Below are 72,089 nucleotides of genomic sequence, written 5' to 3' on the forward strand. Positions count from 1 at the left end.
TGTGTTGTCGCAAATCTCGCACGATCCCGTGCTGCTGTGACGTAAACGCTCGAGCCTAATAGCGAGAATAAGGAACGTCACTGGCAAGCGCAGGCCCCCGCGAGTGGATAGTGAGGGGTCTAGGATAGTGCGCCTACAGCTAACAAGACTCTTAACATTGCATACTGCTTCAACATATTCAATAGTATTTAGTTTTCATTCATTTTAAATGAATATTCTGTCCGAACAAGCTTAACAGAGAATCCACACCGTGCCATCACACATCAAGCAGATGAATATGTAACTTTTTCTCCGCAGTGACAAAAACAGCTAACTGTGGCCCCAGTAGTTAGGTAGCCTACCATATGTAGCATATGGAACAATGAAATTCACAGTTCACCTGCTGTGGCCTGAACGTAGTCTCACACTTTCCTCCTGGTGCGCATGGACTTGAATTGCGTGCCCGCTTGTGCAGTCCCTGTTTTTTCACCTCTTTTATCAACATCATCGTCGTTTTGGGGCTTTTTTAAGAAACTTCGGACACTCAGTTGCCTTGACATTTTTCAGAATAAGGCCAACGACGTCATGCATCAAGAGAGACAATAGCTAATTAATAAGCTCACTCGCCACCCTGTGGTCTGGGGTGTGAATTGCAACCGGTCAAAATGACGGATGGATTTCAGTTTTTTCCGTCACCGTTTTTAAAAAATCGGTCAACGACGGAAAATATTCGGTTAACGCGACCCCTGCGTGACTGCCATATCGAGGCGAATGATATCGTGAGTTGTGTTGTCCCATCCCTAGTAAATTGGCTGCAAATATGTTAACATTGAAATAGAAACGGTTAATAACTATATCACATAATATCAGGATAAAATATGAAAAACATGATGAAATGAAATGATGAAAAAATATAAACAAGGGTGGTGAGGTACAAGCACCTTAAAGTAGCGACAAGATTTTTATCGGCGGGGGCTGGTACAGGGGCGCTGGAAGCTGAGAATCTGTCGTAGTTTTTTCTGATCCAGTTTTTCCGTTCCAATAGCACCTTATTTAACGTGACTCTTGTAGCAAGCAAGGTGTCAGGTGGTGACCATGTTATTAACAAAAATATTTTCAACATATAATTAGTCTGTAAAGTTAAATACACAAATTTTTATGTGTTTTATGTATTACAGCAGATATTCATTTAACAAAAATGCTAGACCAAAACTTTTTTCTCCCCAACACCGTTTTTCTTTATAGACCTCATTCACATGACGACACAACATCACCCCCTGACTTGTGCCGCCATACTGTCCGTCAGCTGATCGTGTTCACGTTACCACTACGTACATTCCTCCTATTACTGCGTGTTTTTCTGCTTGTCTAAGGAATCACCACCTAGTAAACGAACCCAAGAACCTTCCTGACAATGGTGAACATTGATTAATCAAAATGGTGATGGAATGTGTGGCGGTTGGTTGCAGTAACAGGGAAGATAAACGAAGAGACTTGAAGTTCTATCGTATACCGAGAGACCCAAAGAGGAGAGCGAGATGTACTGCTGCAATTAGACGACAAAACTGGGCACCAAACGATCACCACAGACTATGTAGTAGTCATTTTATATCTGGTAAGATGCACTTAATATATATATAGGGTTTTGGGCTGACAAATAACCACAATTAAGATCATTGCGAGGCTAATCGCCGACAACATACAGTTTGATTCAAATTCAATATGTTCATTTCTTCCCTTTCTTCCACCATCATTATTTTTTGAATAATATTTAGCTGGGACCAAGTGAAAGAAGCGGTCATTTTAGTAGTTACTGTGTGCCCATTGTTAAAAGGGCAAATCTCTAAAGCAGCACGGTTGGTTTATCTCGGTCCATGATGAGTTTGTGTCGACAGCCGTCAGACAGCGGCGATAACATCAATAGTCGTGATGCCAACACGATCGCAGACATCATCAGACGGAGACTACGAAGCTCGTCGTCACGGTCGCGCAGCAAGAAGGTGGGGGCACAGTTTCAGGTGTTGTGCCGAAAAATAGCCGCCCCGCGTGAAATGTCCCCCCTGACGGGAGCGCCCCACGCGGAGCGGCTATTTTTCGGCACACCGGCGCGTCGTCGAACCGCTGATCACGTTTAATTTTACAATTGTGACAACGGTGACGCTCAGCTGTCCAAATGTCAGTTTATATTCGGGCCGGTGCCACTTTTGGGTACCGAACTCCTCATCGTGACATAAACTGTAGTATGATTGGAAAATTTGTGGTCTCAGGACGAGCTCTGACGCACGGGACGGGACCGGACGGGAGGAAACATAGGTTTGGGCATCAAATATGGATCTGGCGACTGGATCAACCAAAGCTTTACCAAATAACTCATCCAATGAGTTTACAGCATCTGAAAGCACCGGGGCTTCCATAATTTGCAAGTGAATCCACCTTTAGAAACTACGATCATTGACAATACGGACACACAATGACGGACAATATGGCGGCACAATACAGCGATCACGTGATTGTGTGACGTAGGTGAATGTGGTCTATTAGGCCCTCATACTCTGTTGTAACATGCCTCTGTCAATCATGAGTAAGAATGTAATAGTAATTTTTATAAATTAAATATCTATTAATCCCATCACAAAAAAACAAATTTGTGAGCCAGTATTTCTTTTATTATGATTTTGCAACATTGAACAATATATCCTAATTTTCCATATTTATTTAATGACATCATTTATGAATGATTTTGGAATTTGGGGTCTGCCGTTTCAAAAAATAAATATGAAAGTATAGTTTAAACGGGAGATAATTATATTTAAAAAATGCCACTTAACTTGAGAGAGTTCAATCAGGCGAGGTTTTGGCAATAGGGTGGATGCACATCGTACAACGATTGGACAAAGCGTACCCAAAGTGCCAATCCTCAACAAGATTTAAGAAAGATCAACGGAATACAATCTTCCAGCATGCAAAATCTGATGAAGCCAGAATGGATGACAGACAAAACAGTCATTTGCCACTGCTTCTCACACCAACACACACGTGTCTCTTTATCCGATCCTTCCGAGCGAATCTTTGACCACAAATCGAGCAGGAAAAAGGTTTTTCGCCAGTGTGGATTCTTGTGTGTTTTGTTAAGTCTCCCGAATAGACAAAAGTCTTTCCACAAACTGAGCAGGAAAAAGGTTTTTCACCACTGTGGGTTCTTGTGTGTTGTTTTAAGTGTTGCTTCCAAGCGAATCTTTGATCACAAACTGAGCAGGAAAAAGGTTTTTCGCCAGTGTGGGTTCTTGTGTGTTGTTTTAAGTGTTCCTTCTGAGCGAATCTTTGATCACAAATCGAGCAGGAAAAAGGTTTTTCGCCAGTGTGGATTCTTGTGTGTTTTGTTAAGTCTCCCGAATGAACAAAACTCTTTCCACAAACTGAGCACGAAAAAGGTTTTTCGCCAGTGTGGGTTCTTGTGTGTAATTTCAAGTTGCTGATCTGCCTGAATCTTTGATCACAAATTGAGCAGGCAAAAGGTTTTTCGCCAGAGTGGGTTCTTGTGTGTTGTTTTAAGTGTTCCCTCTGAGCAAATCTTTGATCACAAACTGAGCAGGAAAAAGGTTTTTCGCCAGTGTGGATTCTTGTGTGTTTTTTTAAGTGTGGCTTCTGAGCGAATCTTTGATCACAAATCGAGCAGGAAAAAGGTTTTTCGCCAGTGTGGATTCTTGTGTGTTTTGTTAAGTCTCCCGAATGAACAAAACTCTTTCCACAAACTGAGCAGGGAAAAGGTTTTTCGCCAGAGTGGATTCTGGTGTGTTGTTTTAAGGTGCTCTTGCGACTGAATCTTTGACCACAAACTGAGCAGACATCAGGTTTTTCACCAGTGTGGCTCCTCATATGTCTAAGACAACTTTGCTTAGTAGCAAAGGTTTTCCCACACTGAGAGCATTTGCAGAGTTTGTCGTCACCGTGAGATGTTTTATGACCATCATCATTGTAAGGTAAGTGTGACTTGGCGCCATCTCTGTCTGATGGAGCAATGTCTGCTTGCAATCCTTCTGTTGATCTGCTGCTACTCCCCTCGCTTGGAGGCTCCGCCCCTCTGCTGGCCTCACTCGGACCATCTTCACTCTTCAAGGGCTCACCAGTCAACCTGGTGATATGCACCTCGTTTACCTCCTCTTTACCATATGGCAGCTCCTCCTCCTCCTTTTTGATTGGAAGGTGCTCTTCTCTTTCCTTCTGTTGACAGGGCTCAGGCTCCTCCTCCTCTTTGATTTGGGGGAGCTCCACATCCTCAGTAACGCCAGGAGATTCTGTCTCAGCACCAATATATTTTCTGAAACCTGCAAGACACAAAAAAAACACTGATTGACCACCACCAATGTCATCAGCCAGTCTTTTCTTTGTGCAAACATTGGAGAAGATGAGTACAGTGACCGAAAATTCGGTGCCGAAAACTACCAGCCAAAAATAGCTAAAGATTCAATTTCGGTTGAAATGTTTTGAAGACCGAAAGTTTACCACTGAATCGTGTGAAGAACCTTAGTCCCATTGCGATGATGTCATTAAAACACAGCAAGAAGCAACATGCTAACTGACGCAGTCTTGCAAAAACGCCTGGCTCACAGCCATCCCATTGCGATGATGTCATTAAAACACAGCAAGAAGCAACATGCTAACTGACGCAGTCTTGCAAAAACGCCTGGCTCACAGCCAACATGTCCGCGGTTTGGAAGTACTTTCAGGTATCAAACAATGTTGTTTTCGTCAACGATGAGGACAACGAAAACATTTTGTTCACGAACATGGCGATGACGTCACGATGACGATCTAAAACATCTTTGATGACGTCAACGTGGCGAAAAGATTGCAAATTTACATCTGACGAGACGACAACATGAAACTGTGCCATCGTACCTGTCATATGTTCACAATGCGTGACATTTGATAGTTGTGCACGTTGTTTTTTTTGTTTTGTTTTTTTTTTAATCACGCAGCACACCCTTAAACCTGTATTTGGATTGTCTAATAATACATAGTGTAAAGATGTGTTGCTGTTCCCCATAGGTTTGAAGATGACAGCAAATCTTAATTGAACTACTGGATTCAAGGTTGTACTTTGGATTATCAGAACAGTCTGTAACGGAGCCCATTTTTTCCCCATTGATTGATCGTTAACTCGTTCACTTGCATTGACGGTAAGATACGTCCAAACGTTTGACTCTTTTCATCCTTCTGCTGTGAAGTTGTCAGTTTGTAGGTTGGCAGTGGATATTAACATTCTTTGCCAGCTTTGAATGAATTTGACGTCTAGCGTCGTCAATGGCAGCCAATGAATTTATATAAAACACTTAACAGGCCAGTTACAGACTCTTCACATTAGTCTTTTTCATGGTCCAGCCAATATGTGTTGAACTACAACATGCTTACTACTAGAGCTGGGAATCTTTGGGCACCTAATGATTCGATTACGATTACGATTCAGAGGCTCCGATTCGATTATAAAACGAACCGCCCTCCTTTTTTTTTTTTTTTATGTTTTGTACATTAGTTCCAAAATTGTTCAAAAATACTCTCAGGCTAAACCACACTACTATTTCAGTATCAAGTTAACATATAGCAGTAAACAAATATACAAAAATAACATTAAATAAAAAACTCCAGTCCCCATTCTGTATCAGCAGTTTTAAACTACATTCAATTAATTTAATGTTGTGAATCAACCATTAAATTTGTTAAAATTGCTCCCGTTATTCCATAATTTCCCTTTTGTCTACTTTCGACATGTTAAAGTTTTAAAACTATTGTAAAGATAGATTCAATTCAATATTTTACTGATTTAGGAGTATTTTAGATAAAAAGTTCATTAGGTTTGCTTGGAAGGTTCGCTACAACAGCCTTGGAGGGAAGTGTACTGCTTTAAGATGGCGGCCGTTTATAACTCCCGCATCTAGCTTTTTGTAGATGTGCTGCGAACTAGGGCTGCAGCTATCGAATATTTTAGTAATCGAGTAATCGACTGAAAATTCTATCGATTAATCGAGTAATCGGATAAAACAAATATATTTTTAGGTGAAGAGCAATTATAAATATACATGAGAAAACAAGACATTTCATCTAATTTTGAACCATTTTCAGTCAATCAATGTCTTTATTTTCGATGTATATTGTTGAAAACAGCCAACAATTGCATCTCAGATGTAACTAGAATTAAAAAAAAAAAAAAAAAAAAAAAAAAAGACTAATTCACTGCTTTGACTCAAAAAACTTTAGATCTTATTGCAAAAAATATATATATATATATCTTACCTAAAAATGCCGTTACGCTGGATAACACACATCACTTAAAAGTTTGGATTTTTTCCCACGTCTTTCAATTGAATTTCTCTTTGTGTCAAGCCATTTTTAAGTTCTAGTTAAGTTTTAAGTTAGTCTAAACTGCAAGTCCTGATAGGATTTTGAGTTTTTGCAGTGTTCAAAATAAATGTATGATACAGGCTGTATTGGAGCACATTAGCACCAGTGCTACTTGGTATTTTATCCAGCAATGACTACTGAGCTAAAATTGATAGTTAGCATGATTAGGTTTTTATTTTACACCCTCATCACTCCACAATGCTATGTTATGTTAAAGCCTGTATGTAAGACACGTTAGCCAAGCATCGACAGTGGTCATAATTAATAGAAACCTAGCCCTCCGCAGGGCTAACGTTACTTCAGAACAGTAACGTTAATCTTATTTATTAGCGCTTAGCGCTCTTTATTAGCGCTTAGCGCTCTTTATTAGCGCTTAGCGCTCTACTGCTTTAAGATGGCGGCTGTTTACTAAAGCTGCCCAGACGCGGCCGAGTCTGTCATTTAGCATCTAGTTCAACATACATGTGATCTCTATGAGACGCTACCTGTACCAACGTAGCATCGTGCGGGCTAGTATTTAGCAACGTCGGCGTCGTTTGTGGCGGCTGTCGGCTGCAGTAGTTTTTTTTTCCCCCCTTCTTCCTCTCCGCACGTGACAGCGCGTTGTCCTGCATTAAAAGTAGTCCGAGCAAAACGTGATGCTTAGAGCTGTCAAAATCAACGATTACTCGAGGTGAATAAAATTACTCGGATCAGTTTTTAAACTCGAGTTACTCGAGTTGCTCGAGTACTCGTTTCAGCTCTACTGCGAACACTACCAAATGAATAATGCATCTAGTCCTATATAAATGATATCCATCGTAACATACGGATGTACTTTTCTAGCAGCTTTTCGGCAGCAGTCAGGTATGTTGTTGTGTTTTTTTATCTCGTTGCATGAGTTGAGTTAGAGCCGTGAGTTGAGCATTGGCATTACCCGAGGGGCCGGGTAATGGGAAGCATGATGTTTAGCTACTCTCGCTCCGTTCCGTCCCGAAGACCGCTCGGCGCGCTGAGTGTTGTGTACTTCCGCTTTACTTCGCATATTTTAATAATCGGAATTTGGATGTTTGTGAATCGTTCTCGAATATTCCACGGCCGAATCGCGAATAATCTAAGAATCGGAAATTTTGCACACCTCTACTTACTACTGTATTCAGATACTCTTGTCTTGTACATAATATTGAATGTTTTAATTGGAATTGGAAATGCATCCCTTTCCCCCCCATCCAGATCCCTGAGGTCAAAATGCCTACAGAGAACAAGAAGAACAACAGGATACAGTACAGTCCTCGAGTATTGCCACAATGTCCAAATACAAGCCAGACTCGTTGGAACAATGTGCCAAAGAAACTGCGCTTGCTCTTTGGATTGGGCGTACCAGGCTACCTGGTTCCACAGGTGAGTTACTGCAGTGCAATTCAATTTGGACTTGTTTTGAGTGGGCCAGGCGTTTGTTAGTTTTGTGTTGTTTTACAGTTGTAATGTAATGACATTTACTGACTATTATTGTTGCTCTTCTTGTAGAATTGGTGTATATATATTGAGAATTATTACTGATGAGCCAACTCTGTTTTTCTAGTTGGTTATCTATTGGTTTAGTTGTTTTTGTCTTCTTGTTTTTTTTTTCTTTCCTGTCTCTTCATTGTGTGGACTTAAAAGCGGTGGACGATGAGATCAGGGGTGGGATTTCACTAGTTTTTCTTCTTCCCGCTCCCTTTCGAGAGCAAATAATTATTCTGAGTTACATTGTATTTCTGTTTCTTTGTGCATGCTTGAAATAAAAAGCTTCATCATCATCATCATCATCAAAACAATATATTTTGATTCTTGGTGAGAGCATATTGATAACCTTTTGGGCTACAAAGTATCACAATATTTCGACGCCTTTTCGATTTATATTCACAAGAGGTGGGAATTTTTGGGCATCTCACGATTCGATTACGAATCAGAGGCTACGATTTGATTATAAATCAATTATTCATGCACAACCCCCCCCAAGCTATTAGTTGCTTTTAATGTTTCGTACATTAGTTATAAAAATAGTACAAAAATTCTCTCGGGCTTACATATACTACTATTTCAGTATCAAGTTAACAGTTCAAAACAGTAAATAGAATAATCAAGTCCCCATTCTGTATCAGCAGCTTTAAACTGCATTCAATTAATTTAATGTTGTGTATTAACCGTTAAAGTTGTTAAAATATCTCCCGTTATTGCATTAGTTTCCTTGTGTCTACTTTCGACATGGGAAAGTTTTAAAACTGTTTCATCATTTAAAGATGGATTCAAGATTTTCCCGATTTAGGAGTATTTTAGATAAAAAGTGAATTAGGTACGCTACAACAAAGCCTTCCTGAGAAGTCTACTGCTTTAAGATGGCGGCTGTTTACTGTCGCCAGCGTGTCGTTCATTTCGCATCTAGTTCTCTATACATGTGCTAACGCCGCCAAGTCTGTCATTTCGCATCTAGTTCTATAAACATGTGATCTACCGTAGCATTATGTGGGCGTAGTTCGTAGCAACTTGTCGTTTTTAGCGTCTTTGGCAGTTTTTTATCTAGTTGCATGAGTTGCGATGAAGGTTTACTCTGGGTAGTTCCTCATTGCATCCTAAAGACCGTGCTGACTGTTTTTTAGTTCCGCTTTACTTAGCATATTTAAATAATCGGAATATGGATGTTTATAAGCCGCTCTCGAATATTCAGCGGCCGAATCGCGAATAATCTAAGAATCAGAAATTTCACACACCTTTAATTGTCACACCCCTATGAGTAAATGTTCCACTTGATTTGGTGTGGTTGGAGTGACCAGATGTCTGCCGACAGTGTGTTTGACACAGCGTTGCGCATTTGTTTGCGCTACTCAGTGTGTCTGTTCTATACTTGTAATTGCGCCTAATATATCTACATCATGTAATTAATTCAAATAAAGCAAATTTGTTTTCAAAGAAAGAATTCTTTCCATCTGCAAACAATAGTCACGTCGATGCCATGGCGCAAACCTTACGTTGGTTCACGAGTCGATTGAATTCAATTCAATTCAATTCAATTTTATTTGTATAGCCCTCAATCACAACAGAGGTCTCAAAGGGCTTTACAGAGGCAATATGATACACAATTAGAAATGAAGCAACAAAGATGAATAGATACAGTTCAAGTCCTGGGTATCCCCTATCCTTAAGACCCTCCATGCCGGCAAGGAAAAACTCCAAAAACTCCAGAGTCAATTGGGAGAAAAATGAGAAACCTTGGGGAGTACCACAGTCAGGAGAGATCCACTCCCAGGACGGATAGACAGGAACCCCAGAACGGCTAATGGGAATTAGCAAGCGAAATTATAGTCCGTAAAAATACAGTGGAGTAAAGGAGCAAGAAGAGGTCCCTCTAGTCAGATGAGACGGGGGTAGCAGCGAGGACGTCTATCCAGCCAGGGGTCCGGACAGTCAGGAGGCTGCAGCTGAAAAATAGCCCCTCCCCAGAGGGGAGGGGGGAAAGGGGACACCGGGTGACTAGTGATGAAGAGACTAGACAACTAGATATTAACATTGGAAAATAGAAATAAAGTAAGACAAGTGGTAGGTAGAGTAAGAAAAGGAGATAGAACTCAGCGGCTGTACTGCCCCAGCATTATAGCTTCTAGTGCAGCTTAGACTAAACTGTGAGTCTACTCCGACTTCAACTAGCCTAACCATAAGCTTTGTCGAATAGGAACGTTTTTAATCTAATCTTAAATGTGCAGACTGTCTCGGCTTCTTTAATACTAGCTGGAAGCTGATTCCATAAAACAGGGGCTTGGTGGCTAAAGGCTCTAGCTCCGACAGTACTTTTATAAACCCTGGGAACTACCAGTAGACCTGCATTCTGAGATCGGAGTGTTCTGTTGGGGCGGTATGGAACCAGAGCATTGGTGAGATAAGATGGCCCCAACCCATTAATGGTCTTAAATGTAAGAAGGAGTATTTTAAATTTAATTCTAAACTCGACTGGAAGCCAGTGAAGTGCCTGGAGCACAGGGGTGATGTGCTCTCTTCTATTGGTTCCTGTTAAAAATCTTGCTGCTGCGTTTTGGACTAGCTGAAGACCTTTAAGAGAGCTTTTAGGACAAGCTGCAAGTAGGGAGTTACAGTAATCCAATCTCGATGTAACGAACGCGTGAATTAATTTTTCTGCATCGCTTTTAGATAAAATATTTCTAATTTTGGCGATGTTGCGCAGGTGAAAGAAAGCCGTTCTACAGGTTTGTTTCATGTGTGCTTTAAACGATAGGTCGGGGTCAAATAAAACTCCTAGGTTTTTAACTGTGGCGCTGGAGGTTACACTTACATTGTCCAGAGTGACTATCTGGGCAGATAAAGAGTCTCTAACACTTTTCGGGCCTATTATAAGGACTTCTGTCTTTTCAGGGTTAAGTAGAAGATAGTTAGTGCTCATCCAGGTATTTATATCTCGGACGCAGGCGCTTAGTTTTTCTACTTGCCTGACCTGCTCAGGTTTAATTGATAAATACAGTTGTGTGTCGTCAGCGTAACAATGAAAGTTAATGCTATGTTTTCTGATGATATTACCTAGAGGAAGCATATACAGCGTAAACAAGATGGGCCCGAGGACAGATCCTTGCGGCACACCATAACTAACTCTAGAGTACGATGATGATTGCTGGTTTACATTGACAAACTGGTACCTATTAGATAAATATGATTTAAACCAGCAGAGGGCTGCTCCTCTAATGCCTATGTCACATTCTAATCTCTGCAATAAAATATTATGGTCGATTGTGTCAAAGGCTGCGCTCAGGTCCAGCAGAACCAGGATCGAGACTAATCCAACGTCAGCGGCAAGTAACAAGTCATTAGTTACTTTAACTAATGCGGTTTCAGTGCTATGATGAGCTCAAAAGCCAGACTGGAACTGTTCAAATAAACTATTGTCCTGTAGGTGCTGACAGAGCTGTTTAATTACCACTCTTTCAAGGACTTTGGAGAGAAATGGTAAGTTAGAAATAGGTCTATAATTGGCCAAAATATCAGGATCAAGAGTAGGTTTTTTCAAGAGCGGTTTAATAACTGCATATTTAAAGGACTGCGGCACGTTGCCAGTAACTAATGAGGTATTTATTATATTTAAGATAGTGTCAATAGTTAGAGGCAGGGTCTCTTTAAAAAGTTTGGTTGGGATTGGGTCGAGGAGGCACGTTGATGGTTTGGAGGACATTATAATTGAAATTACATCAATTTGGTCTACAGTGGTAAAGTTATTTAATATTTTAGAGGGGTTTATAGGAGATTCCGAATTCTTTGTCAGCACTTTATCAGACCTAATAACTGGAAGTGATTCATTTATTTTATTTCTAATAGTTGCGATTTTATTGTTAAAAAATTTTAGGAAGTCATCACAGCTAAGGGTGGTTGGGATATAAGGTTCTATTGAGGTGTGACTGTTTGTCAGCCCTGCTACAGTGCTGAACAGAAACCTAGGATTATTTTTGTTTTCCTCTATTAAGGATGAGTAATATCTGGTTTTAGCCGTACGCAAGGCCTGCTTATATGTCACTAAGCTGTGTTTCCAGGCAGAGAGGGTGTGCTCTGTGTTGGAACGGCGCCAAAGTCTTTCTAATTTACGTGTCGATTGTTTAAGAGAGCGTGTTTCAGCATTATACCAGGGAGAGGCTCGTCTCGGCTTGACAAACTTTAATTTGGAGGGAGCGACGACATCGAGGGTGGTACGAAACGTAAACAGAACACGATCAACAAACTCGTCATTAACAGCAAGGCCGGACATCATTCCTTCATAATTAGATTACATGGAGGCAAATATAGGCTGAATTATCTGTTTATACTCTGAAACAGAGTGATCACCTAATGTCCTTTTCATCTGAGTTCTAGTCACTAGTGGCGGATTATCTTGAAGCACAAACTGAAAGGTAATTAGAAAATGATCAGACAGTACGGGGTTGTGGGGATGGACACTAAGATCACTAATCTCCGTACCGTAGGTTAAAATCAAGTCCAGGGTGTGCTTGTGACTATGAGTTGGTTTATTTACATTTTGAATGAAGCCAGTCCCATCTAGTAGGTCATTAAAGGCCTTACCAAGGGAGTCACCTTCATCGTCAACATGTATATTAAAATCCCCTACAATTATAATTCTATCCCAGCTTAGCAAAATACTAGATAAAAAGTCAGAGAAATCTAACAAAAACTGTGAGTAGGGACCAGGGGGACGGTAAACCACTATGAAAAGAACTGGTTTTTGGTTCTTCCAGTTAGCGTCTATAATTGATAGTGCTAGACTTTCAAAGGAGTTATAAATGTAATTAGCTTTACTTTTTGGGCTCATACCTAAACAAGAGTGTGATATTACTGCCACCCCCCCCTCCACGGCCCGTGCTTCTAGCTGTGTGAAAATTCACGTGACTTGGGGGTGTGGATTCATTAAGTCTAACAAAGTCATCCTGCTGAAGCCAAGTTTCAGTCAGGGCCAAAATATGAATATTATAATCCCCAATTAAGTCATTAACTAACAGAGATTTGGGCGAGATTGACCTGATGTTTAATAATCCGCATCTTATACATTTATTAAGAGCTATTTTATTTTCACTGCTATCAGGGGCTATGTGTATTAAATTCTTTGGTCTCGTTCCTATAGTACTCTGTTTCCCCCTGTTCACTATACGAGGCACGGACACAGTCTCTATCTTCTGTCCTGAATTTTGGATTTGTGACAGCTCGGAAAGAGGCAAGTGGTCACTACTAACAGAGTTGTGTTTTACACTACAACACTGCGCCCGGGCCCCGACTCTGAAGTGTCACTCTGGGAGACTTAGTTTGGCGGCCAAATTTCGAGTTAAGAGAGCAGCACCGTCCCAAGTCGGATGAATGCCGTCTCGGCGCATGAGCCCGGGCTTGCCCCAAAACGCGTGCCCGTTATCAACAAAGACTATATCGTTTTCTGGGCACCATCTAGACAACCAGCGGTTAAATGATGAGAATCTAGAGTACATCTCATCATTGACCAAATTAGGCAGAGGACCAGAGAAAACTACGGTGTCCGCCATCGACTTAGCAAGTTCACACACCGAGGCTACGTTTAATTTAAGCACCTCAGACTGTCTCCGCCGGGCGTCGTTACCGCCTGCGTGAATCACGATACGGCGGAACCTCTTCCTACTCTGCTTTAAGAGCCTGAGGTTTCCTTCGATGTCACCGACTCTGGCCCCTGGGTAACACCTGACAGACACCGCCGGGTGCTTCACGTCTCTAACTATGGAGCTTCCAATTACGAGAGTGTCTGGTTCAGCCGGTGTGTCGCTGAGGGGGGCAAACCTATTGCTGACGTGAAGCTGCTGGTGCACTAAGGTTGTGCGTTTACCACTGCGCTTCCCCCGTACAGTCACAAATCCGTCCTTAATTTCCCCCGGCTGCACGGGGCTCGCTGGGGGGCTAACTGCGCTAGCAATCCTACTACTGCAAGCACGACCTGCTACTACCTGGCTATAGCTAGGGCTAGCTTTCGTCTCTAGAGTGCAGAGCCGTGCTTCTAGCTCAGAAACCCTGGTCTCCAACTCTGAGACTAAGCTACACTTCCTACAGGTACTACTGTCCTCGACGAAGGAGCCAGGGTGCTCGCTATACATACAGCACACTGAGCAGAAAAGACGGTAGGAAGAAGGCAGAGGGCTAGCCATAGCTCGGATAAGCTAGGCTAGCAAGATAGAGCTAAAGAGGAGAGTAGAGTAGTTTTAATCCACGACCTGTTAAATCGTGGGATAAAACAAATTAAGGAGCACTAGGAGAGCCGAACCAGCCTAGGATCGATTCTCCGATGTGTCCGTGGGATAAAACAAATTGAGGAGCACTAGGAGATTAGCGACTAGTAGCAGCGCTAACAAACAAACGATACACTCACCGGATGTGATGTCACACAGGAGGCAGATTGCACAGCTACAGGAAGCAAATCCACTATATTAGACTGAAAGACCTTTTTTGTACTTATGAGAAGGTACCATATTTGATTTCTGCCTCATCTAAAAAAAAAAAAATGCTTGGAATGACCTTTAATGTGAACGGACTCTTCCTCCTTAATGTATGGCGATTCTTCCTCTTCCCCCTTGATGCATGCAGACTCCTGGTGCTCAAGATGATGGGCTTGGCTGACATATAGATCTGCAAGACCACAAACAAATCTTATTTCTTAATTTGCAAACTTGTGTCCCCAAAGTTGTTTTCTGTTGGAGAAAATTCTTGCTTGCCCATTTTTTTGTTTATTCATGTTTTGTTGTCATCCAGTCCAACACAAATAAATTCAAAGTGCTTGACACCACATTAAAATCAGAAAGACATCAACAGTCTCATAAAATACATTAAAAAGGAATAAAAGCATAAAAGAGGCCAAGCCATATATTGCGTATGTGTGCAGGGCAGCAAATGAATGGCTTTTCTGGTGTTGTTGGTTCTAAAATAAATGCCTAAAACATTGCAAAACTGGACACAGTTTCCATTTTGAATGTAATCCACGGAAAGTGAAAATAAATCTGAACAGGGTTCTCAACTCTAACCCACTGTGCTGCTGCCTTTTAGTGGGTAAATGAGGAGCAGCATCTCGTGTGTAGGTTACTTCATATGCTGGTAGTAGTACTGCTGACCAATTTATTAAGTCTGTGTGCGGGCCAGACATAATTGATTTTATGACAGAGGCTGGGGCCCGGATGAAATTTGTCCACGGGCTGCATTTGGCCCCCGGACCGGACTTTGGACATGTCTGATTTAGGGACTTATACGAAAATGGAATATTGCTTACATTCAACTCTTTATGTGAAAAATATCAAATCCCCTTGAGACATTTTTTCAAATATTTGTGGATTTCATTTAAACAAACTCCCAATCTATCACAGATCGAGGAAAATAACGCAAAAGCCACCAAAAAATGGTCTACTGTCTACTGTCAAAAATCTATAATTTGTTTATTTTTTTAACTTTAATGAGTCATCAGTTGACAAATTGAATGAATGGAGAAATGCCCTGAAAGAAAATATTGCTGACAGTGATTGGAATGAAGCCTTTTTGAGAACAAAAAATACAAGGTTAAAATTGAGTCAATACAAGGTGTTAACAAGAATGTATATAACTCCTGAAATACTGCACCATATGTCTGGCAACATTCCTGATACATGCTCTAAATGTAATGACTTTAAAGGTACGCCCACACACTGTGTGTGGGAATGTTCCAAAATTCAGAATTTTTGGAATGATATCTCTAAGTGTTTGTCACCTGTAATTAAAGATGTCCCGATCGATCGGCATCCGATCATGTCATTTTCAAAGTATCGGAATCGGCAAAAAAAAAAAATCGGACATGCCTTTTTTTAATAGATATATATTTTTTATTTAAATCGTTTTCTAATTGTATTTAACGTTACAGACAAAATGTCTTACACTCATCCAGAGTAGTTTTGGCTTAAAGTAGGCCTATCAAATTTATTGCGTTAGCGGCGGTAATTAATTTTTAAAAAATTAATCATGTTAAATAATTAACGCCTGCGCTGCACGACCCACTCACGCATTGTCACGTTCAATCTATTAAGACGCCGTTTTACCTATAGATAGCGCTAAAAGGCAGCGTATAATAAGTAGAGACAACTTTGACAGTCTTTGGAGCCATTTTTAATGTGGATAAAGCCTTACAATACCTCTCTCAGGAATTAAAAATAACGTGGGAGGCAATGTGGGGAAGAAATATAGTAGTTGATAATTTTCTTAACACCCTAGGTTCTTTCCCAACGCAGAGAAGATATATCAATTGGTGCCCCCACGCACAGTCATGGTTGCACTTCCCATCATGCATTTGGGCAGAAGTTAAATGGCTGCAGTATCACTTACTGAAAGCTCAACAAATACACTAGATGGCCATATTTAGTCACAATATACAAAGTCAGTTATCTTTTAAGAATTACAAGTCTTTCTATCCGTGGATCGCTCTGACAGAAAGAATGTTAATAATGTAAATGCCATCTTGAGGATTTATTGTCATAATAAACAAATACAGTACTTATGTACTGTATGTTGAATGTATATATTCTTCCGAGTTTTATTCATTTTTTTTCTTAATGCATTGCCAAAATGTATATCATCGGGAAAAATTATTGGGAATGATTGGAATTGAATCGGGAGCAAAAAAAAAAAAGCAATCGGATCGGGAAATATTGGGATCGGCAGATACTCAAACTAAAACGATCGGGAGCAAAAAAACATGATCGGAACAACCCTACTTGTAATTGAAGTGACTGTACCTAACTCGGCCAAACTTTGTGTTTTGGGGATTTATCCAACAGATGTATTGATCAGGCATGATGATGGGTCAGGGGTTAATGGGTGAGAACGGTGTGGAGGACATGTTCCGGCGTTTTGCCAAAATGTCTACATCGGCGAAGTGTCTTACTGTATATGAGGCAAATTTGACACCCAAAGTACTACAGTGTGCTCTCAACTGGTTTTGTTTAGATGCATACAGGCAGAAGGTACTAAAAAATGCCTTAAGAAAGACTTAAATGTACTTATATCAAATAAGGACGGTTTAAATACGCTACGTGACTAATGTGGTCAACTGCTTTAAAGATACCACAAAAAAAAAAACAATGGTTAAAAGCAGTGCCGTGCGGTGAGGTTCATGGTTGGTGAGGCACTGGCTCCTTTAGTGTCAGATTTACAAATATATAAACCAAAAAGCGTAGCTTATTCAATTGGCTAGTGGTTATTTAATATCTCAGCATTCTTCACAATACACGAACACACGGTACATATTACAGATACGTAACAGTAAGAAAATAATATGTATTTGCTCTACACCCTCCATGTGTTGGCCGTCACAATTCTATAATTCATGCAACATAAATGAGAGTAAAGAGTGGTGTACAAAACCACAGATTTCAATTTTGACCTTTAGTGAAATATTCAGCTGTTTTTAAAACTTTTATTTCTGATACTTTCATCAATTTAAAACAGATTGCTCAACAAAAAGCATGAAAAGAACAAAGAATATTTTATATAAGGGCAAGATTTAGTTTTTAAATAATCTATTGTATTTTTCCTAGTCTAATCTCTTTATTAAAAGATTGAAATGAAAATTGTGGTCTTACCTTTATTTGTAGATGAAGTTCATGCGCCTGTACTTCGCCACAAAAACCTCCTTACTTTGTTGTAAAACTCCTCCTTATTTTCCTTTAATTTTAAAAGTCTCTACGACTCAATGGAGACGATTGCTTCAATTAGATCGTTCTGTATTCTATTTGACAAGCCAGAAAACAGTGGATGTGTCCAAAAGTCTAGCGAACCTTTCATCTTTCTCAGCAAAAGCATGTAATAGTTCCACATAATTGTCACGATTAGAAGAGCTTGCCCTCTCATCGTTACCACGAAATGCTAACTCCTGTTTAGCTAGGAAGCAGGCTGCATTAATGAGGTCTTTCAAAATCGTTCGGTTTTACCATTGTGGATGCTAACGTTGAGCGTCCGCTGTTTGTTCAAAGCCAAATCGATCTTTGAGCTTCCAAAAGTTTTAAAGCAATCTGGCTTTGAATGTGAGTGGTCGATCTATCATGTTTGCTGAGGCTTCGTGGTTAATTTTCCATGTCACAATATCCCATGTTAGTCCAGACATTGGCACTAGGCCTGAACGATATATTGTTTAAACATCGCCATCGCGATGTGCGCATGCGCAATAGTCCCATCGCAAGGACGTGCGATAGTTTTTTCATTTCATTTTTTTAAATCCACAAACGTTTGTTTTGAGGAAGGAGCGCACAGCCTCCTCTCATTCCCTCCAACTCGCAGTCATCGGCTCCTCCCCCTCCCCTGCTACAGCGGAGTGGAGGGAGGAGGGGCCGAACAGCAGAGCGGAGGGAGGAGGGGCCGTTTTCAAAGTGAAAGCAAGCAACACGTTGAATAGGGAAGACTGTCTCCAAAAGGAGTTTTGGAAGTATTTTGGCTATCGACAAGAATATAAGGAACAAAAAACAGCCCTGTTGAGAGTGCCTCGCCATGGTTGCCTCAACAAGAAGTAATCCGTCGAACATGTGGGACCATTTAAAACGCAGGTATCTATGCATTCCTGCTATGAGCTTCCCATCAGAGGCTTTTTAGTACAGGTTAGTTTAGTACATTGTCACGTGCCAACGTTCTTGTCTCAAGCCTGCAATGGTGGATAAACTAGTAGTCTTGGCCAAAAACCTATGAGACCCAGTTGAGAATTGCTGAGCAAGGAAGGTGGACGATATGCAGACAAATATATAACACAGCTGCAGGAATGTCTTTTCTTCTTTTTATTCATGTGACAGCTATCAGGAAGGCAGGAAATTTGGGAGTTAAAATGGTTCTGTTATTCATCAGTTATTTGCTGTTATTCAGTTCAATTATTTACAAGTTCAATTGAGTTTCTGTTTCTTTTATATTTAAATTAATTGTAAATCGTATTTTTCAAATAACTATAGTACAGCTGCACATAAAGTTTTGATACTTAATATTTTTTAAATATTTTTACAACTTTGTTGCAGTTTTGCAGTTTTATATTGTTATATTTTGTGTAAACAACTCAGGGGACTAATGCACTTGCACTTTTATTTGACAGATTTAATATTTAAGTTCAAATATGTTGACAACTTTATTGTTTTACTGAGGTTTTTATTTATTGTTATAGTTTGTGAACAACTCTTGTCATATTTAATATTTTTGTTCAACTATGTTTACAACTTTGTTGTTATTTTACAGAAGTTTTTATTTATTGTTATATTTCGTCAAAAACTTAGGGGACGAATGCACCTGCTCTTTTATTTGTCATTTAATGTATTTGCTGCTGTTGAAGTGTCAAATATTGTGTTCAATATATTATCTATTTTGTGCAGACATTGCTTCCTGGATCCCTTCATAATAATACAGCAATCTTAATCATTCACAAATGAAACGGTATTATATGAATACACTGTGGTCACGGTGTGTCATGCAAAGTATTTCCAAACAGCTATTCAAGTCATCTAGTGAAAATTTCTTTAAAAAAATAATATATATATATATATATATATATATATATATATATATATATATATATTTTTTTTTTTACTATCGCAATATAATATCGCAATATATTGCACACCTCAAAAATAATCGCAACAATAGTTTTTTCCAATATCGTTCAGGCCTAATTGGCACAAGTTGAGAACAAAAGGCAGGGAAAGTATGGGGAGAGATTTGTCTCAAAAATATTCTCACGATTACATCCGCGATTCACACATATTTTTTGTAGATGCACAAATATATCCAAGATTTTCACATGTATTTTCGAGAGCCACAGATATATTCGTGAGTTTCACATGTGTTTTTGTAATCCACAAATATATCCGTGAGTTTTACGTGTTTTTTTATGTTGTGCGTGCACACATCATGAATTATTGTTTGCAAACATTCAAATTGTATTTGTGAATCGGCGGCCGCGAGCATTTATTCTTGAGACAAACATAACAAGAAACGGACAAATTTTCACAGACAAGCGCATTCGCGATTCACACGTGTTTTTCAAATTCACAAACACCTCCGCGATTCTCACAAATACATTAGCCATTTTCACGTGTTTTTCAAATCCACAAATACTTCCGCAAATTTCACGTGTTTTTTAATGATGTGCGTGCAATTACCATAACTTGACATTTTTTAAGTATTCAATTTTGCTTGTGAATTGTTGGAGCTGTGTTTTTTAACAGCGAACACGCGCATTTCTTTTTGAGACAAACGTCACTCGATGTCTGACCAAGATTTTCTCACACACAAGCCGACGATTTTCACGTGTCTCAAAACACCTCCGCTTCCACCCGATAGGTGGCAGTATTAAGCGCATAGACTATAAAGGTATGATTCCCAAACTTCAAGAACTATCAAGACGGTCCGTGTACCTTTTGGCCGTTTGTTTTTCCTTGTATATCTATATCCTTCAATATTTGTTTTCCTCCGAGTTCGCTTTTACGATGAGCCTTGACCCGGAAAAAGTTCCTCTTCAACAAGGCATCGTCTTCCGGGTCATGGCTTATTGAATTCTTTACAAAAACAAATCTTTATTCTTGGACAATTAGATGCAGAAGAAAATCATTTTTGTGTCACAACTTTTTAATTGCAACGGGCACCTGATGTTTTACGCAGAGTGTTTGGATTATTTTCAGTTACCAGTTAGACCTCAGCAATATGCTATTGTTTATGATGCGATTCCTTCAGGAATTATTATGCTGTGCAGAAATGTAAACATGCCATTTCAAACTTTATCTCCTCCAAATATACTAAATTCAATTGTGAGTAAATTATGCTAACTACATTACAAAAATTTGAATAGATACACTCTATTTCAGAATGAGATTAGATCCACACCATATCTTAAGTCTTTTTGGAATCAATTTGTTGGAGATATCATTTGGTCTATGGTATGGACTATCCCCAATATGTTTCCGTTGACAAGTAAGGTCAAAGAAGTCGCTTTCAAAATTATCCATAGATACTGTCCTGCAAACCACTATATGAAAAAATTCAAGCGGGACATTGAGACAAACTGTTGTTTTTTTTCTGTGGAAATCATCCAGAGACAGTTCAGCACCTTTTTTGTACCTGCTCTTTTTCCAATAAATTTTGGAAAGAACTTTGCAAGTTCATCATCAGGAACCTACATGAGGACTTCAAACTCAAATGGGAAAATGTCATTTTTTGTTTCTATAAGAATCGCAAGAATGAGTGTTTTTATTATTAATTTTCTCATTTGGCTATCGAAATTCTACCTCCACAAATTTATATTTAGCAAGGCTTTTTTTTTTATCTCACTTTCATAACGAGAGTGTGTGCTACATAAATCTGTTTAAAGAAAACAAACAAATAATTCACTTTCATAATGAGAGTGTGTGCTACATAAATCTGTTTTTAAAAAAATCAAATCTAAAAGCGGAAAAAACAGTATTTGTGAAAAACTTTGTGAATAATTGACTACAGCATTATTCATTGTTTTGTTTTGTTTTTCTCTGATTTGTAATGTTTGAAATGTTTATGCCCCCTGCCATATTTGTGTTTGTGTTGTTTTTGGTTTGTATTAAAGATGCACGATAATATCGGTTACCGGTAATTATCGGCCGATAATGGCAATTATGACGACACACAGATAATCCAGATTTTTAAAAAATTCAACCGATAATGCAATCCGATAATTATATACTTGATTTAGCCTCCAAATGTGTGCAACCGAAGCAGTTTTGTCCACTTCTGCAAATTATACTATTATGACAATGCAGCGAACAGGAAGGGGTTATGGGGGAACAGAAGAAAAGAAACACAACGAACACACGAAACACAAACAATAATAAGAAATGCATTGAACGCCTACATTAACTATGAATATGTTGGTGCTATCGTTAGCTAGATGTATTTCCGGTTGACACCATGTGGGGGGCCTGTTGACCAGGGAAAGAAGGGGAGGGGGGTGGGGAAGTCTCAAAGCTAAGTGATTAGGAGGGGTAGAGTGTACACAAATCAACTCTGTGATCTAGAACCCAGTAATCGTGTGAATCCCTTGTGAGTGTAAGCCCTTTGGCAACCGACCCTTGAAGTAAATATTGCCATTTGTTCTTATTAAGCCCATACATCTTAAAAAAAAAAATTGGTAATTTTTCACCTAAATCATGAAAAAATTCAAATGGTTTGAACCATACCTATTATTGAATTAAGAACATTTCTGACATGTTTTTTTAGGATTAAGTCTAATAATTTATTGTTTAAAATAAGGTTGTTAAGATTATTTTGAGCTAGCTATTTTTCTTCAAGAAATCTGAGTGAAATACTCTTGAAGCGCTGGCAGAAAATTTCACTTATTTCGAATAGATTTACACTGAAAACAAGGGAATTTAACTAGTTTGAAGGAGGTGTGTTTTTGCAGTGTTGTAATGTTTTTTTTTTTGTTAGGAATGGCTTACTTTTAAAGGCATTTTTGTGCAACTTAGGTATTTACTCTGTACGTACAGTGGGGAGAACAAGTATTTGATACACTGCCGATTTTGCTGGTTTTCCCACTTGCAAGCCATGTAGAGGTCTGTAATTTGTATCATAAATTCTCTTCAACTGTGAGGGACGGAATCTAATACAAAAATTCAAAAAATCACATTTTCTAATTTTTAAATAATAAATTTGTATTTAACTGCATGAAATAAGTATTTGATACATTACCAACTAGTAAATATTTCGGCTCTTAGTTCTTTTTTAAGAACCCCTCCTGTTCTCCACTCATTACCGGAAGTAACTGCATCTGTTTGAACTTGTTACCTGTATAAAAGACACCTGTTCACATGCTCAGACAAACAAACTCCAACCTCTCCACAATGGCCAAGACCAAAGAGCTGTGTAAGGACATCAGGGATAAAATAATAGACCTGCACAAGGCTGGGATGGGCTACAGAAAAATAAGCAAGGTGGTGAGAAGGTAACAACTGTTGGAGCGATTATTAGAAAATGGAAGAAGTTCAAGTTGACGGTCAATCTGCCTCGTTCTGGGGCTCCATGCAAGATCTCACCTCGTGGGGCATCACTGATCATGAGGAAGAACTTTTTGGTCTAAACTCGGCTTGTCGTGTTTGGAGGAAAAAGAAGGATGAGTACAACCCCAAGAACACCATCCTAACTTTGAAACATGGAGGAGGAAACATCATTTTTTGGGGCTGCTTCTCTGCCAAGGGTACAGGACGACTGCACCGTATTGAGGGGATTATGGATGGGGCTATGTATCGCCAGATCTTGGCTGACAACCTCCTTCCTTCAGTGACAGCCCTGAAGATGGGTCGTGGCTGGGTCTTCCAGTATGACAACGACCCAAAGCACACAGCCAAGGCAACTAAAGAGTGGCTCCGTAAGAAGCATCTTAAGGTCCTGGAGTGGCCTAGCCAGTCACCAGATCTGAACCCGATAGAAAATCTATGGAGGGAGCTGAAAGTCCGTGTTGCCCGGCAGCAGCCCCGAAACCTGAAGGCTCTGGAGAAGATCTGCATGGAGGAGTGGGCCAAAATCCCTGCTGCAGTGTGTGCAAACCTTGTCAAGGACTACAGGAAACGTTTGGTATCTGTAATAGCAAAGAAAGGTTTCTGTACCAAATACTAAGTTCGATTTTTGTAATGCATCAAACTTATTTCATGCAATTAAATGCAAATTTATTATTTAAAAATCATACGTGATTTTCTGTTTTTTTTTTTGTATTAGATTCCGTCCCTCACAGTTGAAGAGAACTTATGATACAAATTACAGACCTCTACATGCTTTGCAAGTGGGAAAACCAACAAAATCGGCAGTGTATCAAATACTTGTTCTCTCCACTGTAATTGTTGCCAAAAGTTTACCATTACACAATGTCAGACAATCTGTCTTTATTTAGATGTTGGAATTGACTACTTGTTCACATTGGATGTTGAAAAAAGAGTAATAAATTATAGTTTTGCACAGTAATGTTTTCCCTTGTGTATACTTTAAAATTTTACATAAATCTTTGAATAGAATTATCGGCTTGACATTATCGGTTATCAGTTGGAACGAGGAGGAAATTATCGGTTATCGGTATCGGTTGAAAAATGTATTATCGTGCATCACTAGTTTGTATTGTTGATTCTTCATCTTTCAGTATTTTTTTTTTGTTAATAAAAAAAAAAATATTGGACGTATTTTGTTTTTCGACTTCCTTTTTAAAAAAAAAAAAACAGTTATTGGAAAGATGGATTAAGGCTCGTTTCCGTTATTGAATTAGCAGTTTTTAATTGGGAAACGGGAGAGGATTCATTTCTCTCTTTTTTTTGTTAACACACATAAAAACAAAAAATGGAACTGGGCTTGTTTTCCAAAATTAGAAGAAAAAACGAATGGCCAACGGACCCAAGACACCTGTTGATCTGTTGCCTGGTGTAATGTCACCCACTTGATGTCAGTATGTGATCGCTTGATGGGTATTTCTGACCTTTCTATGCGCTAAATACTGCCACCTATCGGGTGGAAGCGGAGGTGTTTTGAGACACGTGAAAATTATCGGCTTGTGTGTGAGAAAATCTTGGTCAGACATCGAGTGACGTTTGTCTCAAAAAGAAATGCGCGTGTTCGCTATTAAAAAACACAGCTCAAACAATTCACAAGCAAAATCGAATACTTAAAAAATGTCAAGTCATGATAATTGCACGCACATCATTAAAAAACACATGTGCAATTTGCGGAAGTATTTGTGGATTTGAAAAATACATGTGTAAAACGCGGACGTATTTGTGGATCTGAAAAACACGTGAAAATGACTAATGTATTTGTGAGAATCGCGGATGTATTTGTGAATTTGAAAAACAAGTGTGAATCGCGAATGCGCTTGTCTGTGAAAATTTGTCCGTTTCTTGTTATGTTTGTCTCCAAAATAAATGCACGCGGCCGCCGATTCACAAATACAATTCGAATGTTTGCAAACAATAATTCATGATGAGTGCACGCACGGCATTAAAAAACACACGTAAAACTCACGGATATATTTGTGGAATACAAAAACACATGTGAAACTCACGAATATATTTGTGGATCTCGAAAATACATGTGAAAATCTTGGATATATTTGTGCATCTACAAAATATATGTTTGTATCGCGGATGTATTTGTGAGACAAAACCTCTCCCCATAGGAAAGCAGCTAAGGCGATTTTTCGAAGGACAGCCACATAGCCAGTCTTTTCGGGTGTACCACTCAGATGAAAAGAGCGAGTTATCTTCTCTCCCGTAGTTTGAAGCAAGTCTTTTAGCTTCGGCATTGGTTTTACCTGTGTTAATCACGTCCACTTTTGACTGAAAGTCCAATTAAGAGAAATTTTTAAGCTTAGATATATAATCCTCTTCCATTTTGGGAGTCCAGCGTAGCAAAATACAAAACGGCTCGCAGCAGTGCACTTGACTCGCCTGGCGCCAAGTACCCGTTGGCTCACGTACGCCCCCTGTGCCCACTGTGTATCACCTGAACCAATACAAGTAAGTAAGTATAATACAGATTTATTTTGGAAAGAACAATTAATTAGGTTCAAATCACCCAATCTGTATGGTCTTATTAATGTCCCGTCCCCAACAAGAAGTGATCATGCAGGTTATGCTGCCATATGGTCCCTCCCAATATTGAGACCAAACCTACGCCCTTGGCTGTCACACATTGCCGGTCGAGGAAAATAAGGCCCACATAACACTTGTCCGTAGCGCAAAAAGCTTGAGGAACACTAGTGCACAGTATACGCATCATCGAAAGTGAACCAACCTTTGAGACTGTGAAAAACAACCTTTGCGTGCATTGTTTTGCACACAGTCGACTCTTGGTTACGTGGGGGCTCCTCTTTCACTCCACAAAGTTCCTCTTGGAACTTTTCTGCAGCCGGTGTTGTTCTCGCGAACATATTTCTCACTTGATTTCTGCACGCTTGACGACGTGCTTAGCAGCTTTGTTAGCGGTTAGCCAGCTAGGCTAAGCCAGGCTAAAATAGGCGACACAACTTGAACGAGTGCCCAGACTTGAAGACTGATGTTTGAGTCCGTAATGTGGCTAATGCTGGACACGTCGTCGAGATTTCGATTTAGTTAAGTGGCTGAAATCTAGGAAAAACAATAAGTGCACAAAGTAAAAACGTCTTTTTCATTTCCGACAAGCATTGCATTATGGGAAAGACAATCTCCAGCCCAATCACAACGTAAAACCCGCCTATTTTAAAACGGGCCAAATTATAACTAAGGATCATGGGAGGTGTAGTTCTTCACAGGAATTATTCAGTGCGTTCAGCACCGCCCTCTGGCGGTATTATTTTTATTTCGATATACCCCTTACCTTCCCCAATTTTTTAAAATGTATGATTTATGTGAATTGGATAAGAATTTTAAGACTACATACTGTTGTGTAAGTGGATGTTATATGTGTTGGGTTCGTGTTGTGACACGAACGTATTTGTATGTGACACACGACACGACAAGAGTTCAGTCAAGCTTGCGACACACGAAAGTGCCTCCTGCGTCCTGAATATATATTAATATAACTAGACAGAGAGTCAGTTATATAACATACATTTTGAAGAAAAAAAAAACGTTCTGGGGATCCTTCGAAAGAGTCCCTGCGTCGCACGAGAATTCCGGTTATATCGGTATTTGAACGGTGTCGATGGGCCAACCCGCTTGGACTGTACGGCGCGCCGAAGAAACACCGTCCATTAGCAGTTCTCTACTGGTATTATTTTTATTTCAAGAAATACAATAATATTTAACGGTCTATATATTCATTATATTATTAAACATGTTGAGGTGGTTGCATCAGCCAAAACTCGGCGTGTTTAATTTCTATAGACATGCATAATTAGGCAAGGGTCTCCGTACGTTGGACTATGAAAAGTACGCGCAAAAAAATAAAATAAAATAAATAAATAAAATAAAAAAAAGCAAGCGGTGTACGTGCGCGTCATGCGTCATGACGTAGAGGATGTGAGTGGCTGGAGTAGCCGTCCGATTGCTTTGGAAAAGTGGTGCTTTGAAGACAATCCACTAAGCCCCACGACGCAATGTAATCGACTGAAAGGTGGCAGATAGTTTCGGACAAGAATCCGTTCAATCTCGCTACTGCTTCGAGTCGTTTGGGTGCAGGTTGAAACGTCGAGGCCTGCTTTGTTAGCCTAGCCTAGTTTAGCAGCTAACAAAAGAGAACAAACAACGCGCCTGGGATAAAATCGTCGCCTTGCAAGCCAACATCAAGTTCCAAAATGTCAGGTGCATAAGTTGACGTATGACTAAATTGTCTCGCATATACTATACATTACGATTCGAATGTTTAAAGACACAAAATGTCTGATTAGTGCTGTCACGCAGCACTAAATAGACATTTTGAGGCTTTCTATCTTCACTGTTTTTGTTTGTCTCTTTCTAATTTTAATTTGATGCAGAATACTTGAATTGAAATATTCTCATGTCACAATTCTACATATTTACCAATCGGTAAATGAAGAAACGACTTTTCAGTAACATCCGATAATAGTTGCTGGACAGAAATCTGTAAAAACACATTTATCTCGACTACGAATAGCAATCTCCAATTTAAAATACTGCATAGATGGCATACAACTTAATTTAATACGTACAAAATGGGTTTTCCCCAATCCAATAAATGTCCAAACTGTCAGGAGAATACTCCAGATACATATTTGCATGCTATTTGGCAGCATGGACCTGTACAACAGGTCTGGCTGCGGGTAATGAATGAACTCTCATCACTTTTGAACTGCAGGATTCAATTGTCTCCAAATTTTGGTCTGCTTAGCGATAATAATGCTGTGAATATCACATGCAGTGTTGTCACAGATTACTTGAAAAAGTAATTTATGTACTGATTATGCCTCAAAAAAGTAATCTAGTTACTTTACTGATTACTTCATCATCAAAGTAACTTTAAAAGTAATTTATCAGTTACTTTTTACAAATTTTTCTCCCTTTGCCGCCTCAACACAAGAGTGACAACAGAAAAATGATTACGTAGCTGAATAAGCAGCTACGTGCTTTACGTAGTGCCATGCTGCCTATGTTAAAATCAACAATATTGAAGGCATCTTATGTTTTCGAATTGGTTTTACAGAAAAGGAAATCCTGAATATTTTGGCTCATCTCCATCAAATGATGATCAATTAAAAGATGTATAATCTAATGCTTCGTCATAGCTCCCAGCTAAGGTAACGTGCGTAGCAGTTTACAGCTGCATTACCTCTACGTAATAATGACTTTTTTCCTTGTAGCAATAGTACAACTTTATTCTCGTAGTTCTTTTTTACTTAAGGCTGTATTGCCCATCCCTAATATGGGCTTACGAGAGGCTACAGACGACAGTGACACCCTCCTTTTATCTGTGAATTAAGTCCACGCTTTGGCCACTGTGGTCTGCTTTTTTGGCTTCGTGCCGCTTTCCTTGCTTGGAACCCCAGCGTCTGACATTCTCAACTTTCCTCACCTGTATTTTATTCATTTTTTACTCGCCTTTAACCGTCGACGAGATATTGTGCTCGCCAACGCATTTACTTCATCGACTATGTCAACAACTTCGTCGGGACGGCGCTATTACATTGGGTCGTAGGGGATGACAACAAGATACGAATAAATACAAAATGGTCTCAGAGGATTACTTCTGAAACAGTAAATTTTTGGGGGGACCTATTATGGCAAATGAAGACATAAAATTTGGCCCATGTGTGATTATGGTCTTGGTCTTGCAGATGTCAGTCAAGTGCATCGTCCTGAACGCCAGGAGTCTCCTCGCATGGAGGAAGAGTTGCCATACATCAAGAAGGTGGGGGAAAAATTCGTCCACATTAAAGAGGAGCAGGAGGAGTATTTCATTAGAGTGGTGAACCCCTACATTGAGGAGCAGCAGCAACCTCATTCCCTCAAAAAGGAGGAGGAGGAGGAGGACCCTCCATATGTTAAAGTGAAGGTGGTGGACATGCCCGAGTGGACTGATGAGCCCTTGAAGGGTGAAGATGGCGGTGAGAGTGAGGCCAGCAGAGGGAAGGAGCCTCAGAATGGCAGCAACAGCAGTTCAAAAGAACGATCCCAAGCAGACAACCTCATCGCTCAACCATCAGAGAGTGACGATTTCACATCACACTCCTTGTTCTGTGAGTATCACGTTACTCAGCTTGAGGGGAGTGCCGAGCTCTGTCTGAAGAAGCCAGAACTGTCATTTGGTGGCATTCGTTCAGTCCGTTCAGTCTTAATGCGAGTGTCCAATCCTTGTTGTTTTACGAAATATGACTGAATCATTTTGACATCGGTACATCAGCGCGTGTTTAAGGTGCAACACTGGTGTAAACTTAAGAAATGGAAGCGCGTGTAATCGTCTGCAAAACAAGCATGATTGTGTGAAAGACGAACACATGGCAGAAAACACTCAGGTGGCTTGAGGTTCTGTTCAGAGACCCCCAATTAAACCATATTTAAAAAATGTCAACATGCATGTCTAATACCTCATTGGAAAATTTAAAATACAGGATATATTTTTATGTGAGCAGCAGGGAATTTTTGACACCCTAAAGTATGTGAAATCGTGAGGTAAAAATCGAGTTTCTCATTTTAAAAAACAGTTTTGGACATCCGTACTTGTATATATTAAATAACAAACACTTCAAGTCACATTGTGCAACAGAAAATATATTAAAATTAACAAAGTGGAGAGAATTGGGTAATTTTGGCGCACGGGGAGTTTTTTTTTTTCTTAACGCTTTAAGGTCTGGGCTTATTTTGTCTGCTTTTGCATGCCTTTGAAGTTGCCTTTATATTTCAAAGAAAGAATTGTTTACGATGGCCTGCTTTGGTCCCTTTTTTTGTGACACCTTGAACTTCATGTCCAAACTGTTGTTTCCTTCACTGACCAATTATAAATCATCATTTTGGGCCCAAAAAGACCAAAAATTCCAAAATCGTTTTGTCAAAATTTTTAATATTGATGTCCAATTGACAACCAAACATGCGTAACGGACCGTTTTGAAACTTTGTAATATTTATTCAACATGTTAGGATGAACATTCAACCAAAAAAATTTAGAATAAATAGTCTTATATTTGACAATTCAACATAAACAACAGGTATAGCCATAGGCGTTTTTTGCCTTTATACATGCTCTAGTCAAAACACGTTATATACAGCAGACCGAACAGTGAATAAATATATACCATCTAACACAAAAAGTGTTTAGAGGCCATCTCTTTATGAGTTTAGGTATTGCGGCCCATCACCTGATGAAAACTATGTGCACACAATCAAGCTTCTTGAACACACATTTATATACACAAATTGAGAAGACTGATTGTGTGTGTGTGTGTGTGTGTGGGGGGGGATATATATATATATATATATATAACATTGGGGGGAAAAAAGTATTTTCAAAAATATTTACAATAAACAAGTTAAAATTGTTTCAGGCATGCCACTCCGAAAAGCAGTTTCGTCCTGGAATTCGACACAGGGCGACATCACACAGCCCACACTTCCATGGGGTGTCGGTCCTCTTTCCACCCTTCCATTTTCATTTCACTTTACTTTCATTGTCACTATAAATGTACATGAAAAAAAGTCAGTATTTATGAAAATAATAAAGTATAAAATAAAAATATATACAGCAATGAATAATAATGGAAATCTATATGTATGACAATAGAAAGAATACCATAGCTGAATAGTTGCTACATCCCTAATCTTCATATAGAAAGATCACCACAATTATAAATTCCTGCCTTGGATACACACAGTGCACGTACGACTTTGATATGATATGCACATTTTATTATTATATACACAAACACACACTTATATTGCATCAAAATTAACTTTGTCTTGCAATATCAAAAGAAACTTTCAAAAGAAACTTTTTCAGCATAAAAAAAAAAAAAAAGTGAGTTTGCTTACCTCTGCTCGTCGATGGCGTCACCCACGTGTTCAAATCCGTCACTATCTTCACTCGAGGACTCTTCCGAAGAAGACGATGATGACGAATTTGGACCATCCTCTTCCTCAAGTTGATCAAAAAGCACAATTGCTTGCGCTAAATTTAGTTTCCGTTCATTCTCAAAGTCACACAAAGTCCTTGTTCGATCCAAACGGCCGTCGCTCGCCACCTCGCTGCTTCGGAACACTCCTCCCTCTCGTTCGGTGGAACCTCGCACGGCAGTTATATTTATTTAAAAAACGCATTTTGTGCTTCCACTGTGACTTCGAAAGGGTTCGTTTGATTTGTGTTTTTTTCATGGAGCTTCCGTTTTGAAAAAGGACAAGAAATGATGGAAATATAGACATAAACAAATGATCCATGAAGCGTTTTAAAAAATTTTTGAGAGGACAATAAAACTATAAAACTTAAATGACAATATCTTACGTTTTAGTTGGTCGATTGACTTCAAATAATAACGAGAGTAAACCGCAACTTCCGCACTTTAAAACGAGACCAACCAACGGCATGTGGGTGACGTAATTAAAACGTGAGGGCGCTTCAAAGACTACGTGCGCTGAGGACGCGCCGGCGCGTCCTTCGACTCTCAAGGGTTAATCAGGGAAACAAAATCAACAACTACATCTTGAAGAGGAAGACTGACGTTATTCCAAACTGCCGCCCAACATAAATTTCTTGCAGTCTTTGTCGTTGTCTAGCCTATCTTCCAGCTATTGGGCATTTTGTACTCAGGAAGTATTCAAGGGTAAGGTTTACAAACGCTCCCATGTGTAAAACGAGGCGTAGAAATGTCTCGTCTGTACTGTTTGCCTTCATGGTTTACAAAACATTGTGTTATATAAACATGTGCCGGGTACCGGTTTGAAGACATAACGCGGTATGAAAACGTCACGGTTTCAAAATCACTAAGACTTTCCGTCATACCTTTCCTCTGGTATTAGCTATTCTTTGTTGCTGTTCTTCCCAAAAATGCAGGGAGAAATTCCTCGCAGCTGCAGGTAGGGGTGTCCATGGGTGTCCAAACCTGTCCTCAAGGGCCGCTGTGGGTCCTGGTTTTTGTTCCTACCAATCAAGCACAGACAGTTCAACCAATGAAGTTTGTGCTAAAACAAACAGCACCTGACTGCAATCAACTGATTACACTTGTGAGACACCAGATTGGTGAAAAGATGTTGTCTTGTTTTGTAGGAATGAAATCCAGAACCCACTGCGGCTCAATGTGGAATAGTTTGGACACCACTGGTGTAAGTGACAAAAAAACAGATGCAGTGAATTATTCTGACCGGCAGGTGGCATCTACGCACTGCAAATGGTCAACTGATTTCCCTTAGTGGTGCATATAGGCAACACACTGTGACTTCACCTTTCAAACATGATTCTAAACAATTCTAAATAAGAAAATATATATTTAAAATATGTAGCATTAATATAGTATGCTACTATATGTACAGTTGTGTAATTAATTATTGAACCCCCACAGTAGATGGTATTTTTGCAAATTTGACATTCATTTTCCATCTTGTTTATAATCACTAGAGCTGGGAATCTTTGGGCACCTAACGATTCGATTACGATTACGATTCAGAGGCTCCGATTCGATTATAAAACGATTATTGATGCACCCCACTCCTTTTATTTTTTTATCTTTTTATTTTATTTTTTAAAATTTGTTTTGTACATTAGTTCCAAAATTGTTCAAAAATCCTCTCAGGCTAAACCAAACTACTATTTCAGTATCAAGTTAACATATAGCAGTAAACAAATATACAAAAATAACAGTAAATAAAAAACTCCAGTCCCCATTCTATATCAGCAGCTTTAAACTACTTTCAATTAATTTAATGTTGTGAATCAACCGTTAAAGTTGTTAAAATTGCTCCTGTTATTCCATAATTTCTCTTTTGTCTACTTTCAACATGTGAAAGTTTTAAAACTATTTTAAAGATAGATTCAAGTCAATATTTTACCGATTTAGGAGTATTTTAGATAAAAAGTTAATTAGGTTCGCTTGGAAGGTTCGCAACAACAGCCTTGCAGGGAGGTGTACTGCTTTAAGATGCCGGCCGTTACTAACGCCCGCATCTAGTTTTTTGTAGATGTGCTGGTAACGATACCGAAGCTATAATGCATCTAGTCCTATATAAATGATATCTACCGTAACATAATGTGGCTTGTAGCAGCTTTTCGGCAGCAGTCAGGTACGTTGTTGTTTTTTGTTTGTTTTTTTATCTCGTGGCATGAGTTGAGCTAGAGCCGTGAGTTGAGCATTGGCGTTACCCGAGGGGCCGGGTAATGAGAAGCATGATGTTTAGCTACTCTCGCTCCGTCCCTAATTGCGTACCGAAGACCGCGCGGCGCGCTGAGTGTGTCGTACTTCTGCTTTACTTGGCATATTTCAATAATCGGAATTTGGATGTTTGTGAATCGTTCTCGAATCTTCCACGGCCGAATCGCGAATAATCTAAGAATCGGAAATTTTGCACACCTCTAATAATCACATCAAATAATGACATGACAAAAGACACAAATAGAGCTGAAATAACAAAAAATATTTTTGGGAATACAGTGGTACCTCTACATACGAAGTTAATCCGTTCCAGGACCTTGTTTGTAAGTCGAAATGGTCGTATGTCGAGCAGGATTTTCCCATAGGAATACATTATAATTCCATTAATTCGTTCCACAGCCCAAAAACCTGCACTAAATCCTTAAAAAATACTGCTGGTGCTATTACAAATGGCAATTACACGTAGCAAAACAAATAAATTATAAATCAAAATTGGAATAATGTAATAAAAAGAATAATAATAATTCCTGTAATAGTGTAACGAATCGGGTTCTAATAAGGCGGACGTTTTTTTGTGTACCTGAACGCACCGCGGGGCTCACGTGCCAGAGACAGACCGGTGAGCTTGAGTTTCACTTTCACTTTGAATGTTCTCTTGAGAACACCATCAATTGCGGCAGACAGCAGGCGTTTTGTGTTGAATAAGTTGTAAAAGAAATGATGAAAACGTGGCGAAGCTGGCGATTTCTTTGGAGACAATAAGAATTGTCAGCTTAATTTATAAAGACTGGCGAACGATGGTCGGAGGAGGACCGTGGAGATGTATTCTTGAGCCATTTCACGGATGCCCACCCCACGCTCATATTTTTCTGTCATTTGCATCTTCATTTCGAAGGTAAGCATCAACTTTTTCCTTGTTTCACCACCTGCACCAACCTTTTCTGAAACCTGTGTTGATTTGTCACACAAGAAAATCCGCCGTGCATTCTTCTGCGGTGCTGCCATTGTCGTTGTATTTCGAGCATGTCGTCGGATGTAGAAACAAATGGCGAGTCAAATTTTACGTCGGATGTCGAAAAGTTCGTGTGTCGAAGCGATCGTATGTAGAGGTACCACTGTATCTCAATTTATGGCCTTTTTGTGATTACTTCATTGACAAAATTATTTAACCCCTTATGTATGTAGTACTTTAGTACTTAGTACAACATCCTTTAGACGTGAAGTCTCATCCTTTGACACAAGTTTCTTGCAGTGATCTACAGGTATCTTTGCCCATTCCTCATGGGCAAAGGCCTCCAGTTCATTAACACTTTTGGGCTTGCGTGCTGCAACTGCCTTCTTCAGGTACCACCAGAGGTTTTCAATGGGATTAAGTACAGTGATTGCTATGGCCGCTCCAGAATCTTCGAGCACTTCTTTTGCAACCAAGATGTGGTAGATGTTGAGGTATGCATAGGATCATTGTCCTGTTGGAAGGTCCAACCTCACCCAAGCCTCAGGTTTGTCAATGACCGCATGACATTTGCATCCAAGATTGAACTTAATTCATAATACCTTGCACACGCTGAAGATTCCCTGTAGCTAAAGAAGCAAAACAACCCCAATGCATGACTGGCCCCCCACTGTGCTTCACAGTAGATAGGGTGTTCTTTTCTTTATAGGCATCATTCTTTCTCCTCCACACATATGTTGATCCAATGACCAAAACGTTTGTTTGGTCTCATCACTCCAGAGAACAGTATCCCAAATCCTTTGTGGTTTGTCCACTTGGTTTTTGGCATAATTCTTGTGCTTTGGAGTCATCGGGGGGTGCGCCTGGCAGTCCGTGCATGAAACCCATCATTTCGCTGTGTGCGTTTTATTGTCTGAGGTGAAACCTGAATACCTTACAATGACATGTCCTGTCATAGTGTTAGGTTTTGTGTTTGTTTTCCCCTAGCGTGACTTGTCCCTGTGATTGCCCATGGATTTCACCTGTTGTGCCGGCCCCTAGTGTGTCCGCCAATCTGCATCCTCCTGTGCTCACTTGTTCCTCGTTGTCTCATTACCCCTTGTCTGCGTGTGTGTGTGTGTGTGTGTGTATATATATAAGCTCTCATTTTCTTTTCACTCCTTGTTGCGTCATTTTCTATGTCAGTGTCAAAGTCGATGTCTATCCAAGCCCTCGTGTTCCAAGTAAGTTTTTTTGAAAACCAGTCTTTTGTTAGTGACAATTTTGTTTGCCTCTGTGCTTTCTTGGGATCTCCTCAGCCTTTGTTTTGTACTTTGTTTTTTGTTGGATTTAATTAAATCATTTTTGCACCATTCATCTGCCTCGCCTCCCTTTGCCTGCATTTGGGTCCACCTGCCTGCCCGAGTATTCCTGACACGTAGTTCCTCAGTTATCACCTGGGTATTTTTCTCCACCTTTCACTTGAGGTATCGCACAGCAGTTGCAAACAGTAACACTCTTTCTACCACGCCCAGGTAGCGTTTGCACTGTGCCTTTAGCTTTAAACTTGCGGACTGTGCTCCCAATTGTATCCCTTGAAATTTTGAATCCTTTTGCTATCTTTATATATCAATATCCTTGCTTATGAAGTGAAATGACCTCCTCTCTGAACTTTTTTTTTTTAACCATTCCTTGGGCTTTACCATGTTGTAAAGATGTCATTAACTGCCAAGAAGAGCTATGTGTCAAAGTCCTTTTAAATCTGATTAATTGCTGCTCATTAGGGTTCCGTTCACATCTACAGATGTTTTCATCAGCTGTTTGACTGAAGGAAACCTTTGTGGTGGACTTAGGGGAGTTGAATAATTTTGTCAGTGAGGTAATCACAGAAAGGCCAATAATTGGAATATTACCCAAACTTTTTTTGTTATTTCAGCTGTATTTGTCTAGTTGACATTCAGGTTGGGAATCTCTGGCATGAAGCCGATTCGATATGTATCTAGATACACAGGTTACGATTCGATTAAAAAAACGATACATTTTTAAGGCCCAGCGATTCGATACGATTCGATACAGTTTAAGAACGATATGGTTCGATACAGATTGAAAACGATACGATAGTTAACATTTGTTGTGTGTGTTCGTACAGTATTTTAAACATATGAAAAAGACCACATTCCTAATAGCAAAATTAAATAACAAAATTTCATACCAATGTTATGTTTTATTTTTTATGGAAAAAAAAATAAAGTAAAATAAGGCTTACTATATGACCGTCATTTTGTTGGATGGGATTGATAGTAAAACTCCAGTGACGGACAACAATAAAGTGCAGTAATTCAATTACTGTATTTCCTGGTGTGTTGAACAAAAGAGGTAATTTAAGTGCAAACTTTCAACGTAAACGTCTTAAAACAAAAAATATTAATTATATGCAGCAGCTTTAGAAAAAAATTAAACCTGCTAGCGTTATCATAAACAAACAGTAAATTATGCTTTACCACTGGTATAATTGGGGGAATAAACACATGGCATTTTAGACAGACAGGTCAATAATCATTACTTTAACCTTATACACAGCAAAGTCATTCACTTATGCCTGTGTGTCTACATTTTTTTATTCCTCATCACTGTCCATATCTATTTTGAAGGGCAGATTTTTCTTGTGGAAGATCAACTAATCCACATGTTCATGTTTAAGTAGACTGCGTTTCGTGGAAACAAAATCTCCAGAGGGTCGCGCTGCCCGTTCCACTATTGTAGTGGGTTATTTTTCAGGATTAAAAACTCACGATCTCTGTACCGCTCTACACTTCACACAAGCTCTGTCCCGCGATCGGGCCTCCTCCCACGTGAAGTGCAATCGAAGTCTAGCGACACCTGCGCTCAACGTTGAGGTCCGGGGCCAAACTTTAGAGTCAAGGGTCAAAGGTCGAGCGCGATGCGGCCTCTGTCTTCAAATCGCGAAACGTTGACTGATTTGTATCAATTCTGCCCTACAATTAAATACGCCCTCTCTGATTGGTCATCAGTCCAGACTGTGGGGTGGAACCCCAACCCTGCTCTGATTGGCCAGTACTCCTTCCGGTTTGCAATCTGTGTGTGACCAACCCACTCCAATTGAACATCCCCTCCAGGGTGGCAGCTGTGAGTTTTTTGTAAAACAGTTTATGAATGAGTTTAAAGTGTATTTAAACAATGAGCACTAATTCCGGTTGCTTACTGCACTTTAGGCCCACATAGTCTAGTCAAATCATTTTCTCCATCATGTTTTGCCCGTTAAAGACTATTTAACAGATGAATGTGAGATTATTCCACTTACTTACTTCAGTAAATATTGCCATTTGTTCTTATTAAGCACATACATCTAAAAGTTGTTCATTTTTTACCTAAATAAAAAAAATTGCTTTCAAATAATGTTTTGAACCATATTTATTCTGGAATTAAGAATATTTATGACATTTCAAAGCTTTTTAAAGATTACATATAGGAATTTATTTTAATTTTTAATTTTGTTTGTTATATAAAATACGTATTCACAGATGAGCTGATTCATTCATATTTTAGGTCAATTTGTGTGTGTTGTCTTTTCTGTGGTAGTAGCAGGCGGTTGAATACGGCTGTTTGAATGTTAGAATAGAATAGGCTTTGTCATTCAAATAGTACAATGACATTAAAAATAGCAACACCCTATCAGTGCATCACACAATAAATTAATGTCAATACATAAATAAATAATATACACTACTACTACCTAAAAATAAATTTAAACTAAGCAGTGTACGAAGGATGATGTTGAAATAAATAAGATAGCTGACTCCTGAACTACGCCAATAGCAAACTGCAATATGCAAGTGTTAATCAGATATACAAATGTTAAGAAACTAGTATTCCATTAGAAGTAAGTCACTAGGTTTTAAATTTTCATTCACGAGGTCATTCTGCCCAACAGGTAACAAGTTACCTCTGGGTGGTCTTGGCATCTTTCCATTCCGCAGGGTGGTTGAGCATCTGTTCAGAGGCTGCGGGAGGGCGGGACCAAAGTTTGACGTTGTTTCCCTCAAGTGACGTCGTAGTCCGAAGCGCAGCATTATAGATTTCATCATTACTGCGTTTTAGCTGTTGTGTTGTCTTGGCCTATTTTTTCTCCACTTTCAATTAAGGGCATTAGGACTTTTCCCAATCTCTATGCTTTAAATGTATTTGTTATAACACTCAAATTCCAGTTTTTTTCTTGTATTTCAATAAAGGAGCTATAGTACACAGTAAAAGTTAAGCAGCCTGTATTGAGTCTTAAATAAGTTTAATGATAAGCAAGTGTTTTGCAGATATTGAAGTGTTGAGAAATAAGGACTAGGTTTTTAATTTTCTGTCTGCACTCATTGGGAAAGTGCACAATATACAGGACTATATGCTATGCCGAACATACTGCATATTTGTGTGTGTAAAAAGTAGCTGAGACATGAAGTACATATCAATGTGTTTTATTTTACAAGGTCATTGACCGCCTCCTTAAAATTTACAAAGTTTTCAAAAGACCTGCCAGAAAGTCCTTTGGACGTGGACGCCTTGACCGTGTAGTTTTTGTTTGTTTTTTTTTTTTTTTGGAATATTTTTTTTGACCCTGTGCGGATTGGCCACAAAGCGCCCAGGCGCGTAGTATTTTACATTGCCAGTCTTCATCATCACCTTGTGGTGGTGGTGCTTGTTGTTGTGCTGCTGCTACTGCCGCTGGTGATGATGGTGTATTTGCTACAGCAGGTCATGTTGATAATGCTGCTAATGCTGATGCACAAGCTGACGTGAGGGGCGTAGCTGGTGCAACTTTGCCTTTAGCTCGCTACAGAACAAAAAATAAATATCACGGGTAAGCCCTGAAATGCATTAAAACACTGGCAAAGGAAATTATGTTATTTTTTAATCGACCTACTAACCTCCTCCTCCTTTGTGAGGATGTACAATCGAAATCTCTTAACGTGACATTGATGTCCTACTCCGTCATCAGTAGCCACTGACGCACAAAGCAGAAGGCTTCCTGGGCCATCTTCCATTCTTCTGCGCTTTCGGCCTGGAGATCGTTACGGATGAGCTTGGAGAAGTCATAAAACTGCCACATATCCTCGAACGTGAAGGACCGGAAGCGGCCATGCCCGCAGATGGCCCGGTCGATGTTCTGCTCCAAGTGGCATGACACCGGAGGGAACATATCCACGTAGCGTAGAAGCTGCTCCTTCAGCCTCCACTCCCCAGTTTTGGTGTCGCACCTTCCCTTCTGTCGTCGCCTCTCCTTCACGTGGCCATCGAGGAGACTTTTTAAGAGAGCATGCAGTAGTTGTTTTAAACCGACATTTTTTATTTTGGGTAACAAAGACACACAATCCACTGCCTATTATCAATTTCTTATATATACTCACTACTTGACATAGCCGACATCTTCCTCCGTAAGCCACATGAAGGTCTTGCCTTTGTATTTCCCAAAGGTCACCGTGAGCTGGCCGGGGATCTGCTGGCCTGTTGGAGCTGCGGTGACGGCAAGGCAGTTTTTCCTACCTGTTAGGTGTAAAAAACAAAAAAACAAAAAAAAAACACATCAGACAAGAAGTAATAATATAGTTCAATTCATTTTTTAAATGAAGGAGATGTTTTTTTTTTGTTTAAAAGGCATCCAGAACAATACCTTGTTTGTACATGTACTTCTCAAGCGCATTTTTGGCAGCAAAGCGTGGTGGCCGGTCATCGCTTCTGATGTACACTGAGAAACACAAAGGCAAGTGTCAACACAAAAGCAGGACATGACACGGAGGAAAAATTCTAGATGATGGTAATAATAAAATTGCGTTTTTGTCGGTTGTGAAGAGGATGCCTCCATTCCTAGCTGGCAATTAGAAAAAGAAAAATGACTTGATGTTCAGAGATGCTAAAATGTTGAGAGGGGTGTCTTGAGTTCATATAATTCCCAAATTCCAAATAAAAACGGAAGTTATTGGGGAAAATGCAAAATTGGCCCACTTACAAAATGATGACGTCTATGTAGTACAGTATTTCTGTTTTGTTTAGTGTTTTTTTGTAATCCAAATAGGGAGCAATTACAGTGTGGGCATCATACTAGGGAGGATCACGTCACAACAAAAAATGCATTGAACAGAAGTGAAATGAATGAGTTATCGGTTAAATTTGTGACTAGTTACAAGTAATACAAGACGTATAGCACACGGAGTCATTGAACGTTAACTTTACATGCGTCGGCTAATTATTATTAGCGCGGCGCAACGCGCACAACACGGCTTATCCACACACCAGCTAGCCTAGCTAGCGTTAGCTCGAATCGGTAATTGAAAAACAACACTCGGTTTGCATCGTTTTTGGCGAATTTCATACACAATATTTACCTTTTCGGCTTGTCGATTGAGCGCGTGGGTCTTTTCGCCGATTGCGTCTTTTGGGCCAACCGCAGGCGCGTCGTAAGGAGGAGGCGGGCCGCCGCGGTCTGCGTTCGCGGAGCCAATCACGGGCGTCCGCGGTCGTAGGCGAGGAGAGCCGATTGGCCGCGGCCGAAAAAAGGAGGCGGGCCGCGGTCCACGTTTCGGCCAACGGCGACGCGGGATTTTCTAGGACACGAGGAGGAGGCGGGCCGCGGTCTACGTTTCGGCCAACGGCCGCGCGCCGTCTACGCTCGTCCACGTTCTACGTTTGCACTCTCCGAGTTCCGAGTCCTGCGATCAAACAGATCTGGCTCCCTTCATCACTTCGAAGTCCGACTTTTGTTTCCTGGGTGCGTTGAAAATCAATCGCTCTACGTCGGTGCTCAAACTGTTCATTGTTTTAGCATGTTGCTTCGTTACCACTACTAGTTTCGTTTTGGGCTGTGAAGAAAACGCTACGGAGCGTGCGCTACAGTGGTTTTGTTAGCTCTCGCGTTGTTAAGACACGCCCATGACGATAGGGTAATGACGACGATTAGTAGCGGTTCTGCCGAAATGCATGGGAAGTTGAGGCAACCACGACTGTGAGTGGTGCTTGCCAATACTATATGCGTGCGGTCTCAAACTAAGTGCGCTGTGTGATGAATGACACAAGCGCAGCATGTGAAATAAAAGTTAAATTATTATCATATTAAGCAATGCATTGAACTAGGCATTAGAAGCCGATTCTTGTGCTCGTGATAGACGAATTCTATCTCTACTATCTGTTCATTGAATATTTAATGGCTAATTACTGTCGAATGTTAAGTTTACTATCGATACAGCTGTATCTCTCACCTGTAAAACCGGATATCTGGTCTTATGGGTTTATCGTTCTCAAACTTACATTTTAGCGGTGTAAATGACCGCTTATCCAGCAATTTGTGTCGCCTCGTATGCCACACAAAAGAAGCGGCCAGATCTGCCGCATCGGTAATGGAGATACTTTGGGTATTGCGGAAAAGGCAGTCCTGTCACATTTTCTTAATCTTAGAATCAACTTGTTAACAAAGTATCTGATGTAGTTACAACCGTAGTTTTGAGTTCGATTATTGTATTATATAATATATAATATTAGTTTAGTTGACATGTCATTATTTGATGTGATTATAAACAAAATGAAAAATGAATGTTAAACTTGATAAAACACATCCACGGGGGGGGTTGAGTAATTCAGTCACAGGCAGTATAGTACCGTAGTATTCTGTGCAAAGCGTCAGTGAATTTCAACGCACGCTAATTGGTCCCGTGAAAAGGAATGAAAAACGTACATTTTCATGAATTCATAAAACACCACAGGGCAACCTGGTCAGGATGTAAAAAGGGGCATGTCCAGGCAAAGTAGGACGTTTTTGCTTCAAGCCTGGGCGATATGACAACAATTGTTATCATAATAAAAAAATTTCTTATCAGTCGAGATCGATAAATATCATGATATTTTTTTCTTTCAAATATGAAGTCTGATTTCAGGGTTTCCCCTACAAATATCAGATTGTGGCGCAGCGCCACACCAAAATAAAAGACGTTACTCCCTGCAAATGAGATGTTATTTTATTTATTTATTTATTTTAAGGCCGTTTCAAACTAGCGGCAGCCTAGTGTGAATGGTTCAGCAGCAACCTATTTTTTGGATATTGTAATGTCCGTAACAATGCACCGCCCCCTTAAGACTGGGGAGCTGTGAGCTAGGGGCAAACGAGTTGGGAGAATGGACGAGATAGCGATTGCATGTCGCAGCAGCCTGCTGTTATTTTATTGTTTTTCTTTATCATTGTTGCAACAATAAAATGGGTAAGCCAATAACGACTCCTCTCTTTCTTCTCCCCCATCCGGGGCATTACAATATTTTGGATCCGACTTTTCGGGGAGAGTGAGCGGTGGACGGCCGTCTTGGACGGAACAGCAAGTGTGAATGAGTTTGCGCTAGAGCAGGGCGGTAAACCGAAAATTTACCGTCACCGAAATTCTTAACGATGACCGACGTAATTTTGACCATGTCGGTAAATTCGGTAAATTAATAAAACAAGAAAATAGTCTTTTCATCCCGCTTTGATTCTGTGTTGTTCGTCTATGTTCATTCCCCTTTAAGAAAGCAGTGAATGTGCTTACGTAGGGAGTCACGTGATCATCAGGAAGCCAATCAAACAAAAGCCCGGTAAGCTAACGCTAGCAGCTAACGCTACAAGCAAAACGTGATGGAGTGTGGCTTAAGGGAGGTTCACCAAACTTTCAACCGACATTTAGTATACTCTTGGTGGCATCCAGACGGGCTTTCACCCGCTGTCCTCCTTTGTTCTCACGATTTCCGGAGATGGTGCTCTCAGTGCTTTCTACTGGTAGCCAGGCTAACGCTAGCTAGCGGCTAACGCTACAAATGAACGTTATGGAGTCGGATAGAGGCTCTAACCTGGTCGAAACGGCTGAACTTAATGAGTGGATTGGGCACGGACTGCATCTAGCAATTACTATGTGGCGTTATTTTGTATCTGTCTGTGTGTGTGATTCCTCTGATAGCTTTTGTGATGATAAAGAATTCTGCATAAAGTACAATCCAACGGCGAAACTTATAATGACCGAGAAATGGCCCCAGCTATTTTTACTGTGCGTGCATTTATGAAAAAATGCACTGGGGGGGAAAAAAACCCTTAAACCATAAAGTAAACACTTGTATTTAATAATTATGTCACAGCAGCCATTAACAATAAGTTGTCTTTTTGAAGTGTACTGTTCAAGCTGCAAGTCATTTGTGTTACAATTACATGTTTGCACAGGCATATTGATTTTGACAATGTACATTGTTCAAGTCATACACGCTGTTATAAATGTTCATACTTGAATTCTTATTGCTTACAATACATTTTTATTAGGGCTGTCAAACGATTAAAATTTTTAATCGAGTTAATTACAGCTTAAAAATTAATTAATCGTAATTACTCGCAATTCAAACCATCTATATAATATGCCATATTTTTCTCTAAATTATTGTTGGAATGGAAAGATAAGACGCAAGATGGATATATATTTTCAACATGCGGTACATAAGGACTGTATTTGTTTATTATAACAATAAATCAGTTCTAAATCAGTTATAGAAATTTTATATTAAAACCCCTCTTAATGTTTTCGTTTTAATAAAATTTGTTAAATTTTCAATCAAAAAATAAACTAGTAGCCCGCCATTGTTGATGGCAATAATTACTTACACTATAAAATCAGTCGCACCCAAACGCCAGCAGAGGGCAGCAAAACTCCGCAAAACAATTAACAGGTGGGCCTTTCACTCTAGTGACATTTAAATATGTCTGAGCTGGGCAAGTGCGTTAATTGCGTCAAATATTTTAACGTGATTAATTTAAAAAATTAATTAACGCCAGTTAACGCGATAATTTGGACAACCCTAATTTTTATAAATTTAATGTTTAGACTGCATGTACAATTGTTAAATACAGTATATAAAATTGAATGCTGGTAAATAAATCAACAAGAAATAGTTAATCTGTATTTCATGCATTGATTCAGATTTTCAAATTATATAACAGTCCGCTTGGGCGAATTTATCGTCATTTATCGTTATCGAGATAAATCTGCTCAATTTATCGTGATACATGTTTAAGGCCATATCGCCCAGCCCTAGTTTGCGCTGAGAGGCGCAGCCATAAATGGAGCCTTGCTCCGCCGCACTAACATCAACAACGCATCCATTAGCAGAGGGGCAGGCGTACTTATATTTGTGCTATCAGGCTGACGGATACGTTATCATGTCTGACAAAACCTTGATATATGCGCTTTTCCCCCCCCCCAAGTTTCGCGAGCTCTGGGAATTTCGAAAAATGAATCTCTTACGTCTCCTTGCTAAGCTAATTGGTATGTTCGTTAAGGTGGAAATGTAGTTCACGAACAACAACAGAAAACTATTCACCTTCTCACCGAAACTAGGAAAAACTCTTTACACGAGTATTAGAATTTCCCCCTACTCCTTGAAATGGGTCCGTTAACAGAATGACTATTATTGTTGTGGTAATGTTGTACTATTAATTTTAATTTCAATTTATTCACACATACATTCATATTCACAAAGTGTACATCATCTCATAATGCTGAGATAGGATCATGTGTAAGTCCGGTCTCCTTAACACACACAAAGAAATACTTCCCGAGAAGAGGAGTATTTATAACCTCGATATGTTGGAATTTTTTATTTACTGATCAGACTGCTTTTTAGCATCATTTTAAAGTTGGAGATGGATTTCAACGCTTTTAGCTTGTCGTCGAGCTCATTCCAAATTAGGGCCAAATAAAAGAGATAAAAAAAGGACTACAACATGCAAGTTGTACTATTGCTACGAGAAAAAAGCCCTATTATTACGAAGGGTAGCATAGATGTAATTAGTTATGCATTTTACGTACATCTACTGTCGCTGAGAGTGACGTCATTAGCCTGGCGAATGAAATAATTTCAAATAGATCTTTGTTATGGTTCTTCTCTCTCGCTCTCTCAGCTAGTCTAACCTCACGGCCTAGTAGCTGGATAGACGGTCCATAAAATATATCATTTGTCTTCTTGTGTCTTACAGGTTTCAGCAAATATCTTGGTCCTGACGCTCAACAGCTAAAGAGAAAAGTACAACTTCCAATCAAAAAGGAGGAAGTAGAGCTGCCATACATTAAAGAGGAGGGCGATATCACCATGTCGACTGGTGAGCCCTTGAATAGCAAGGATGGTCCGAGTAAGACCAGCAGTGGGACAGAGCTTCCAAGCAGCAGCTCAACAGAAGGATCGCAAGCGCACATTTTCATCGCACCATCAGATGGAAATGGCGCCACGTCACACTCACCTTACAAAGATGATGGTCATAAGAAATCTCACCATGGGAAAACCTTTGCTAAAAACCATACTTGTCGTATGCCTATGAGGAGCCACACTGGTGAAAAACCTTTCATCTGCTCAGTTTGTGGGAAAAGATTCAATCACAGGAGCAACTTAAAACGACACACAAGAACCCACACCGGCGAAAAACCTTTTTCCTGCTCAGTTTGTGGTCGAGGTTTCGCTAAAAAGCAGAACTTACAAACACACGAAAGAACGCACACCGGAGAAAAACCTTTTTCCTGCTCAGTTTGTTGTCAAGGATTCACTCAAAATCACCACTTAAAAGTACACACAAGAACCCACACTGGTGAAAAACCTTTTTCCTGCTTAGTTTGTGGGCAAGGATTCAGTCATAAGAGTGCCTTAAGAGGACACACAAGAACCCACACCGGAGTGAAACCTTTTTCCTGCTCAGTTTGTGGTCACAGTTTCACTGAAAAGAAAAACTTACAAACACACACAAGAACCCACACTGGAGAAAAACCTTTTTCCTGCTCAGTGTGTGGTCAAGGATTCGCTCAAATTCAACACTTAAAAGTACACACAAGAACCCACACTGGTGAAAAACCTTTTTCCTGCTCAGTTTGTGGTCAAAAGTTCGCTCGAAAGGATCAGATTAAGAGACACGTGTGTATTGGGGTGAGAAGCAGTGGCCAATGACTGTTTTGCCTGTCATCCACTCTGCCTTCATCAGATTGTGCACTCAGGTCAATTGTCGTCTGTAAAGTTTGCTCAAATCCTGTTGACGATTGGCAGTATTGGTGCTTTACATGTGCTTTGTCCAATCCTTGTATGATGTGGATCCACAGTAGGCCTGAACGATATTGGAAAAAACTATTGTTGCGATTTTTGGGGGGTTTGCAATATATTGCGATATTATATTGCGATATTGGGAAAAAATTATATTTTTTAAAGAAATTTTTACTAGATGACTTGAATAGCTGTTTGGAAAGACTTTGGATGACTCACCATCACCACAGTGTACAGTGATCCCTCGTTTTTCGTGCTTAACGGGGATCAGAACCCGCTGCGATAAGTGAAAAACCGTGAAGTAGCGCACCCCCCACCCCCCAATTTATTTTTGTGTGTGTGTGTGTGTGTGTTTTTGCTCAATGTATTCAGATTTTGCATTGGAAAGAGATACATATAAGACTTGATTTTTTTTCTCACTTTCCCCCCCCAAAGTGCTTTAAAAAAATGTATATAAATAAAAGGTTTTTAAGCACTTCAAATGTCATAATTATGATCAGTTTTAAACATAACGGTCCAACCAAATCATTTTTTAACATAAATAAAGTACTGTTGTAGATAAATGCTTGGCTTTATTAAATGCTTCTGTTTATCTACCTTAGCTGTGACTCCTCATGATCACTTCTGGCATTTATGTCTCCAACGTATCCCCCCCCCCCCCCACACACACACACACACACACATTCATTCATTCCAGCGCGGCTTCCTTGCAGAAACTGTTTAACAAGCTAAACGATGATTGACAGATGCACGTGTGAAGTCATCTTCTTTGGCCAGATCAAAGCCATGTTAACTTAAATAGGCAAGTGCCGCAGTGACTGAGAGGAACAAAGGCCTGGGAGAGGGAGGGTGTGAGGCTGTGCGCAGATCAGAAACAAGGCGTATGTGGATTAAAAAAAATTAAAACTATCGCACGTGCTTGCGATGGGACGATCGCGCACGCGCACATCATGATGGCGATGTTTCAACGATATATCGTTCGTTTAATCCACAGTATTGCCAAAAGTATTGGCTCACCTGATTTTACTCCCAAGTTTAGTGGCATTATTTATACAATACTCTCCCTCTTTCAAACTACACTTTTCACAGCTAATATTTGAAACAGTAGACCCCAAATTACAAAAATTCTAAATCATTCATCAATAATATAATTACATAAATATGGAAAATTATGACTGGCTCACAAATATTAATTTTTTTGAGGAGGGTTGATTATGTGTAATTTAAGAAGTCACTATTACTACTCTTGATTGACAGTGACATATTACGACAGACTATTGGGGCCAAATAAAGGGAGGGGAAGAATGACTACCAGATTAAAGTTGTACTCTTACTACAAGAAAAAAAGTCGTATTATTTAGTGATGCACGATAATGCATTTTTCAGCCGATACCGATAACCGATAATTTCCTCCTCGTTCCAACCGATAACTGATAATGTCAAGCCGATAATTTTATCAAAAGATTTATGTAAAATTTTAAAGTATACACAAGAGAAAATATTACTGTGAACAAATAGTAAATTCCAACATCTAAATAAAGACAGATTGTCTGACATTGTGTCATGGTAAACTTTTGGCAACAATTACTTACAGAGTAAATACATAAGTTGCACAAAAATGGCTTTAAAAGTAAGCCATTCCTAACGTATAACATTACTACACAGCAAAAACACAACTCCTTAAAACTAGTTAAATCCCCTTGTTTTCAGTGTAAATCTATTGGAAATAAGTGAAATTAACTGCCAGCACTTCAAGTATATTTCACTCAGATTTCTTGAAGAAAAATAGCCAGCTGAAAATAAGCTTAACAGCCTTATTTTAAGCAATAAATTATTATACATAATCCTAAAGAAAAAATTGTCAGAAATGTTCTTTATTCAAGAATATGTCTGGTTCAAAACATTATTTGAAAGCAATTTTTTCTTGATTTAGGTGAAAAATGACATTTTTTTTTTTTTTAGATGTTTGGGCTTAATAAGAACAAATGGCAATATTTCGTTCAAGTAAGTGGAATAATCTGGCGCATTCATCTGTTAACTAGTCTTCAACACTCAAGATGGGGAAAATTATTTGACTAGATTTAAGAAGAATGATCTGATTAAGACGTCATAAATTTAAAGCGTACTGAATGCATTACTGACTGGATGACTTCTTTGTGTGGTTTGGTGCATGTTAAAATTATCAACTAACCACTGTGCCGTCATGATAAACATGCTTTCTTGACATCACTTGTGTAAATGTCTATGGTAAAACTGATGTGAACGGCATGTCTTTCACGAAGAATCGTGGTCGTATAAACTGCATTATTTTTTCATCCAGGGGTTTGGCTATCGGGTCATTTCGGGAATTTCCTCCCGCCTGTGCCCTTCAGTCCGCCCGGCTGCCAAATTGGCACCCGCGCCAGGCCTCTGTCTTGAACCGGAGTGGCGGCGGCAACTAAATTCATGCGGATATCTGGCCGGCTCGCTGCGCCGTATTCGGTGCATGGCTCTGCTCTGCCCGCCTAGGGCGAGGCGGCGACCTGCCGGACCGGCAGGCTCCGTCGGAAGACAGCTACTTGTCAACTATCGGTCTCGTGAGGTGTTTAGCCATAGATGGGAGTTTACAACCCGCTTTGGGCTGCATTCCCAAACAACCCGACTCCGGGAGGACCGCAGCGTCTCTGTATCGTCACAAGCCCCATAGCTTCCTTGATAGTTTGTGTTTACAATAGCTTTAGCATTCGCGCTAGCAGCAGCCTCGTATTCGTTCCAAAAATCATTGTGATGCAGTTTTAAATGGCTGCTGGGTTAGTGGTGTTCAATGAGGACGCTTTCTTTACGCCTCGTGGAACTGTTTTGTAGATGGCGAGAGCATCGTTTATTTCATTTCACACACTGGAAAAGCAACGCACGCGAGTGAGAGCGCCTCAACACTGATGTGTAACACCGCCTCCTCTATGACGCCGTACTCCTCAACCCCTCCTCCCACAGGGGCTTCAGAGAGGGGAGGGGTTGAGCAGGCAGCGGTGGAGAAGTGGAGAAAACTGCTTGGTTGCGCACATTTGGAGGCTAAATCAAGTATATAATTATCGGATTGCATTATTGGTTGATTTTTTTTAATCTGTATTATCTGTGTGACGTCATAATTGCCATTATCGGCCGATAATTATTGGTATCCGATATTATCGTGTATCTTTAGTATTATTATGTAGGGGTAATGTAGCTGAATAAGGGGCTATCCACTTAATGTACATGTACCTTAGCTGGGATCTCCCACGAAGCATCAGTAAAATCCTTCCATTGATTATAATTTGATGTAGATAAGATAAAAGTTCACGGATTTCCTTATTTTGGAAACTGATTGCAAAACACAGCCTCACGAGATACTTTCATTCTTGTTGACTGTAGTGGAGGTGACAAAGCGCTACAGAAAGTACATGGCTGCTTATTCAACTACATTACCCCTACGTAACTGGATGACTTTTTTTTCCTCGTACTAGCAGTCCGACTATAATCTCGTACTCCTCTTTTCTGTATTTTGGGTTTAAACTTTTTCGTACAAATTGGACAATGATGATAGAAATTGTTAGTGCTTTTAATCATTCCGGCCCACGTCGATGAAAATCTCTCGACTCTGCTTCAAATTTTAAAGTGCTTGTACTTCACTGGTCTTGTTAATTTTATTCATTATAAACCACTTGTTTTTATTCAGTCCTATCCTCCTCGCCTCTTTGTTCAGAACAAGCCTAATTAGAATATTAGAACTCAAAACTACGGTTGTAACTACACCAGATACTTCGTTAACAAGTTGATTCTAAGATTAGGAAAATGTGACGGGACTACCTTTTCCGCAATACCCAAAGTATCTCCGGTACCGACGCGGCAGATCTGGCCGCTTCTTTTGTGTGGCATACGAGGCGACACAAATTGCTGGATAAGCGATCATTTACACCGCTAAAATGTAAGCTTGAGAACGATAAACCGATACGACCGGATATCCGGTTTTACAGGTGAGAGATACAGCTGTATCGACAGTAAACTTAACATTGGACAGTAATTAGCCATTAAATATTCAATGAACCGATAGTAGAGATAGAATTCGGCTATCGTGAGCACAAGAATCTGCTTCTAATGCCTAGTTCAATGCATTGCTTAATACGATAATAATTTAGCTTTTATTTCACATGCTGCACTTGTGTCATTCATCACACAGCGCACTTAGCTTGAGACCGCACGCATATAATATGGACAAGCACCACTTGCAGTCGTGGTTGCCTCAACTTCCCATGCATTTCGGCAGAACCGCTACTAGTCGCCGTCATTACCCGATCGTCATGGGCGTGTCTTAACAACGCGAGAGCTAACAAAACCACTGTAGCGCACGCTCCGTAGCGTTTTCTTCACAGCCCAAAACGAAACTAGTAGTGGTAACGAAGCAACATGCTAAAACAATGAACAGTTTGAGCAGCGACGTGCAGCGATTGATTTTCAACGCACCCAGGAAAACAAAAGTCAGACTTTGAAGTGATGAAGGGAGCCAGATCTGTTTGCATGGGACAGAGCTTGTGTGAAGTGTGGAGCGGTACAGAGATCGTGAGTTTTTACCCCCTGAAAAATAACCCACTACAATAGTGGAAAGGGCAGCGCGACCCTCTGGAGATTTTGTTTCCACGAAACGCAGTCTACTTAAAGGGGAAATGTGAACTAAGGTTGGCCAACCATGTTTTTGAATAATATCAATGGCTAAACAATTATAAGCATATTTTCATTTTTTTTTTCTTTAACGCAACCCTTCCAGATTCTAAATGGACATCTTTCGTTCGCATGAAGCGAATGAATTTCATGCCATCATCGAGTAGTGTTCTCTGCCGCAAACACTTCGAAGATGCCTGCTTTCTTAACCAGTCTGCTTATGATCAAGGATTTGCCAGAAAGTAAGTGTGATTTTTGGATCGATGACTGATGACTTGTCAAAGCAGAGCTGCCAACTGTTGTGGGGTGAACAGTATAAGCTAGCAACGTTAGCCGAGGCGATCCCCGATCATAGTTGTTGTTGCATTCGCTAGGTTAAGCGTGTTTAAATTGTGCGTCGTCTGCGATCTTGTCCGAAAGGGTTAATCCACTGTCAATCGGGAAAAGGGTGTGGATGTGCACATAAGCGGGTCGGCGTCGCGGTAATTCACGGTCACGTTGCAGTAAGAGACACACACCGCCGGTGAGTTTGTGCACGTTTATTTGTATTTGTATTATGTATTTCCACCTTCATGCTTCAAGCATTGTATTGCATTTGTACGGTTCGCCGTTTCTTTCACGGTGATCGCTTGATAGCCTTGTAGTTTGTGTTTTGCCGCTTCGCAAGAGCCACTGACAGGTGACAAGTGTTGCTTTTAATGTCTGGCAGCGAATCAGCGAGCGCGCAGGCCACGCAGTGAATCATGGGAAATGTAGTCTCGGGACAACACTGAAGTGGTGTTCACTTGTGTGAAAAAACTACATTTCCTCACACCATTAGACGCCACTTTTTTTTCTTATTGTTGCCACAATAAAGTGGAGAAAGCCATCAGCGACTGTGATATAGTGGATATTATTTAGTTGTAATATGGGAGTTCACCAGTAGAGTGTACGTATGTCATTTAGATGTGTTATTGTTTGTGCCTTACTCCTTCACTAAAAGAGAGAAAAGTTGTTGTTCAGAGTCACTTGGCAAGACGTTGAGTAAAGTTGTAAAAGCCAATAAAAGTGTCGTGTGGGTCACTCGGTCAAGATATAACAACGTCTCATCTCCTTCTTTCCCCCCAACGTTTTTATATTATTATTTTATATGCACGAGAGCTGCCGGATCTGCCAAAATGAACATGAAGTCTGATTATTATTTTTTTTAACAATGTCATCAGATAGACAAAAACATAAAATTATGTGCAAATTTCTGCATCTTCAAATCATGAAAATAATAACAGCCTATATCTTGCCAATGTTGTAATCTCGATGGGTCTTGTATCCATTCCATGTCAGGAAGTCTAGACACATTGTTTACATCCTGATTAGCGTCTGGCTAATAACATAAAATTCCAATCTCCTCTTCTTCCTCCAACTCTTCAAAAACTTGGATCTCCTCCCTTGCGCTTGATCTATCGCTTATATCGCTGTTTGAATCATTGTTTGAAGGGCTTTGTATGGCGGCCGTATGTATGGAGGTGCCATCGCGTTCCCGGTGTGACGTATCACTTCCGGGTTCGTCCCCTTTCAGGCTCGAACTTCGGAAACGCAATTATTTTGTCAAATATACAACATATAAATTATTTTTTCATGCTTTATTTGTTGGACAATGTTTAATTACTTTACTTGTGACCCTATTTGGCATGTGAAGAAATTACTTCACATTACTGCTTTAAACATGACAGGGATTCCCCTACATTCAACAGATTGTGGCGCACCACCACACCAAATTCAAAGCCGCCACGCCATGCGAATGAGATGCATTTTATTTATGTATTTAAAAAAAAAAAGGGAAAAAAATTAAGGCCGTTTCAAACTGGCGACAGCCGAGTGTGAAGAGTTCGGCGGAAACCTATTCACTGTGTATTGTAATGTTCGTAACTATACGGGGCCCCCTTAAGAGACGATCGGACTGGTGAGCTGTGACGCAGGAGGATGCGAATAGGAAGAATGGGAGAACGAGCGAGATAACGAGAGGTAGCGGTCGCATGTCGTGGCAGCCCGCTGTTATTTTGTTAATGTTTTTTCTTTAATATTGTTACCACCATAAAGTGGGTAAGCCAATACAGACTTCTCTCCTTCATCCCCATATCCGGGACATTACGATAGTTTGGATCGGACTTTTCGGCGAAAGTGAGCGGTGGACGGCCGTCTTGGACGGAAAGCAATGTTTGACTGCATTTGCACGGAGAGGCGGGGCCCAAAATGAAGCCTTGGTCTATAGACCCTACCCACCGACGTCACAAAATCACGTGCTTGCTGTATGGTTCCGCCCACTTGTCCGTCATTTTGTGTCTGTATTATCAATGGTCTCAATTGATCGAGCAATCTATAATGCATTTCATGGAAGACCCGGTGCTTTCAGATGCCGTAAACTCACTTGATGCGTTGCATAAAAGGCGTTATGTGGAAAAGCTTCAGTTTATCCATTCGCCAGATCCATATTTGATGCCTAAATCGATGTTTTTCGACCCGCTGTCTCCGCCGTATTTGCCTGACATCTGCTAGCTACCCTGAACTGTACAACTATCTTGTCCACACAAAATCAGCCTATTCTCACGAAAGTTTGAAAAACTTTAAGAGCTTGGAGGCTTATAAATACTTCGTTGCTGGTTGGGTGAAACAGGTCCTCGTCCACGAAAATTCGGCAGGAATCTATCTTATGCTTGGAAAGGTGAGTTACGAAATTTTCAATTCAAAATCTTTTGTTATTGCTAACATCCACTGTCAAGTCTAATGTATTTCATGTCGTTTGTCAATGGAGTTAGGGCTTTTAATGTTTATATGGTTTAGCGATAGCACTCTCACTACATACATACGTGTATGTTGTCGGCGATTAGCCTAGCAATGATCTTAATTGTGGTTGTCAGCCCAAAAACCTCTAAATATATATTAAATGCATCTTACCAGATATAAAATGACTACTACATAATCTGTGGTAATCGTTTGGAGCCCAGTTTTCTCGTCGAATTGCAGCAGCCCATCTCGCTCTCTTCTCTCCGGGTCTCTCGGAATCCGGTAGAACTTCAAGTCTCTCCGTCTTCTCCGTCTATCTTCTCTGTTATTGCAACCGACCGCCACACACGCCTTCACCATTTTGATTATTAATGTTAACGAGCAGAAAAACACGTCGTAAATAGGAGGAATGTACGTAGCCGTAACAGGGAAACATGATGTGTTGACGGACAATTGGGCGGCACCAGTCAGGAGGAAGGAGTTGTGACGTTACGTGGGTAGGGTCTATAGACCCAACTCACATGACGTCACAACCACGCCTCCGCGCCATATTGTCCGTCTACTCATCGTTTTGACGTATTACCGCTACGTAAATTCCTCCTATTATAGCGTGTTTTTCTGCTCGTTAACATTAATAATCAAAATGGTGAAGGCATGTGTGGCGGTTCATTGCAATAACAGAGAAGATCGACGGAGAGACTTGAAGTTCTACCGTATTCCGAGAGACCCGGAGAGGAGAGCGAGATGGACTGCTGCAATTCGACGAGAAAACTGGGCTCCAAACGATTACCACGGATTATGTAGTAGTCATTTTATATCTGGTAAGATGCATTTAATATATATTTAGAGGGTTTTGGGCTGACAACCGCAATTAAGATCATTGCGAGGCTAATCGCCGACAACATACAGTTTAAAATTCAAGATGCTTATTTCTTCCACTATCATTACATTTTGAATAATATTTAGCTGGTACCAAGTGAAAGAAGCTGGCCTTGTCTACGGATCATCAGTTAAACAGGTGTGTCCAAACCTTTTGCAAAGGGGGCAAGATTTGGTGTGGTAAAAATGCGGGGGGCTACCTTGGCTGATTTACGTAGAACAATATATTTAAACAAATGTTAGCAAGCCCTTCTGTGTGTCACATTTGCTTTATCATTTTTTTTTAATCCATAATTTCAACAGTCTTGTCTTTGTGGCGTTCTCTTTCGACACTCGGGCTCTTGCGAAATACTGCTGTGAAATGAAACTAGCTTCAAGTTGCTATAATTTCTCGCTGCGTATCTTCCCTGTAATGTTGTACGTGTCAGCGTGTCTTGTTCGGTAATATTATCGCGTCACATCGAACTCTTTGAAAACAGCGACTGTCTCTTTGCAAATGAGGCAGACACAGTTGTTGCGTGTTTTATTGAAGAAATAGTCCAATATCCACCTATCCTTGAAGCGTCGGCCATCGCAGTCAACTTTTTTTTTTTTTTTGATTGTCGCCATTTTAGAAATCACACAGGGTAAAGTTGCTTAGAGTGCTGCTCTTAATGTTTTTCAAAGTTTCGTGAGAATAGGTCGAGTTTCTGTGGAAAAGATAGTTGTAGATATCAGGGTAGCAGATGTCAGGCAGAGAGGGCGAAGACAGTGGGTCGAAAAATATCGAATTAGGCATCAAATATGGATCTGGCGAATAGATAGACTGAAGCTTTTCCACATAACGCCTTTTATGCAACGCATCCAATGAATTTACAGCGTCTGAAAGCACCGGGGCTTCCATGAATTGCACTATAAATTGCACGACAAATTGAAACCATTGAGAACACGGATAAACAAAGACGAACAATATGGCGGCCGGATACTGCGACACGTAGTTCTGTGACGTTGGTGAGTAGGGTCTATTTTCAGAGTGCCGGTGTTCCGAGCCAACTTCGACAATGAGGGGCAGGTGTACTGACGGATATACGCAATTACGGCTGACGAAACTTTGATAAATACGCTTTTTTTCAAGTTTCGCGAGCTCTGGGACACTCGAACAACGAAAAACAAAACTATTCACCTTCTCACCGAATCTAGTAAAACTATACACGGCTATTAGAATTCCCCCACTACTCCTTCAAATGCGTCCGTTGAGAGAAGGACTGTTATTGTGGTAATGTCCCATAGCAAAGCAAAATTGACGATGAGATCTCGTTCATGTCTCATTTACATCTCTGAGAAGTGAATCAGTATCAATCGAGCAACGATTGAGACCACAGTGGTTTTCTCGGTTTTCTCAAATTTGTCTCGTGAGAAATAAGTCTCACAGTGAGCATTGCTTGAGAAGGTTTTGAGAAATAATTCCAGTGGCACGATTTCTCAATAATGTCCTACAGCTGTCTCCTTTCAAGATCTCACCAATAGACAACTATGAGATCTTGTGTTGATCTCAAAAGCGTCTCAATTTGAGCTCCCTTACTTGTACTCAGTATCTCAGTAATGTCTCAGGGAAAGATATGGATGAGCAAAGTCTTTTATTTCTTAAACTTGTCTCAAAGGTGCATCATTTCCTGATCATGCCAAGCAGCCCTTAATAGACATATGCCAGTTACAAATAGTGCTCAATTTGAACTCCTTCCAGTTAGTAATAGCTCATTTCGAGGTCGAGATTATTTCATTGTAAAAGCAATCATATCTTAATCTCGTACAAAATTTTGAGAAAATAATATAATCGAGCAAATAATTTGATAACATATCTGGTTCATTTACACAAAGTAGAATGAACGACTTGCTAGTCGTACTTTAATGGAAAACTGAGAATATATTATGATACCCGAGTTTCCAAGGTGAGACAACCTTCAAACTTTAAAAATGGCGGAAAAACGAAAAAGACTGTTATTATAATTTTTTTTAACAGTCAATATGTCCGTATTTATGACGCCTGCCTGATAACGCAGTGACAGTTATAAAATTCTACTTTCTCTAGTTTATTGATAATTACAAACAAAAACTTGCATTGAGACTCCTCTTCTTGTTGTGGTAATTTAATCAATAGGTAACACCGTTTTGCCCACACAACAAACCAGTCTGCCGTTTTTTTCCCATTCAATTTTCCTTTTTCCTACGACTACAATAGCACACGAACAGGACGCGATCGTACCAATTAGTAAGTGGCAACGTTCATCTTTCCCAGAGCACTTGAAAGCAACATTATACCGGTACCAAGTGAATTACATTTTAAAACAAGATATTAGGCAGTTAAAGTCTAAAATCAATCAAACAACAAACACGGAAATCGTAAAAATAATACAATACTAAGAATATTTTATTTAAAAACAAAATAACGCGTGTTGAATGGAATGATTTCCAAGATAGTATGGCAGCAGGTGGCAGTATATCACTATTTTGATATATTTTCACGAGAGATGGGATTCTTTGGGCACCTCACCATTCCATTACGATTCAAAGGCTACGATTCGATTATAAATCGATTATTCATGCACAACGCCTCCCGTTGCCCCATGTATTTACGGCTTTTAATGTTTTGTACATTAGTTACAAAAATAGTACAAAAATCCTCTCAGGTTTAAATAAACTACTATTTCAATATCAAGTTAGTTAATCAAGTTAATTAGGTTCGCTACAACAGAGCCTTCCTGAGAAGTCTACTGCTTTAAGATGGCGGCTGTTTACTAACGCCGGCAAGTCTGTCATTTCACATCTAGTTCTATAAACATGTGATATCTACCGTAGCATTATGTGGGCGTAGTTTGTAGCAACTTGGGCGAACTTTGTAGCAACTGTCCGTTGTTTGTAGCGTCTTTTGGCAGTTTTTTATCGAGCTGCATGAGTTGCGATGGATGTTTACTCTGGGTCCGTTCCTCATTGTGTCCCGAAGACCGCGCTAACTTTTTTATTTTTAGTTGTGCTTTACTTTGCATATTTAAATAATCGGAATACGGACATTTGTAAATCGTTCTCGAATCTTCAGCGGCAGAATCGCGAATATTCTAAGAATCGGAAATTTCCCACACCTTTGTCACACCCCAATGAGTAAATGTTCCACTTAATTTGGTGTGGTTGGAGTGACCAGATGTTTGCCGTCAGTGTGTCTGACCCAGCGTTACGCACTTGTTTGTGCAACTCAGTGTGTCTGTTCTACACTTGTAATTGCGCGTAATATATATATGTAATTACTTCAAACAAAGCACATTTTTTAACGTAGAAAGAAATCATTCAATCTGCAAACAATAGTCAAGTCGATGCCGTGGCGCAAACCTTACGTCGGTTCGCAAGTCCATTGCACAGCTACTAAGAAAGAAAATCCACTATATTAGACTGAAAGACACTTTTGTACTGATGAGAAGGTATCATATTTGATTTCTGCCTCATCTTAAGAAATAAAAAACAATACTTGGGATGACCTTTAATGTGAACGGACTCTTCCTCCTTGATGCATGGCGACTCTTCCTCCTCCCCCTTGACGCATGCAGACTCCTGGTGCTCAAGACGATGGGCATGGCTGACATATAGATCTGAAAGACCGCAAACACACGGGCCAAATCTTATTTCTTCATTTGCAAACTTGCTCAAACTTGATAAACTCAAACCTCATCCATTGAGTTTGATGAGGCAATGACAGATAAAATTATTTTATGCAGTTACAAGGGGAAAGAGAGTGCAAGAATGAAATAAATGTTGAAATAAATGAAAAAATATTGAAATACAAATTGAAATAAATGAATAAATGTTAAAACAAATGACGAATCAGACTAGTGATTTGTGTATGTCGTCCTCTAGTGGTTGGCCGCCATTACAGGGGTGTTTGCACACCTAAACCACTCCAACGTGAGTCAATGAAGTCACCGCCAGACCATAATAAAAGCCGCCACGTCTTGCAAATGAGATGGTTGTTTTTTCTAGATTTATAAGATACATTAATTAATCATTTTCTAATTGAACATGACATCTATCTGAATATATTTAGCTCATTATTTATGCACTATTTGCCAGAAGTTGTCTGAAATAGCACATCAAATACAAATACTGTCAGGGAAATTCAATTTTGAACTCCGAGACAAGTATAAACAGATAACAAAATGAGAATAATGAATCAAACAGCCAAGGATTGCCTGCTTCGAAGACTTTATAAACATGATATATCACGGGTACAACATGATGTGACTCAGCCAGGAGCTGAGATCAATCCAGAAGTGCGAAGAAGTTCAATAGAGGCTGGACATTTATACTGTTGAAGCCCACCGTGAAACGAAACTCACTGAGAAACAAAACTCATCATCTCACGAACCTGGGTATTTTTCCATACAAATACATCTTTAGGATGAGACCTTGAGCACCAGTCCCGGGTGGAACAACGATAAGAAAACAGTCCTCCCTTGTATTCATTCAGGGTATATTTAAAAACAGTAACATAACAGTCCATATTTGGGCATATTGTGATCAAGTTTATGGGAAGGCACACTTAAACAGGTTATTATCTCGATGCTACAATGTTCTCGTGCAAGCATAACAAAAGCATACAAAATATAATGTATAATGGTTGTGTTTTAAGCGTGAACAAAGTATATTCTTTCACAAATACCTTTTTCCTGCTCAGTTTATGGCGTGTCTTTAACCCGAATCGTCGCGTGCTAACAAAGCATTTATTCGTTGCTGACGTCACTGGTTGTAATTTCAGATGAGTATTTTGGGAAGATAAAAGTTGTCAATGTACGAAGGTCCATTAACTCATTCACTCCCAGCCATTTTCACCACAGCAAGGCTCCCGGACGATTTACTGAATTTTGACTGATTTTGCAAGGCCCACAGAAAATTCTGTTCTATTGCTATATAAACATGGAACCCACCAAAAGAAAGATTAGACTCTTCTTTCAGCAGAAAAAAAACGTAAGTTCAAATGTTTTTCCATTCTTTAGAAATTAGCATTAGAAAATAGCTTAGTTTGAGCAATTTTCCAATTTCTATTGAAAAAAAAAAAAACGGAGAAAATGAGCTTTTTGTAAACGCATACATTTCAAACATAACTTTGACTTTCACACAGCTATTTTTTGCATTAGTTACATCCCAAACATCTGAATAATGTTTTCCTTTGACAACATATCATAAAGAACAAGACAAATAGAGCTTTTGATAGCAAAGCAACAATTTACACATTACTACTGAGAGATGACGCTGGTGTCGCCGAGATGACGCCGTTGTCACCGCGTCAGCCGTGTAAACTTTTCCCTCATATTTGTCTCACAAAGATGGATTATTTTTGAGTCTCTGCGCGGTCTGCTTGACGAGCCCTCTGCACGGTGGTCCCAGTCGTTTTGCTCGGTCGCCCAGCGCCTGGCATTCCAGGCGTCCTCTCGATTGTTTTGTTTGGTCGTCCGCCGACTGGCATCGTGCCACCAGCGCTCCAACCGTGCTGCCTGGCCTTTCATTTCACAAAATGCGCTACTGCCCTCCAGTGGCCAGTTTTATTGCTCTAAAATGGGTTTGGAGCTTTGTTTTTTGTTTCTCAGATTCTTGTAAAAAAAAACAAAAAAACACAAAAGACGTATAAATATGTTTTTGGGACAATGAAGTATTCAAAAATAGAACGAATTTAAATGTTTTTGGGAGCAAATGAGTTAACAGAAGGACTATTATTGTTGTGGTGATATAGTACGACAGAGTATTAGGGCCAAATAAATTAAAAAAAAAAAAAAAAACTCTTACTATTGCTACCACAAAAAAAGTCGTGTTATTATGTAAGGGTAATGTAGCTGTAAGCCGCCACTCATTTTGCATACATGTACCTTAACTGAGAGCTATGACAAAGCATTAGTATAAATCCGTCTTCATTATAATTTGATTTAGATGAGGCAAAATATTAGAGATTTCCTCATTTGTAAAACTGATTCTAAACCACAAGATGCTTTCGAATTTTATTCCCGTACGATTATTTTGACATTTTTTATGGTTCTTATTTGGAAAGAAATGTATGTTGTTAATAAAAAAATTCTAATTTGTCTTGAAATGAAACAATTTTGCTGCGGCACAACCTGGTGGGGCTGTCCGCCTCCGATGCAGCCCACCACTACCATGACAGCTTCAAAAAATCTTAGGGGAAACCCTGTAATGTAAACAGTAAGGTTAGCTGCTCTTGACTGTGTACTAAGGGTGTAACGGTAAATGTATTTGTATTGAACCGTTTCGGTACGTGGTGCTCGCTTCGGAAGGGAGGCGTACTGAATGAGTTTCTGACGTAATGTAAGCCTTACTTTTCGAGGCTGGGAGTCGATCGGGTTACAGTTTCTTTGTGTAGATTATATTTACTCCGTCTTCTCTACTATAATGAGGACCAACACGGTAGGACATTAACCCAGAAACGTCAACGGCACGACAACGTGGCCCCCGCAAAAACGCAGTGAAATGCGGTCGTTAAAGTCAATCAGCCAATGCACACCAGTTGCAGTACGGCCGCGTGTTAGACGCGTCCCAGAAGCGGCTCAACACGACGCACGCGAAAAGAACGGCAGAGTTTATTATTTGACGCGAGACACGACCCTCCTGCGTCAATACTAATACAGGTAGCTAGGATCGGGCAGACCGGAAGTCATTCGTGTAAAAATACGGTGGATCCGGTCGATTTTCAAACTAATATGCAATCGTAACCCACTTTTTGAGTCCATCAGATCTCTTGAGTGGTAGTCGGAGCACAGTTGAATTGTCTTTGTTGATTTACTGCTGTTTTCTCTGCTATAATAATAACCAACACTGCCCCGTGTTCAATACAAAACCCTCCTACCACAACAAAACAAGTAGGAACTAATATTCACATAGGAACTAAAGTTATACAACATAAAATATACAATATAAATGAATACTACATCACATTTATAAAATATAAACACATAATAAAATAAATAATAGCCCATTTAAATTAAAAAAAATCTGAAATGAGCTAAAACACCTGTAGTCCACTGAAGTTGTTTGCGTGTTTTGCTTTTTTAAGACAGTTTACAATATTATTTGCACGTTTTACTGACTGACTATGCCATTTCTGTCTGTTATTAATAATGTTTTGTGTTTGTCATTGAATAAACAGGTCAGTTTCTTGTTACCAACCGTTGTGTGTTATTCAAACTCACCTAATTCAGCTGGCGAGTTGTTATCAAGAGTACTAAAACTCTTTTCAACATGAGTCTGACAACTAAGTAAGGAGGCTAAATAACTTTAAACTTTAACACATGCTCAGATAGGCCGGTATCGGTATCGGCCAGTATCGGTATCGGATCGGAAGTGCAAAAACCTGGATTGGGACATCCCTACTGCTTACACAATTAAATTTATTAATTTCTGTGTGGCGCTTTAGCTTGAGAAAATCCACCAATAAAGCTTTTGAAAACTGTTCATAAGAAAAAAAATGATTCATTGAGGCATTTCATTTGTAAAATACATGTTAAAATCTTTTTCATTGGGATTGCTTTTCTCTTTAGCACAGGACTTCTTTTTTCTTCTTCCTTTCAGAAAGAAAGCTGACTAATACGCGGGGTCTGAAAGGCAAATTGGGCTTGAGGGGGTGAGCCCTAGTTGCAGCTGCGATGGATTTCTACCTGCATTTTTGGGATACAAAGAATAGTTAATACCGGAAGAACTGTATGACGGAAAATTTTAGTGATTTTGAAACCGTGTCGTAACCGGAAACCTGCACATTTTTATATGCTGCAATGTTTGGAAAACCATGGAAGCGGACAATACAGACGAGACATTCCTGCGCCTCGTTTTACACATGGGAGCATTAGTAAACATTACCCTTGAATACTTCCTGAGTACAAAACACACAATCGCTGGAATATGGGCTACACAACAACAAAGACTGCAACAAATTAATGTTAGGCGGCGGTGTTCCTCTTCAAGATGTAGTTGTTGATTTTATTTGTTTCCCCGATTTAAAAAACTTCCCCTGCTCCAAAATTGCCTAATTATCTCCCCTTTGTTGATTTTAATAAATTTTCTGTTGCAAAACGCGACAAAGTGTTTATTATTTAGTATGTACAAGTACGGGTGTCCGAAACTTGTTTTCTAAAATGAAAACTCGATTTTTAGCTCACATGATTTCACCTAATTTTAGTGTGTCAAAAATGTGCTCCTGCTGATAAAAAAAAAAATTGTAATACTTTCCAATGATGAATCACGCATGCATGTTGAGATTTTTTAAATATGGTCAATGTTGTGTTACGGTAAGAGCACAGATGGACACAAGCTTGGCTTTCTGAACACTCCTTTACTTCCGTATCCACACACGCTAACAACACACTAACTCCACCCACATATCCCACAATCCCATGGTATTAAACTGTCTATATATATACAGCATATATATATATATCTTATAGACACAACATTTCCCCCTCCCACCGGAAAGTGCAACTGAGAACAAACAACTAACAAGAAGAATAACATGCAACATAAACTATTGTCGGTAGTCCCACACCCAACCTAGGTATGATATGATGTAACATAGTCCCGAAGAGTAACCGGCCGAGCTCGGACCCTCACTGGCCTGGCATCCAGCTGCTGTGGCGCCTGGAGCTGGGGAGCAACCGGTTCCTCTGGTACGGCCCACACTGGAGGTGCAGGTGGTCCAGGATCCACTTTTAGTGGAACTCTAAGTGCAGCTCCATCTGGAGGTGAAGGCGGTGGAACCTTTCTCAGTCTGCAGGCATGCCAACGGGAGCCATCGTCCAAAAGGAAAGTCGCACGGCCCAGAATCCGTATGACTTGCCTTGGTTGCGACCAGAAAGATGACATCTTGTTGAGGCGTTGTGGCCGCCGAGTCCTAACCCAGTCCGACACCTGGATCGTTGTTGGACGTACATGTTTTCGGTGGAATTCAGCAAAGAAGAACATTCAAGTGCCGACTCCACTTGAAGTGCTATTTTGATGGCGTCAGCGAGTGACAGATCGTCAGATTCCATTAAGAGTTTTTCTCTCGTTTTTTCACATGATGTGCCTTCAATCATTTGATCTCGTATCATTTGATCCTGCAGCGCGCCGTAGTCACAGTGACTAGCAAGGCCGCGGAGGTCTGCAACGAAGGACTGAATTGACTCGCCCGGTCGCTGATGGCGCTTCCGCAGTTTGTATCTGCGCATCAGAACTCTCTGTTTCCCCGTGAAGTGAGCCGTCAGTAACAACACAGCCGCGTCGAACGTCGCAGCGGACCCAAGCGCTTCCAAAATGCGCTGTCCTTCGATGCCGAGGCAGTGGATGAGAAGAGCCAATTTGCGCCTATCCGGCATCTGCTCGTCGGTGAACCCCATTGCAACAACGTAGGCATTGAAACCTGTTAGCCATCGGCCCCACGGCACGACGGGCTCTCCCGGTACCGGCAGGAACGGGTCCGGTGGAGGAAGGTTAAAGCCAGCCATCTTCGTCGCCAAATTGTTGTGTTACGGTAAGAGCACAGATGGACACAAGCTTGGCTTTCTGAACACTCCTTTACTTCCGTATCCACACACGCTAACAACACACTAACTCCACCCACATATCCCACAATCCCATGGTATTAAACTGTCTATATATATCTACAGCATATATATATATATATCTTACAGACACAACAGTCAAATTGGGGGTCTCAACGGAACGGAGCTTCAAGCCACCTGAGTGTTTTCTGCCATGTGCTCGTCTTTCACACAATCATGGTGCACATGCTTGTTTCGCAGATGATCACTCTACACGCGCTTCCGTTTCATAAGTTTACACATAGATCTGTAGCACTTTAAACTCGCGCTGATGAGCCGATGTCAAAATGAGTCAGTCATAATTCGTGAAACAACAAGGATTGTACAAACTGTCGTATAAAGACTAAACGGATTGAATGAATGCCACCATATGACAGTTTTGGTTTATTCTTCACACAGAGCCCCACATTCCCCTCAAGGTGAGTAACGTAATACTCACAGAACAGCGAGTGTGATGTGAAGTCGTCACTCTCTGATGGTCGAGCGATGAGGTTGTCTGCTAGGAATCCTTCTTTTGAAATGCTGCCCCACTGCTGGCCTCACTCGGACCTCCATCTTTACCTTTTAAGGGCTCACCAGTCCACTTGGGGATGTTCACCACCTCCACTTTAACATATGGAGGGTCCTCCTCCTCCTTTTTGAGGGGATGAGGTTGCTGATGCTCCTCAATGTGGGAGTTCTGTAGTCTAATGAAATACTCCTCCTGCTCCTCTTTAATGTGGACGAATTCCACAGTCGCTTTTTGATGCATAGCGACTCTTCCTCTTCCTCCATGCGAGCAGACTCCAGGCGTTCAGGACGATGCGCGTGACTGACATCTGCAAGACCAAGACCATAAACACACATGGGCCAAATTTTATGTCTTCATTAGCCATAATCTGTCCCCCCCAAAAAATACTGTTTGAGAAGTGAACCTCTGTGACGATTTTGTATTTATTCGTATCTTGTTGTCATCCACGACCAGTGTTGTTAATCTTACTGAAAAAAAGTAATTATAGTTACAAATTACTTCTCCCAAAAAGTAATTGTGTTAGTAACTCAATTACCTGAATGTAAGAGTAATTAGTTACTTGGCAAAGTAATTGGTGATAATTACTTTTTTTTTTTTTCCTCAAAAAAAAAAACAACAACAACAACAAAAAACATTGGCCACACGATGGGAAGTTTTTTGTGAAGGTTTTTGGTACAATTGGCCCGAGCCCAATTCTTTACCCTAATTTACCCTTTCCCTGAATCAACTGTTAAAAGTTGTTAAAATTGCTCCCATTATTGCATTAGTTCCCTTCTCTCTACTTTCGACATATGAAAGTTTTAAAACTGTTTCATCATTTATAGATAGATTCAAGTCAAGATTTTGCCGATTTAGAAGTAAGTATTTTAGATAAAAAGTTACTTAGGTTCGCTAGGAAGGTTCTCTACAACAGAGCCGTCCTAAAAAGTCTACTGCTTTAAGATGGCGGCTGTCTACTAACTCATTTAGTTCCATGTCTGTCATTTTGCATCTAGTTATTTCTATGTACAGTACATGTGATATCTACCATATCTACCATAACATGCGGGCGTAGTTTGTAGGCTATCGGCTACAACATGTATTATCGGAGCTACCTAGCATCGCGTTTGCTCGGCGTCACAACTTTCTTGCCTCCTCCCTACTCCTGCTCTGCTCTGTCGTCTCGGTGAGTCCGTCTCCCTCAGACTTTTCGACCAATATAGTAACGCATGCCTTTCCGTCCTCAGTAATGGTAACGGCGTTGCCAAGATTAGAAAAGTAATTAATTAGATTACCCACTACTGAAAAAAATAACGCCGTTATATTGTAACGCCGTTATTAACACTGTCCACGACGACACAATGTAATAGAGCCGTCTCGACTAGTTGAAGTTGTTGTCATAGTCGATGAAGTAAATGCGTCGACGAGCACAATATCTTGTCGACGGGTAAAGGTGAGTTTAAAAAAAAAATACACGTATGGAAAGTTGAGAATGTCAGATGCTCGGGATGCAAGCGAGGAAAGCGCCACAAGGCCAAAAAAGCAGACCACAGTGGCCAAAGCATGGAGTTAAGTCAACGGATAAAAGGAAGGTGTCACTGTCATGTGCTGTCTCTCGTAAATCCAGATTAGGGATGGGCGATATGGCTTTAAGTAAAAAAGAATGACGAGAATAAAGTTGTACTATTGCTACGAGGAAAAAAAGTGATTATTATGTAGGGGTAATGCAGCTGTAAACTGCTACACACTTTACCCTAGCTGGGAGCTATGACGAAGCATTTGATTATACATCATTCTATTGATAATCATTTGATGTAGATGAGTCACAATATTAAGGATTTCCTTATTTGTAAAACCGATTCTAAAACCACAAAATGCCTTCAATATTGTTGATTTTAACGGCGGCGGCATAACACTACGTAAAGTATGTAGCTGCTTATTCAGCGACGTAATAATTAGGGCTGTCAAACGATTAAAATTTTTAATCGAGTTAATCACAGCTTAAAAATTAATTAATCGCAATTAATCGCAATTCAAACCATCTCTATAATATGCCATACATTTCTGTGAATTACTGTTGGAATGGAATGATAAGACACAAGACGGCTATATACTGTACATGTATACAATACTGTACAGTGCCTTGCAAAAGTATTCGGCCTCCTTGAATCTTGCAACCTTTCGCCACATTTCAGGCTTCAAACAAAGATATGGCATTTAATTTTTTTGTCAAGAATCAACAACAAGTGGGACACAATCGTGAAGTGGAACAACATTTATTGGATAATTTAAACTTTTTTAACAAATAAAAAACTGAAAAGTGGGGCGTGCAATATTATTCGGCCCCTTTACTTTCAGTGCAGCAAACTCACTCCAGAAGTTCAGTGAGGATCTCTGAATGATCCAATGTTGTCCTAAATGACCGATGATGATAAATAGAATCCACCTGTGTGTAATCAAGTCTCCGTATAAATGCCCTTGCTCTGTGATAGTCTCAGGGTTCTGTTTAAAGTGCAGAGAGCATTATGAAAACCAAGGAACACACCAGGCAGGTCCGAGATACTGTTGTGGAGAAGTTTAAAGCCGGATTTGGATACAAAATATTTCCCAAGCTTTAAACATCTCAAGGAGCACTGTGCAAGCCATCATATTGAAATGGAAGGAGCATCAGACCACTGCAAATCTACCAAGACCCGGCCGGCCTTCCAAACTTTCTTCTCAAACAAGGAGAAAACTGATCAGAGATGCAGCCAAGAGGCCCATGATCACTCTGGATGAACTGCAGAGATCTACAGCTGAGGTGGGAGAGTCTGTCCATAGGACAACAATCAGTCGTAAACTGCACAAATCTGGCCTTTATGGAAGAGTGGCAAGAAGAAAGCCATTTCTCAAAGATATCCATAAAAAGTCTCGTTTAAAGTTTGCCACAAGCCACCTGGGAGACACACCAAACATGTGGAAGAAGGTGCTCTGGTCAGATGAAACCAAAATTGAACTTTTTGGCCACAATGCAAAACGATATGTTTGGCGTAAAAGCAACACAGCTCATCACCCTGAACACACCATCCCCACTGTCAAACATGGTGGTGGCAGCATCATGGTTTGGGCCTGCTTTTCTTCAGCAGGGACAGGGAAGATGGTTAGAGTTGACGGGAAGATGGATGCAGCCAAATACAGGAACATTCTGGAAGAAAACCTGTTGGTATCTGCACAAGACCTGAGACTGGGACGGAGATTTATCTTCCAACAGGACAATGATCCAAAACATAAAGCCAAATCTACAATGGAATGGTTCAAAAATAAACGTATCCAGGTGTTAGAATGGCCAAGTCAAAGTCCAGACCTGAATCCAATCGAGAATCTGTGGAAAGAGCTGAAGACTGCTGTTCACAAACACTCTCCATCCAACCTCACTGAGCTCGAGCTGTTTTGCAAGGAAGAATGGGCAAGAATGTCAGTCTCTCGATGTGCAAAACTGATAGAAACATACCCCAAGCGACTTGCAGCTGTAATTGGAGCAAAAGGTGGCGCTACAAAGTATTAACGCAAGGGGGCCGAATAATATTGCACGCCCCACTTTTCAGTTTTTTATTTGTTAAAAAAGTTTAAATTATCCAATAAATTTTGTTCCACTTCACGATTGTGTCCCACTTGTTGTTGATTCTTGACAAAAAATTAAAATTTTATATCTTTATGTTTGAAGCCTGAAATGTGGCGAAAGGTTGCGAGGTTCAAGGGGGCCGAATACTTTTGCAAGGCACTGTACATAAGTACTGTATTTGTTTATTATAACAATAAATCCACAAATGGCATTATTAATAGTCTTTCTGTTAAAGTGATCCACGGATAGAAAGACTTGTAGTTCTTAAAAGATAAATGTTATAGTTACAAGTTATAGTAATTTTGTATTAAAACCCGTCTTCGTGTTTTCGTTTTAACAAAATTTGTAACATTTTCAATCAAAAGTAGAGTTAATATAATAAGAATAAGAATAAAAATAACAATAATAAGAATAGAGTGACCAAAGTCTGAGTAGTTTTATATGTATTTTGCATAGCTATTTTGATTAGGAATGCCAGTTCACTTTGCATTGTTGTTTAACTGTGTGAGAATAGGGCCTCATTACTACAGACTGAAGTGATTTTCTTATTGTGTACATTATTTTTTTTTTTGAGGGATAGGAATATTATTTTTGTTGTGCTTTCACTAAATGATACTTTTGTTTGTTGTGAAGGAGTTGCCGAAGCTTATGCTAATAAACTGCGCGGTCCAAAGAACGCCTGTGTCCACTCGGCTTTATAACATATATCTCTGTACATATCTTACCCAAAATACAACAAGTGACACATAATTGCCACTAAAAGAAAGAATACTTACAGAAATATGTGTGGACCAGAAATAGCATAACGCAACAGCATAAACGTCTCACAACTACTAGTTCTCCCACTAATAGAAGGTATAACATTAGTATGGAATGGCGCTGCCCCCAAGCGGCCGGTGGCATTCTCTTCACTCTTAATGTCCATAAATGGCATCATTGTAGTCTGTTTGAGGCAATGCGCGAGCGGGTTATTCAGTACATGCGTTAATTGCATCAAATATTTTAACGTGATTAATTTAAAAAATTAATTAACGCCCGTTAACGCGATAATTTTGACAGCCCTAGTAATAATACGACTTTTATTCTCATAGTAATAGTACGAGAAAAAACATTGAACTGCTACTACTAGAATAAACGTCGAATTAATAGTTTGAGACTAAAAGTCGTATAATTACATCGAGCTAATGTAGCTGAAGAAATAATAATAATTAATCGGAGGATTTATACTAATGCTTCGTCGTAGCTCCAAGTTAAGGTACATGTACATACTGGAAAGTGTGTAGATGCTCACAGCAACTACCGCTACGTAATAATGCGACTTTTTTCTCATAGCAATAGTACAACTTTAATATCATAGTCCATATTTTATTTCATTTATTTGGCCCTAATACTCAGGCATAGCGTCCGATCAACGTGAATCATTAAGTGTTTTTCACGTACTTCACTCCAGTGATGCATGACATTTATTTATCTACTCTGCTGGTGCGGACCCTAATGCTTAGGACAATGTAGACATACCACTAAAAGAAAATGTAAGATTTTTTTTTATTCCTGTTTGAAAATTGAAGTCACTCACAGTGTGCTGAATCTGTTTGTTTGCTAGGGATTTTTAGTCACTCGTTTCTGATTTTGGGGCATTTATGGGTCACTTCGTTAAGATTTTGGGGCATGTATGGGTCACTTCCGGTTTATTTTGAGTTTCAAGACAAGAGCAAAAATTCTCCCCAAATGAATAGGCAGTGACTCACACTCAACAGAAAGGGATGAGAGTTCCTTCATTACCAGCAGCCAGACCTGTTGTACAAATATGTATCTGGAGTATTCTCCTGGCAGTTTGGACCAAGGGCGTAGGTTTGCATAGGGACGGTAGGGACATAACACTTCCAACTTTTCAGCAAAAAGTGTACAAGCAAGTTATGTGTTAATACCGTCCCTACCAATGTTGAAACCAAACCTACTCGCTTGGTTTCGACATTTATTGGATTGGCAAAACCCCATTTTGAACGCATTAAATTGAGTTTTATACTATCTATGCAGTATTTTAAATTGGATAAATTGCTATTCATAGTCATTGTAAAAGTATGGTTACAAATTTGTGTCCCAGCAACTATTATAGGATGTTACTGAAAGGTCGTTACTCCATTTTTCGATCGGTAAATATGTAGAATTGTTACATGAGAAAAATTTAAGTGCTTCACATCACATTTGAATTAGTACGAGACGATCAAAAACAAAAACAGTAAAGATAGAAAACAACAAACCGTATGCTGCGTGACAGCACTCATCAGACATTTTGTGTCTTTAAACCAAGGGAGTAGGTTTGCATAGGACATAAAAATAACAACTTTTCAGGATGCTCAAATTGTCCCCACCAACTTTTAAGTCACCTTATTTGCATTATAAAATGACTTCAGTTATATGTAGGGGTGTAACGGTACACAAAATCTCGGTTCAATACGTACCTCGGTTTTGAGGTCACGGTTCAGTTCATTTTCGGTACAGTAAGAAAACAAAATGCAAAATTTAAATGTGCTAGTTGTTTATTACACACCTTTGTGCTTTCAACAATAGAACCATTAGCCTATACAAAGCTAGAATTCTGCTCAAAAAGTAGCGGGTATTTAAAGATAATAATTTAACAATTTAACAGTAATAATTTGCCTTTCAGACCCCGCGTATTAGTCAGCTTTGTTGCTGAAAGAAAGAAGAAAAAAGAAGTCCTGTGCTAAAGAGAAAAGCAATCCCAATGACAAAGATTTTAACATGTATTTTACAAATGAAATACCTCAATTAATCTTTTTTTTTTTCTTATGAACGGTTTTCAAAAGCTTTATCGGTGGATTTTCTCAAAGCGCCACACAGAAATTAATACATTTAATTGTGTAAGCAGGATCTTATTATTCAATTACAGGTGTTTTAGCTCATTTCAATTTATTTTATTTAAATGGGCTATTATTTATTTCATTAAGTGTTTATATTTTACAAATGTGATGAAGTATTCATTGATATTGTACATTTGATGTTGTATAACTTTAGTTCCTATGAGAATATTAGTTCCTACTTGTTTTGTTGTGGTAGAAGGGTTTTGTTTGAACACGGGGCCGTGTTGGTTATTATTATAGCAGAGAAGACAGCAGTAAATCAACAAAGACAAGTCAACTGTACCCCGATCTACCACTCAAGAGATCTGATGAACTCAAAAGTGGGTTAGGAATCTTAAGATTGCATATTAGTTTGAAAATCGACCGGATACACCGTGTTTTTACCCGAGTGACTTCCTGTCTGCCCGCTGCTAGCTAGTAGTATTGACGCAGGAGGGCTGCGTCTCGCGTCAAATAATAAACTCTTCCGTTCTTTTCTTGTGCGTCGCGTTGACCCGCTTCTGGGACGCGTCTAACACGCGGCCGCACTGCAACTGGTGTGCATTGGCTGACTTTAACGGCCGCGTTTCACTGCGTTCTTGCGGCGGCCACGTTGTCGCGCCGTTGACATTTCTTATACTGTCCTACCGTGTTGCTCCTCATTATAGTAGAGAAGACGGAGTAAATATAATCTACACAAAGAAACTGTAACCCGATCGACTCACAATCTCGAAAAGTAAGGGTTACATTACGTTAGAAACTCGTTCGGTACGCCTCCGTTCCGAACCGAGGACCCCGAACCGAAACGGTTCAATACAAATACATGTACCGTTACAACCTTAGTTATATGGGTAATTTTGATTGTCTTCCCATATGTTGAAAGAATAGAATAGACCCTATCATGAAAGAGTATGTCATGCCCTGGGAAAATGTTAATATTCCATCATTTATCCATAAACGCATGCCTTTTGTATTCATATCATGCCACTTCGTGTAATTACACACAAGAAAATGAGAGAAATTTGGCTCGATTGTCAAGCTAAAACGATC

The 72,089-nt window shown here is 39.8% G+C and overlaps 2 protein-coding genes across 7 annotated transcripts; one reads left to right on the plus strand and one right to left on the minus strand.

The window, feature by feature from the left end:
• Positions 1-2,617: 2,617 nt before the first annotated feature.
• LOC130928546 (zinc finger protein 501-like) lies at positions 2,618-26,075 on the minus strand. 2 transcript variants are annotated; one of them, XM_057855240.1, is made up of 3 exons: positions 25,672-26,075; positions 14,410-14,520; positions 2,619-4,304 (listed from the first exon to the last, which is right to left on the minus strand). In XM_057855240.1, the coding sequence occupies exons 1-3, from the start codon at positions 25,805-25,807 to the stop codon at positions 2,983-2,985; spliced, it is 1,569 nt and encodes a 522-aa protein (XP_057711223.1). In that variant the 5' UTR covers positions 25,808-26,075; the 3' UTR covers positions 2,619-2,982. The 2 variants fall into 2 exon arrangements, with proteins under 2 accessions (XP_057711224.1, XP_057711223.1); XM_057855241.1 differs by lacking the exon at positions 14,410-14,520 and having other exon boundaries at positions 2,618-4,304.
• A 307-nt stretch (positions 26,076-26,382) lies between these two features.
• Positions 26,383-46,716, plus strand: LOC130928557 (zinc finger and SCAN domain-containing protein 2-like). Of its 5 annotated transcripts, none has more exons than XM_057855256.1 (3): positions 26,383-26,625; positions 28,649-29,050; positions 45,130-46,716. In XM_057855256.1, the coding sequence occupies exons 2-3, from the start codon at positions 28,693-28,695 to the stop codon at positions 46,083-46,085; spliced, it is 1,314 nt and encodes a 437-aa protein (XP_057711239.1). In that variant the 5' UTR covers positions 26,383-26,625; positions 28,649-28,692; the 3' UTR covers positions 46,086-46,716. The 5 variants fall into 5 exon arrangements, with proteins under 5 accessions (XP_057711239.1, XP_057711241.1, XP_057711240.1 ...); XM_057855258.1 differs by lacking the exons at positions 26,383-26,625; positions 45,130-46,716 and adding exons at positions 26,765-26,970; positions 37,127-38,535; XM_057855254.1 differs by lacking the exon at positions 26,383-26,625 and adding an exon at positions 26,870-27,158.
• Positions 46,717-72,089: the final 25,373 nt, after the last annotated feature.

The sequence above is a fragment of the Corythoichthys intestinalis genome, chromosome 13 (assembly GCF_030265065.1).
Source record: "Corythoichthys intestinalis isolate RoL2023-P3 chromosome 13, ASM3026506v1, whole genome shotgun sequence".
NCBI lineage: Eukaryota > Metazoa > Chordata > Actinopteri > Syngnathiformes > Syngnathidae > Corythoichthys > Corythoichthys intestinalis.

What these genes read in the sequence shown, in the direction of transcription:
- LOC130928546 (XM_057855240.1), bottom strand. Translation starts at nt 25,807, where the DNA reads ATGTTCGCGAGAACAACACCGGCTGCAGAAAAGTTCCAAGAGGAACTT. An exon ending in TGTTTTTCACAGTCTCAAAG is followed by an intron (nt 14,521 to 25,671) that starts GTTGGTTCACTT and finishes GTGGTCTTGCAG; the next exon opens with ATCTATATGTCAGCCAAGCC. An exon ending in AGAGTCCGTTCACATTAAAG is followed by an intron (nt 4,305 to 14,409) that starts GTCATTCCAAGC and finishes TGTGTCTTGCAG; the next exon opens with GTTTCAGAAAATATATTGGT.
- LOC130928557 (XM_057855254.1), top strand. An exon ending in CACATCACACTCCTTGTTCT is followed by an intron (nt 29,051 to 45,129) that starts GTGAGTATCACG and finishes TGTGTCTTACAG; the next exon opens with GTTTCAGCAAATATCTTGGT.